The sequence below is a fragment of the Entelurus aequoreus genome, linkage group LG12 (assembly GCF_033978785.1).
Source record: "Entelurus aequoreus isolate RoL-2023_Sb linkage group LG12, RoL_Eaeq_v1.1, whole genome shotgun sequence".
Classification (NCBI taxonomy): domain Eukaryota; kingdom Metazoa; phylum Chordata; class Actinopteri; order Syngnathiformes; family Syngnathidae; genus Entelurus; species Entelurus aequoreus.
This window is the reverse complement of record NC_084742.1, coordinates 61,499,715-61,571,803: the sequence shown is the minus strand read 5'-3', so window position 1 is coordinate 61,571,803 and position 72,089 is coordinate 61,499,715. Positions and strand designations below refer to the sequence as shown.

Below are 72,089 nucleotides of genomic sequence, written 5' to 3'. Positions count from 1 at the left end.
ATCCATTGTTTAATTTCATTAAGACACGCCTCCAGCTGACTACAATCCGGCGTGTTGGTCAGCTTTAGGGGCATGTAGAGTTGAGTGTCATCAGCATAACAGTGAAAGCTAACACCGTACTTGCGTATGATGTCACCTAGCGGCAGCATGTAAATACTAAAGAGTGCAGGGCCAAGAACCGAACCCTGGGGAACTCCGCACGTTACCTTGACATAGTCCGAGGTCACATTGTTATGGGAGACGCACTGCATCCTGTCAGTAAGATAAGAGTTAAACCAAGACAAGGCTAAGTCTGACATACCAATACATGTTTTGATACGCTCTAATAAAATATTATGATCGACGGTATCGAAAGCGGCGCTAAGATCAAGAAGCAGCAACATAGATGACGCATCAGAATCCATCGTAGCAATAGATCATTAGTCATTTTTGCGAGGGCTGTCTCCGTAGAGTGATTTGCCCTGAAACCGGATTGAAAAGGTTCACAGAGATTGTTAGTCACTAAGTGTTCATTTAGCTGCTGTGCAACAATTTTTTCGAGAATTTTGGAAATAAACGGAAGGTGGGAGACCGGTCGGTAGTTTACCATGAGGTCAGGATCGAGGTTAGGTCTTTTGAGCAGAGGATGAATAACCGCTTTTTTGAATGCTAGGGGAACAGTGCCGGAGGAAAGTGATAAGTTTATAATATTTAACACTGATGGACCTAATAATACAAACAGTTCCTTGATAAGTTTCCCAGGAAGTGGGTCAAGTAAACATGTTGTTTGTTTTATCCCACTTACACGCTGTAATAATTCCTCTAATGTTATTTCATCAAAAATAGAGAGACTATTTTGGAGGGCAGTGTCTGTCGTATATACAGTCGTAATTGTGTTAATAGAACCCAGTTGTAGCTGGGATGCGTTGTCTTTAATCTCCTTTCTAATGAGTTCAATTTTCTTATTAAAGAAATTCATAAAATCATCTGCCGAGTGGGTGGAGCTACTGGGAGGAGTCCCTTGTTGGGTTAGCGATGCTACTGTACTAAACAGAAATTTAGGATCGTTTTTGTTGAGGCGGATGAGATTTGAGTAGTATTTAGCTTTAGCTAAGGTAAGCATGCGCTTATAAGTTATTAAACTATCACTCCATGCTTGATGGAAAACCTCAAGTTTAGTCGCGGGCCATTTGCGTTCCAGTTTTCTACATGATAATTTATGAGCTCTAATTTCTTCTGTAAACCATGGGGTACGCCTTTTAGGGGCCCTTTTTTGCTTTAGCGGTGCTATACTATCAATAATTTCGCGCAAGGCATCGTCAAAGTTGTTAGTGAGGTTATCAATAGAGCCGACATAATTTGGGAATGGTGCCATTACCGAAGGCAGTAGGTCAGCAAGAGTCATCGTTGTGGCAGCATTAATGTTGCGGCCGCTATAGCAGTTATTATTATTATTAGCTTGTTGACAATGAGTCAAAACTTCAAATTTTATAAGGTAATGATCGGACATTACTTTAGTATATGGAAGTATCATAACTTTGGAGGTGGTGACACCCCTGACAAGCACTAGATCTATTGTATTACCGTTGCGATGCGTGAGTTCATGTATTATTTGTGTAAGACCACAGCTATCAATTATGGTTTGGAGCGCCACGCACTGAGGGTCCGATGGGGTATTCATATGGATATTAAAGTCCCCCATTATGATTATATTGTCGGCGTGCGTCACTAGATCAGCAACGAACTCTGAGAATTCACTGATAAAGTCCGAATAGGGCCCAGGGGGGCGGTAGATAACAGCCAGGTCGAGAGGTAGCGGTGTGACAGACCTCATAGTAAGCACCTCAAACGATTTATATTTATTATTTAGGTTAGGGGTAAGGTTGAAATTTTCATTGTATATTAGTGCGACACCCCCTCCCCTTTTAAGAGGATGGGCAACATGCGCATTCGTATAGTTAGGAGGAGATGCCTCATTGAGCGCAAAAAATTCGTCTGGTTTGAGCCAGGTTTCGCTAAGACCAATGACGTTAACATTGTTGTCTCTAATGACCTCATTAACTAATAACGCCTTGGGAGACAATGATCTTATGTTTAAAAAGCCCATATTATAGGTATTGGGCTGTTTTGACGAGTTTTTTTTAAGATTATCCGTAGTGGCAATATTAACAATGTTGCGTTTATTATGCGTAGTGCACTTTAAATAGTTTCGACCATATCTAGGAATTGATATGACAGGAATTTTCCGATTGTTTGCTTGGTGCTGCAATAGACTGGACATATCATAATTTGCCACCTCAGTAGAATGCATGTCCACCTCTGACACAGACACAACAGAAAAAACATTATGTGAATTGTGTATTATTCTAAGAGAATTGCTATGCGTACATGGATTATCCAGCCTGGCGCTGGCTAGTTCTAGCTTAACTGACTCCTCACCCGGACTAACAGACATTGTAACTGCCTGTGACCGGGCTTGCTCTAGTGTAGTCAGTCAAGTGAGACTTAAATAGTAGTCTATGTTTCTAGACAGGATGATGGCGCCTTCCTGGTTAGGGTGAAGGCCGTCTCTCATCAGCAAGCCTGGTTTGCCCCAGAAAGAGGGCCAGTTATCAATAAACGTTAGTCCCTATTGCCTACAGAAGATAGACAGCCACTTGTTAAGCGAGACTAATCTGCTATATCTCTCATCATTGCCTCTCGCAGGCAGGGGGCCAGAGACAATTACTCAATGCCTGGACATCTTTCTGGCGAGATCACAAGTCCTGGCTATGTTTCTCTTTGTAATCTCTGACTGTCTCATTCTAGTGTCATTGGAGCCAACGTGTACAACTATATTCGCATAATTAGTGGTGCGATTAGCCTGTCGTACGTGTTTACTAGGCCTGTTGCGAGTTAGCTCCCTAAGATTAGCTTCAATGTCAGGTGCTCTGGCCCCGGGGATACACTTTACTGTGGCTGGTTTGCTAAGCTTTATGTTTCGGGTGATGGAGTCCCCTATGACTAAGGTGTGGTGCCCGGTAGACTGGGGTGTAGGACTAGCTAAAGAGCTAAATCTATTATGCGTCTCAACCGGTACACCGTAGCTTGTAGGCCGCTTAGGACTGCTACAAGCTGGGCTAGTTAGCTCGCTACAGCTAACGCTAGCAGATGTGTCCGCAACATCTAAAGTTACGACATTACTCTGCTCTAACTGGCGGACACGGCCCTCTAGCAGAGCCAACCTCTCCGTGAGTATGGTGCAAGACGCGCAGGAAGCCATTACTCACAGTGTTTTCTGTCACCGAGTGAAGTTCCTGCTGTCCTCGGTCTGCGGGAGTAGCTTCCTCAATCTTGCAATGTCGTCCCTTTGCACAGATAGAAAAGTACAACTTCAGCACAATTGATGATAACTATAGCAACGGCCTTTAAGCAAAAGAGTTGTGTGATAACTTACACATAATTATTGTAACACTTATCAAAACTATGAATGAATGAATGAATCAATCAATGTTTATTTATATAGCCCTAAATCACAAGTGTCTCAAAGGGCCGCACAAGCCACAAAGACATCCGCGGTACAGAGCCCACATAAGGGCAAGGAAAAACTCACAACCCCAATGGGACGTCGATGTGAATCAATCAAATCAACTTTATTTATAAAGCACATTTTGAAATTTACCACAGGGGTAGCCAAAGTGCTGTACAATGGGCAGGTTAAAAGATAATACGAGAACCGAGCAAACACAACACAACACAAACAGAACACGATAAAAAATAAATAAATAAAACATAAAAACAGGTTCACAGCAGGTTTATTATGGGGCGCCATTGCAGGATGGATATCACTCAGTGTTAAAAGCCATGGAATAAAAGTATGTTTTTAAGAGAGATTTAAAAACAGGAAGAGAGGAGGCTTGTCTAACACTCAGAGGTAGGTCGTTCCAGAGCTTGGGAGCAGCAGCGGCGAAAGCTCTGTCACCTCTAAGCTTCAGCCTTGTGTCAGGGACCGTCAGTAGCAGCTGATCGGCTGATCTTAGGGATCGGGTGGGGCAGTAAAGCTGAAGGAGGTCGGAGAGATATGTTGGCGCGGGGTTGTTTAGACATTTAAAAATAAATAAAAGGAGTTTAAAGTTGATTCGGTTACGCACAGGGAGCCAGTGAATGACTATGAGAAACCTTGGAGAGGACCGCATATGTGGGTGACCCCCCCCCCTCTAGGGGAGACCGGATGCAATGGACGTCGAGTGGGTCTGACATAATATTGTGAAAGTCCAGTCCATAGTAGATCTAACATAATAGTAGTAATAGTAATAATAGAATGAACACATGTGGAGTTACAGTATGTACTTAACAAAAAAAGGTGAAATAACTGAAAACATGTTTTATATTCTAGTTTCTTCAAAATAGCCACCCTTTGCTGTGATACATTTTTTGCGCAATCTTGGCATTCTCGCGAAGAGCTTCAAGAGGTAGTCACCTGAAATGGTTTTCGCTTCACAGGTGTGCTTGAAGCTCATCGAGAGAATGCCAAGAGTGTGCAAAGCAGTAATCAGAGCAAAGGGTGGCTATTTTGAAGAAACTAGAATATAAAACATGTTTTCAGTTATTTCACCTTTTTTTTTGTTAAGTACATAACTCCACATGTGTTTATTCATAGTTTTGATGCCTTCAGCGACAATCTGCGATGTAAATAGTCATGTGGTTAGAGTGTCCGCCCTGAGACGGGTAGGTTGTGAGTTCAAACCCCGGCCGAGTCATACCAAAGACTATAAAAATGGGACCCATTACCTCCCTGCTTGACACTCGGCATCAAGGGTTGGAATTGGGGGTTAAATCACCAAAAATAATTCCCGGGCGCAACCACCGCTGCTGCTCACTGCTCCCCTCACCTCCCAGGTGGTGATCAAGGGTGATGGGTGAAATGCAGAGATAATTTCGCCACACCTAGTGTGTGTGTGACAATCATGGGTACTTTACTTTAAAACGCATTGAATGAGAAGGTGTGTCCAAACTTTTGGCCTGTGCTGTATGTACTCAATGTAATCGCAAATTATGCTAACATAAATATTGTCTAATAATCCAAAAATATATGATCAAACATTCAAACAATTTTTTTTAATACAAATAAATACTAATAATAGTGATTTCAAAGCAAGTTATCCATCAAAATGTGCAATGTAAAAGTAGCAATAGATTTCACGGTCAAATTGTGAAATTTACTGTGATTTTTACAGCATTTTTCTCTAAATGAAAAAAACAGTACTTTTTTTTACTGTAATAAACTGTGGTGCCGTCTTGGCATTTACAGTAGTACACCCAAAAATCCATCCATTTTCTACCGCTTGTCCCTTTTGGGGTCACGGAGGGTGCCGGAGCCTATCTCAGCTGCGTTCGGGCGGAAGGCGGGGTACGCCCTGGACAAGTCGCCAACTCATCACAGGGCCATTCGATTAGAAAAAATCAAAAAATCGATAAAAAATCGATAAATCCATTTATCCATTTTCTACCGCTTGTCCCTTTTGAGGTCGCGGGGGGTGTGGGAGCCTATCTCAGCTGCATTCGGGCGGAAGGCGGAGTACACCCTGGACAAGTCGCAACCTCATCACAGGGCCATTCGATTAAAAAAAATCAAAAAATCGATAAAAAATAAATAAATATATATATACATATTCGTTGGGTCGGGAGAAATCATGGAGGCTATTTAATCCCTACCAGCCTGTTTTGCAGGTTTTCCTGCTCTTTAAGGGCGGTATAGTTCGGTTGGTAGAGCGGCCGTGCCAGCAACTTGAGGGTTGCAGGTTCGATCCCCGCTTCCGCCATCCTAGTCACTGCCGTCGTGTCCTTGGGCAAGACACTTTACCCACCTGCTCCCAGTGCCACCCACACTGCTTTAAATGTAACTTAGATATTGGGTAATGTAAAGTGCTTTGAGTCACTTGAGAAAAAGCACTATATAAACGTAATTCACTTCACTTTAGGGGATTTTAAATCAAACCTATTTGTTATCTATGTTTATAAACTCAGGAAATACGTCCCTGGACTTAAATTATGACCAATGTATGATCCTGTTTTTTTATCTATTTTTTTTAATCGAATGGCCCTGTGATGAGGTGGCGACTTGTCCAGGGTGTACCCCGCCTTCCGCCCGAATGCAGCTGAGATAGGCCCCAGCACCCCCAAAAGGGACAAGTGGTAGAAAATGGATGGATGGACACCCAAAAATCTACACTTGTTGATTTGCGGTTAAAAAAAACAAACAAACTGGCAGCTCGGGTGCCAACATTTTTCTGTAAAATTGAAAAAAAAATTTTTATTTACAGTAAAAAAAAATAATGTAAATTTTACAGTAAAATTCTGGCAACTGAGCTGCCTTTTTTTAACCATAAAAACAGCAGTACTGTTTTTCCATTTACAGTAATATACACTACATTATTGCAACCAACCGTATTTTTTTTTAAATGCATTTAAAAAAATTGTGTAATAATAGTATTCACTGTTAGAAGTGGCCCTCTGGGGCCAAACATAACTGCCATGTGGCCCTCAGTGAAAACCACTTTTGACACCTCTGCTGTAGGTCGCTGCAAGTTTGTGTTTGTGTAAGTGTGAGGCAGAGGCAGGGGGAGAGGATGTGAGAGGGAAAGGCTTGGGGGAAAACACTAAAAAGCGACTTGTTCTTGTGCGAGGTCACGTTGTTTAACCTTTGACCTGGAGCATCGGCACAGTCTCCATGGTTACCATCAGGAAACAACCTTCCAGTTGTGACGAGACGGGACAGGAATACGAGGTTTTTTTATCGGGTTTACGAGAGGAAAGGCAGAGTTTCCTGTGTGCGTGCGAAACAAAAAGACCCCGTTGTAAACAGGCCGTGCGGCTCGAAAGCCTCCTAAATGTTCCACCACCAGGCTCACGACGCTGGAGCGCATTCCAAAAGGTGGACAAGATAGTCGATACAAACCTTGAAGACAAAGCAGTCTGCGAAGGTTGGTTGGAAAAAAAAGACGTCGGTTAGAGTTAGGAGTAGGGATGGGCTAGCACGGGGGTCAGCAACGTGCGGCTCTTTGGCGCCGCCCTAGTGGCTCCCTGGAGCTTTTTCAAAAATGTATGAAAATGGAAAAAAGATGAGGATAAAAATATATATTTTGTTTTGATATGGTTTCTGTAGGAGGACAAACATGACACAACAAATAGACACTTACATCATGTGTTGTCTTCATCATAACACTTATATAAGGCTTTTAAAGTCATTTTGATAGTAGGCTAATATAGACACTTACATCATGTGTTGTCTTTATTATAACACTTATATAAGACTTTTAAAGTAATTTTGATAGTAGGCTAATATAGCTAATATAGACACTTACATCATGTATTGCCTTCATTATAACACTTATATAAGACTTTTAAAGTAATTTTGATAGTAGGCTATTATAGCTAATACAGACACTTACATCATGTATTGCCTTTATTATAACACTTATATACAACTTTTAAAGTCATTTTGATAGTAGGCTAATATAACTAATATAGACACTTACAACATGTGTTGTCTTCATTATAACACTTACATAAGACTTTTAAAGTCATTTTAATAGTAGGCTAATATAGACACTTACAAAATGTGTTGTCTTCATTATAACTCTTATATAAGATTTTTAAAGTCATTTTGATAGTAGGCTAATATAACTAATATAAACACTTACAACATGTGTTGTCTTCATTATAACACTTATATAAGACTTTTAAAGTAATTTTGATAGTAAGCTAATATAGCTAATATAGACACTTACATCATGTGTTGCCTTCATTATAACACTTATATAAGACTTTTAAAGTCATTTTGATAGTAGGCTAATATAGCTAATATAGACACTTACATCATGTGTTGTCTTCATTATAACACTTATATAAGACTTTTAAAGTCATTTTGATAGTAGGCTAATATAGCTAATATAGACACTTACATCATGTGTTGTCTTCATTATAACACTTATATAAGACTTTTAAAGTCATTTTGATAGTAGGCTAATATAGCTAATATAGACACTTACATCATGTGTTGTCTTCATTATAACACTTATATAAGACTTTTAAAGTAATTTTGATAGTAAGCTAATATAGCTAATATAGACACTTACATCATGTGTTGCCTTCATTATAACACTTATATAAGACTTTTAAAGTCATTTTGATAGTAGACTAATATAGCTAATATAGACACTTACATCATGTGTTGCCTTCATTATAACACTTATATAAGACTTTTAAAGTCATTTTGATAGTAGGCTAATATAGCTAATATAGACACTTACATCATGTGTTGCCTTCATTATAACACTTATATAAGACTTTTAAAGTCATTTTGATAGTAGGCTAATATAGTTAATATAGACACTTACATCACGTGTTGCCTTCATCATAACACTTATATAAGGCTTTACATTCTTTGCGGCTCTAGACAGATTTTTTGTTGTTTGTATTTTTGGTCCAGTATGGCTCTTTCAACATTTTGGGTTGCCGACCCCTGGGCTAGCATAACGACACCGGTGCCAACGTAAACAGCAGGAACCAGACCCAAAAAAAAAAGAGGTAGCCATTATTGTACTGAAAACCCTAACTGCATTCTTTTATGTAACAGTCAGAGCATTTAAAATTTCTTGTACTCAGACATTTTTTTCAGTATTTCTACCTGACATGTTTGGACTGGTCTCCCCGTGACTGCGTGGGTTCCCTCCGGGTACTCCGGCTTCCTCCCACCTCCAAAGACATGCACCTGGGGATAGGCTCCTCCCACCTCCACAGACATGCACCTGGGGATAGGTTGATTGGCAACACTAAATTGGCCCTAGTGTGTGAATGTGAGTGTGAATGTTGTCTGTCTATCTGTGTTGGCCCTGCGATGAGGTGGCGACTTGTCCAGGGTGTACCCCGCCTTCCGCCCGACTGTAGCTGAGGTAGGCTCCAGCGCCCCCCGTGACCCCGAAGGGAATAAGCGGTAGAAAATGGATGGATGGATGTTTCGACTGTCATCTTCAGTCTTTTTCAAAAGGTTTCTGGGTGTTGTTGATAAATGGCTTTGGCTTTGCATAGTAGAGTTTTAACTTTCAAACACCGATGACACATATTAAACAGACAAGAAGCAAGGAATCAGGCAGAGACAGAGTTAAATTTTACTCAATGAGGAGAGACGTATTGTGCTGTACACTCGGTTACAGTTCCAACCTACGCTCTAAGGCACAGCCCACGTGCTCCACTATTTATTCGGGAGGTCCCTGGTTACATCACTAAGGCTGCTTCTGAAGAAAGGGGGGTCATTTCAGCAGCCCCAGTTAGACACAATATATGATTATTCAGAAATGGAAATGTGCTGACACTCGTGATATCGGCCTGTCTCTGCTTTGTCTGCGTCGAGGTACTCGATGTTCGCCCTTGGCAGTCAGCAGGCCGGGTCTGGACACAAACACTGATACGAGACGACTCGCAATCCAAAATTGCATGTTGTCCCTTTGCACGGATAGAAAAGTACAACTTCAGCACAATTGATAATAACTATAGCAACGGCCTTTAAGCATGAGAGTTGTGTGATAACTTATACATAATTATTCTAACAGCAGCGACCAACTGTAGTTACTGACAGTGGTTTTCTGAAGTGTTCCTGAGCCCACGTGGTGATATCCTTTACACACTGATGTCGCTTTTTGATGCAGTAGCGCCTGAGGGATCGAAGGTCCGTAATATCATCGCTAACGTGCAGTGATTTCTCCTGATTCTCTGAACCTTTTGATGATATTACGGAGCGTAGATGGTGGAATCCCTAAATTCCTTGCAATAGCTGGTTGAGAAATGTTGTTCTTAAACTGTTGGACAATTTGCTCACGCATTTGTCGACAAAGTGGTGACCCTCGCCCCGTTCTTGTTTGTGAATGACTGGGCATTTCACGGAAGCTGTCTTTATACCCAATCATGGCACCCACCTGTTCCCAATTAGCCTGTTCACCTGTGGGATGTTCCAAACAAGTGTTTGATGAGCATTCCTCAACTTTCTCAGTCTTTTTTGCCACTCGTGCCAGCTTTTTTGAAACACGTTGCAGGCATCAAATTCCAAATGAGCTAATATTTGCAAAAAAATAACAAAGTGTCTCAGTTCGAACGTTAAGTGTCTTGTCTTTGCAGTCAATTCAATTGAATATGAGTTGAAAAGGATTTGCAAATCATTGTATTCTGTTTTTATTTACCATTTACACAACGTGACAACTTCACTGCTTTTGGGTTTTGTATGTTTGCAACTATGCACTGGATTTCGTAATTCACATAGCATTTTTTAGTTTCGTCCTTTGGATGCATAACTGTCTTGATTTTGTGTGAGGTTTAACTGCGGTTTACTTTGTGTTTTTGTAATGACCGGTTGTATGGGTTCTGTAATTCCGGACCCTTTGTCACCAGGTGTCATGCCTTGGATTGGATCCATTGGATATTGACCTGAGGGATCAGAGAGTGCCAAAATATCAGTCGCGCGGTGTTCACCACTTTAGTCTTAGCGAAGGTGAGACCAACCAGGTATGTCTACAAAGACCTGGACTTGAATGTATTGTACACCATGGAATGGAATGTCTCCGTCATCATGGAAATCAATGGACGGCCACAGATATAGATAGATACAGTATCATAGATCATTTCCCCTGATGTATGGCAAGGTAATTTTAGGTTGTTGTCTGTTCTTTGTTCCTTCTTTTTTACTTGTTGTTCCCCTTTTTTGATAGCCCAGGTGGGATGTTGAAATGTTTTCAATCTTTTTTTGAATGTGTTTCTCTTTCTTTCTGTCTTGCTTCTTCTTCTTCTGTTATGAGGTTGGCCCGTTCATAGAGTGTCCTCAGAACTGATGGTTTGTGTGCTGTGGGATGTTCGGAGGTCCAAAGTAGATACTGGTCGCTGGGTGTCGGTTCTAAGGCTGTCTGAAATTTAAAAAAAAGACGTGACAAGAACAGCCGTCATCTTTGCGGTGGATTTTCTTTCGTTTAGTTCTTCATGTGTGACTTACAAACCCCGTTTCCTTATGAGTTGGGAAATTGTGTTAGATGTAAATATAAACGGAATACAATGATTTGCAAATCCTTTTCAACCCATATTCAGTTGAATATGCTACAAAGACAACATATTTCATGTTCAAATTCATAAACTTTTTTTTTTTTTTGCAAATAATGATTAACTTTAGAATTTGATGCCAGCAACACGTGACAAAGAAGTTGGGAAAGGTGGCAATAAATACTGATAAAGTTGAGGAATGCTCATCAAACACTTATTTGGAACATCCCACAGGTGAACAGGCTAATTGGGAACAGGTGGGTGCCATGATTGGGTATAAAAGTAGATTCCATGAAATGCTCAGTCATTCACAAACAAGGATGGGGCGAGGGTCACCACTTTGTCAACAAATGCGTGAGCAAATTGTTGAACAGTTTAAGAACAACATTTCTCAACCAGCTATTGCAAAGAATTTAGGGATTTCACCATCTACGCTCCGTAATATCATCAAAGGGTTCAGAGAATCTGGAGAAATCACTGCACGTAAGCAGCTAAGCCCGTGACCTTCCATCCCTCAGGCTGTACTGCATCAACAAGCGACATCAGTGTGTAAAGGATATCACCACAAAGGCTCAGGAACACTTCAGAAACCCACTGTCAGTAACTACAGTTGGTCGCTACATTTGTAAGTGCAAGTTAAAACTCTCCTATGCAAGGCGAAAACCGTTTATCAACAACACCCAGAAACGCAGTCGGCTTCGCTGGGCCTGAGCTCATCTAAGATGGACTGATACAAAGTGGAAAAGTGTTCTGTGGTCTGACGAGTCCACATTTCAAATTGTTTTTGGAAACTGTGGACGTCGTGTCCTCCGGACCAAAGAGGAAAAGAACCATCCGGATTGTTATAGGCACAAAGTGTAAAAGCCAGCATGTGTGATGGTATGGGGGTGTATTAGTGCCCAAGACATGGGTAACTTACACATCTGTGAAGGCACCATTAATGCTGAAAGGTACATACAGGTTTTGGAGCAACATATGTTGCCATCCACGTTACCATGGACGCCCCTGCTTATTTCAGCAAGACAATGCCAAGCCACGTGTTACATCAACGTGACTTCATAGTAAAAGAGTGCGGGTACTAGACTGGCCTGCCTGTAGTCCAGACCTGTCTCCCATTGAAAATGTGTGGTGCATTATGAAGCCTAAAATAGCACAAGGGAGACCCCCGGACTGTTGAACAACTTAAGCTGTACATCAAGCAAGAATGGGAAAGAATTCCACCTGAGAAGCTTCAAAAATGTGTCTCCTCAGTTCCCAAACCTTTACTGAGTGTTGTTCAAAGGAAAGGCCATGTAACACAGTGGTGAACATGCCCTTTCCCAACTACTTTGGCACGTGTTGCAGCCATGAAATTCTAAGTTAATTATTATTTGCAAAAAAATAAATAAAGTTTATGAGTTTGAACATCAAATATGTTGTCTTTGTAGTGCATTCAACTGAATATGGCTTGAAAAGGATTTGCAAATCATTGTATTCCGTTTATATTTACATCTAACACAATTTCCCAACTCATATGGAAACGGGGGTTTGTAGATTTTTGCAGTCTTGTCAATACTGTTGAGGTGGTTTTGTCATCTAACACAGTGTTTTTCAACCTTTTTTAAACCAAGGCACATTTTTTTCATTTGGAAAAAGCCCGAGGCACACCACCAGCAGAAAACATTAAAAAATGAAACTCAGCGGCCGATATTGACAGTAAAAAGCCGTTCTCGCAAGTGTTGGATATAAATTCAAACCGTAGCCATGCATGCATCACTATAGCTCTTGTCTCAAAGTAGGTGTGCTGTCACCACCTGTCACATCACGCCCTGACTTATTTGGAGTGTTTTGGTGTTTTCATGTGTGTACACTGGAAAAAGTCAGTGTTCAAAAACAAGAAAAAAAAATACAAAAATTAGGGGTATTTTATTTGAACTAAGCACAATTATCTGCCAATAGAACAAGAAAATTTGGCTTTCCAAAACAAGTCAAATTAGCGAACCTCGATGAACCCAAAAATAGCTTAAAATAAGTATATTCTCACTAATAACAAGTGCACTTTTCTTGGTAGAAAAAAAAGAGACCTTTTTGCTCAATATGTTGAAAAAAATTCTTAAATGAAGTAAATCTTAGTGCCATTATCTTGACATAATGATATGCGCTTGGCATTACATTTCTTGAAACCAGCAAACTTATACTAAAAACTAATTTATTGTTCTTAATGGAAAGGCAACAAGGCAACCGCTTGTTACTCTCGGGGTCTCCTAGCCGCTCAGGCAAATCATATGGTCTAAAAATGCATTTTTCCATCGACAACATGACATCATCGCGCCAAGTGCGTGATCTTTCAGTCAATTAGTGCGCATATATACAGCCCGGCCCCGGGCCAACATTTTTTTAATTGTAATTTTGAGGAATTTATCTGAATGTGCATGAACTATTTCTGTTCAAAATTGTTTGAAATGTCAAATGTTTAAATATTAACTGTCAGTTTACTGTACTGTGCCAACTGTACTACTATATGAGTACCTATTTTCTATTGTTTCATTGAAAATAAAACAGCAAAGTCCATTTGGCTGTCATCTGTTTTAATTATGAGACACAATTGTGTCAAAGTCATGATTTTTTTTTTCATGCTTGAAATAAGAAATTATTACTTTGAAAAAGTAGTTTTATACTTGTGAGTGTTGATGACACAGCTTTGCAACAGTTGATATTCTAGTTTCAAGCATGTTTTACTCAATATATGTCATCAAATCTCAGCAACAAGCTGTAATATCTTACTGAGATCATTTAGGACCAAAACACTTAAAACAAGTAAAACACTCTAACATAAAATCTGCTTAGTGAGAAGAATGATCTTATTAGACAGAAAATAAGCAAATATCACCCTTATTTGAGATATTTAATCTTACTTAGATTTCAGTTTTTGCAGTGTAGTGTTCTGTTGTTGATTGTCATGTCATGTACGGATGTACTTTGTGGACGCCGTCTGCTGCAAGTCTTTGCTGTCGTCCAGCATTCTGTTTTTGTTTATTTTGCAGCCAGTTCAGTTCAGTTTTAGTTTCGTTTTGCGAATCCCTCCCTAAGCTTCAATGCCTTTTCTTAGCGGCACTCGCTTTTTGTTTATTTTTGCTTTAAGCATTAGACACCTTTTTACCTGCACCCTGCCTCCCGCTGTCATCTGCATATTGTGATCACGACAAACCATGTTCCCGACATCTACAAAGCAATTAGCTACACTACAACACAATAAATAATGATATTGCCATTTATTATGTCCAAAATTGTGATTTTTAACCACAACCTTTATCATCTTGTTGTCCTTAAAGATAGCTTATTTCGACTGGCAAAATGTTTTTCTGGTTATATGGCCCCCAGGTAATTGAAATATTGCTCGTTGATCCATATTCTGATGTCATATTGCTACAGTTTTCATTTCATTGTGTTTGTTTTGGAGGAGGAATTATTGTGTGGGGTTGTGTTAGAATAATTATGTATAAGTTATCACACAATTCTTATGCTTAAAGGCCGTTGCTATAGTTATTATCAATTGTACTGAAGTTGTACTTTTCTATCTGTGCAAAGGCACAACTTGTGGTCTTGCTTTGCGAGTTTTCTCTTGTCAGCAGTTTGGTTCCAGACCCTACCTTCCGACAGCCAAGGACGGACATCGAGTACCTCGACGCGGACAGGACAGAGACAGGGCGAAATCACGAGTGTCAGCACATTTCCATTCTGAATAATCATGTATTGTGTCTATTAGGGGCTGCTTGCGGCCTCAGTGATAAATAGAGGAGAACATGGGACTGTACCTTAGAGCGTAGGGGGAAACTGTAACTGAGTGTACAGCCCAATACGTCTCTCCTCATGAGTAAAATTCAACTCTGTCTCTGCTTGATTCCTTCTTCTTGTCTTGTGTAATAGATAGTTCGGTGTTTGAACCTGACAGGTTGTTTTTCAGGAGTTGGGCTTGGCCCCTTAGTTCCAGTGAAAGGAACTTTGAATGCTCCAGGATACCAAAACATTTTTGGACAATTCCATGCTCCCAACCTTCCTCTTCCAACATGACTGTGAACCAGTGCACAAAGCAAGGTCCACAAAGACATGGACCTTTTCCATATTCAATCAGAAGAAAATATTTGGCACATGCTCTGTGCTGTTGTCTTCTTTCTTTAAACACTCAGGCAAATCATATTGTTGACGTAGATGCCCAATTCTGTCGTTGTCGGGTTGTTGTCTCTACATGTCACCAACTTTCGCTAGATCGTAAGAACAAGAACCCCAAACGGAAATCAAACCAAAGTAGGGAAACTTCTGACAGGTGTTTATCTCTGATTACGTCATCGGTCTGGTAAACATTCCGAGAATCAAATGCGACGAGCATGTGTAACCACAAGCGTGGTTGACTGACATACATAAGGTGTCAGCCTTGTTCCATTCTACGTTAAGCACATCTTTGCACTTCAATATTAAACCACAGTATGTCAAACAAAATATTAAACAAATGTCTAGCATTAGCTCAGTATCAGTATGCATGCATTAACAAGGTAAGGGTCTAAGAAAACGAGTGCACAGAAGTATAAGTGTTTGTATATGGCATATTAAATGTTTAACCAACACATGTACAGGGATATTTCACAACTGTTCGCCTATGTCTTAACTGTGTATATATTTGAACAGTGTTTATGTTGTGTACAAGGTGTATTTATAATATGTTGTGTAAAGGAAATTTCACATTTCTATGAAGCTCAAGATCAGAGCCCGATGTATCCTGGTTTTACTACATCTTGTATTTCAGATTGTTTATAGGGTTAGGCCGGGGGTCTGCAACCTGCGGCTCAGGTTGCAGGTTGCTCTGATTACTGTTTTGCACACTCTTGGCATTCTCTGGATGAGCCTCAAGCACACTTGTGAAGTGAAAACCATTTCAGGTGACTACCTCTTGAAGCTCATCGAGAGAATGCCAAGAGTGTGCAAAGCAGTAATGAGAGCAAAGGATGGCTATTTTGAAGAAACTAGAATACAAAACATGTTTTCAGTTATTTCACCTTTTTTGTTAAGTACATAACTCCACATGTGTTCATTCATAGTTTTGATGCCTTCAGTGACAACCTACAATGTAAATAGTCATGAAAATAAAGAAAACGCATTGATTAAGAAGGTGGGTCCAAACCTTTGGTCTGTACTGTATATATATATGTATATATATATATATATATATATATATATATATATATATATATATATATATATATATATATATATATATATATATATATATATATATATATATATATATATATATATATATATATATATATATATTTTAGGGGGTGTGGGAAAAAATCGATTCGAATTCGAATTGCGATTCTTACGTTGTGCGATTCGGAATCGATTCTCATTTTTAAAAATCGATTTTATTTTAATTTATTTTATTTTTTTATTTTTTATTTTTTTATTAATCAATCCAACAAAACAATACACAGCAATACCATAACAATGCAATCCAATTCCAAAGCAAACCCGACCCAGCAACACTCAGAACTGCAATAAACAGAGCAATTGAGAGGAGACACAAACACGACACAGAACAAACCAAAAGTAGTGAAACAAAAATGAATATTGTCAACAACAGTATCAATATTAGTTACAATTTCAACATAGCAGTGATTAAAAATCCCTCATTGACATTATCATTAGACATTTATAAAAAATAAAAAAAGAACAATAGTGTCACAGTGGCTTACACTTGCAACGCATCTCATAAGCTTGACAACACACTGTGTCCAATATTTTCACAAAAATAAAATAAGTCATATTTTTGGTTCATTTAATAGTTCAAACAAATTGACATTATTGCAATCAGTTGATAAAACATTGTCCTTTACAATTATAAAAGCTTTTTACAAAAATCTACTACTCTGCTTGCATGTCAGCAGACTGGGGTAGATCCTGCTGAAATTCTATGTATTGAATGAATAGAGAATCCTTTTGAATCGGGAAAAAATCGCTTTTGAATCGAGAATCGCGTTGAATCGGAAAAAATCGATTTTGAATTGAATCGTGACCCCATGAATCGATATTGAATCGAATCGTGGGACACCCAAAGATTCACAGCCCTAATATATATATATATATATATATATATATATATATATATATATATATATATATATATATATATACCCATTGGTGACGTCAGCGGATTATCCATATACGGTAGAGATTCACCCAAAGTGCTTTGCGTGTGTCCGCCATTGCCATTCCTCTATCGTCTTGTTGTGAGGCTCGTACATACTGTAAAAAAAGTAGCGTGTAGTTCAAACTTATATCTATCTATTTTTTCAAATCATTATATAATCGTTCTACGATTTTACTCCCTCGAATGGCCTCGACGCTGCAACAACAGGAGCAGGCTGTTCTGTAAACATCCCCCGAGGACTCTCAAAGATGGACGCTTTTGACCTCCCTCCCTCCTCAACGACACCTGGAAGTCGAACTTTGCTTGCATTGCATGCAGAACGGCCCCAGGCCTATGGACACGACACCACTACACCCAAAGACAATGGGCATATACACAAACACACACCCCACCCCCACCCAACGCCTTCACCACCGCTTGATTCCCCTTCGGGGGTGATGGACGGCTGAGTAGCGCTTTATAGCAGCAGACCGTCCTCCAGGGCCCCAACTCCCCCCACCCCTCTGTTGCGAGTTGTTGTGATTATATGTAACTTGTTTATGTGTGCTATGGCAAATGAGTTTTTTTCCCTTGGACTCAGTCTGGACCCCCTCCCGAGGGTCAAGCCTTTGACTTATGTTTTTACCTCTTCCCCCCTTTCCCAATATCACCTTTTTCCCACCTTTTTTAAGGAGCGCCGTAAGTGGCTGATCCTTTGGCGGTCCTGTTCTTGTCTCCCTGTAACGTATGTCTGCTCTTAGTGGGACTGTGTCGAAAATGTATGTCTTGTACATGTTAAAGAATGGACAATAACAAAGCATCCTGAATCCTGATCCTAAATACTTCAACCAAGTAGTCAAAATTCTTTTTTTTTGTACATGTAACCCAGTTCAACTTATTTGACTCCATTGCTGTGTTTGTTTTTTCGAGATACAGATACAGTGCAACAGCTCTTGTAGAGATAAATGACCCACAGCGCCTGCAGTATACATGACAGACACATTTTTGTCCCCAGTCCAGCCCTGTGCAAGGATTGGTCTCTCCAAAGTAGCGGTCATTGCACTCCTCACTACATAAACAACATTGTTGAGTTTGCTTCTCTGCATTTTGTCCTTAGGATGAACCAGCTTTTGTGCATGTATGGGTTGCAACAGAGTGGCCTCTAATGAGCTGTTAAGCCACAAGTCACCTAATAATAACAATAAGTCATAACAGAACCTATCACTTATCTTAACTTTCCCAACAGTCAACATTCATATACTCAATAAAAGCTAAATACAATTCAAAAATAATTCCAACAATGATGACATCTTTACTTCTTGGATATGTCTGTGTCATTTCAAATCAAGAAACAAAAAGTGCTGTATCAATAAAAGTAAGATTACCGTATTACTTCTATAAGGCGCACTTAAAATCCTTCCATTTTCTCAAAAACCGACAATGCGCCTCATAACCCGATGCGCCTAATGTACGGCATAATCCTGATTGTGCTTTCCGACCTCGAAGCTATTTTATTTACTACATGGTGTAATGATAAGTGTGACCAGTAGATGGCAGTCACACATAAGAGATACGTGTAGACCGCAAGATGACGCCAGTAAACAACACCAAAACTTTAAATGTTCCATTGAGAATATAGAACATTATACACGGCGCTCAAAAATCTGTCAAAATGTTTTTAGTACGACTTCACTAAGCTATGAAGTTAAGTTGATGGATTGTCGGCACATTAAACATACGAGTATTATTATGGTTTTGTTTTGCAATATTATGCAAAACCAACTTTTCTTACCTTCTGGTACCTGCTGATGTGTATTTGGGATCTGCATAAGTCCTGAAAATGCGCGCGCGTCCGCCATTGTAATCCGTGCCGACGTCGTAGTCGATAAACTTATTTTTCTCTATCTTCTTGTTATGGGACATTCATCCTCCGCTGTTGCCATTTCTAATATAAAATAGTGTAAAGTTCTTACTTATATCTGTCAGTAAACTCGCCATGAAAGCGCTAAAACATACCGGTGTAGTGAGTTTACATTATTCACCCAAGGAACTTTAGTTATTAGAGAGCTCCGGTGGGACGGTTTTTCACGGGACACATTTCCGGCCTTGTTGTTGTTGCACTAGTGAGCCACGGATGAGGAGATGCTGCTCCGTTTTTGATTGAAGTAAAGTCTGAATGTCATTAAAACAGTTAGCACCATCTTTTGACACTTCTTCCACTCCCGTCCTTGCACGCTACACCGCTACAACAAAGATGACGGGGAGAAGACGCCGTCGAAGGTGAGCCACGTAAATAAGACCGCCCACAAAACGGCGCATCCTGAAGAGACTGTCAGAAAGCGACTTGAAGATGATCTGTAAAACATCATCTATGCAACATTTTGACCAAAGAACCACCATCACATGTTATGTAGACCAAAAGGAAGTCTTTTACATTTAGAAAAAAATCATTCATCCATCCATCCATTTTCTTCCGCTTATCCGAGGTCGGGTCGCGGGGGCAGCAGCCTAAGCAGAGAAGCCCAGACTTCCCTCTCCCCAGCCACTTCGTCCAGCTCCTCCCGGGGGATCCCAAAGCGTTCCAAGCCCGGCCGGGAGACATAGTCTTCCCAGCGTGTCCTGGGTCTTCCCCTTGGCCTCCTGCTGGTCGGACGTGCCCTAAACACCTCCCTAGCAAGGCGTTCGGGTGGCATCCTGAAGAGATGCCCGAACCACCTCATCTGGCTCCTCTCCATGTGGAGGAGCAGCGGCTTTACTCTGAGTTCCTCCCGGATGACAGAGCTTCTCACCCTATCTCTAAGGGAGAGACCCGCCACCCGGCCGAGGAAACTCATTTCGGCCGCTTGTACCCGTGATCTTGTCCTTTCGGTCATAACCCAAAGCTCATGACCATAGATGAGGATGGGAACGTAGATCGACCGGTAAATTGAGAGCTTTGCCTTCCGGCTCAGCTCCTTCACCACAACGGATCAATACAGCGTCCGCATTACTGAAGACGCCGCACCGATCCGCCTGTCGATCTCACGATCCACTCTTCCCTCATTCGTGAGCAAGACTCCGAGGTACTTGAACTCCTCCACTTGGGGCAAGATCTCCTCCCCAACTTGAAGATGGCACTCCACCCTTTCCCGGGCGAGAACCATGGACTCGGACTTGGAGGTGCTGATTCTCATCCCAGTCGCTTCACACTCGGCTGCGAACCGATCCAGTGAGAGCTGAAGATCCTGGCCAGATGAAGCAATCAGGACCACATCATCTGCAAATAGCAGAGACCTAATCCTGCAGCCACCAAACCAGATCCCCTCAACGCCTTGACTGCGCCTAGAAATTCTGTCCATAAAAGTTATGAACAGAATGGGTGACAAAGGGCAGCCTTGGCGGAGTCCAACCCTCACTGGAAACGAGTCCGACTTACTGCCGGCAATGCGGACCAAGCTCTGACACTGATCATACAGGGAGCGGACCGCCACAATCAGACAGTCCGATACCCCATACTCTCTGAGCACTCCCCACAGGACTTCCCGAGGGACACGGTCGAATGCCTTCTCCAAGTCTACAAAGCACATGTAGACTGGTTGGGCAAACTCCCATGCACCCTCAAGGACCCTGCCGAGAGTATAGAGCTGGTCCACAGTTCCACGACCAGGACGAAAACCACACTGTTCCTCCTGGATCCGAGGTTCGACTATCCGGCGTAGCCTCCTCTCCGGTACACCTGAATAGACCTTTTAATGCGCCTTATAATCCGGTGCGCCTTTTGTATGAAAATAGACCTGACTACCCACCTCTGCTTATATTCTTGTCTTCATGAAAGGAATCTGTGGTAAACATGCTTGTATTATCATTAAACACCTTTAAAGGCCTACTGAAATGATTTTTTTTTATTTAAACGGGAATAGCAGATCCATTCTATGTGTCATACTTGATCATTTCGCGATATTGCCATATTTTTGCTGAAATGATTTAGTAGAGAAAATCGACGATAAAGTTTGCAACTTTTGCTCGCTGATAAAAAAAAGCCTTGCCTGTACCGGAAGTAGCGTGACGTCACAGGAGCTAGTATTCCTCACAATTTTCCTTTGTTTACAATGGAGCAAGAGAGATTCGATTACCCCATTAATTTGAGCGAGGATGAAAGATTCGTAGATGAGGAACGTTACAGTGAAGGACTTGAGAGGCAGTGATGGACGTATCTTTTTTCGCTCTGACCGTAACTTAGGTACAAGCTGGCTCATTGGATTCCACCCTCTCTCCTTTATCTATTGTGGATCACGGATTTGTATTTTAAACCACCTCGGATACTATATCCTCTTGAAAATGAGAGTCGAGCACGCGAAATGGACATTTAAAGTGACTTTTATCTCCAAGACAATACATCGGTGACACACTTAGCTACTGAGCTAACGTGATAGCATCGTTCTCAAATGAAGATAGAAACAAAATAAATAAACCCCTGACTGGAAGGATGGACAGAAGATCAACAATACTATTAAACCATGTACATGTAACTACACAGTTAAAAATTCTCAGCCTGGTAAGGCTTAACAATGCTGTTGCTAACGACGCTAAGGCTAATTTAGCAACTTAGCAACCGGACCTCACAGAACTATGATAAAAACATTAGCGCTCCACCTACGCCAGCCAGCCCTCATCTTCCCATCAACAGCCGTGCTCACCTGCGTTCCAGCGATCAACGGCGCGACGAAGGACTTCATCCGTGGGTTTGGCGGCAAGCATCGGCTAGGCGTCTGCTATCAGGGTAAGTAGTCCTTGTTGTGTTGCTGTAAGTATTGTACTTAGCCGCTAAGACACTGATCGATCCCACCTACAACGTTCTTCTTTGCAGCCTCCATTGTTCATTAAACAAATTGCAAAAGATTCACCAACACAGATGTCCAGAATACTGTGGAATTTTGTCGAAGAAAACAGAGCTTTGTGTATTGTGTCCAATAGGGCCCAAACACTTCCGTGCATTTTGTGACGTCACGCGCATAAATCATATCCAAAGGAGTTTTTCAACCGGAAGTGTGGCGGGAATTTTAAAATTGCACTTTATAAGTTAACCCGGCCGTATTGGCATGTGTTTCAATGTTAAGATTTCATCATTGATATATAAACTATCAGACTGTGTGGTCGGTAGTAGTGGCTTTCAGTAGGCCTTTAACTTGTTAACTAAAACCTCTTTCATAAATAAATCAATATAAATTATATATATGAATGAGGTAGATCCCCTTGACTTGGTCAACTGAAAAGTTGCTCGCCTGCAGAAAGTGTGGGCTGTTCCAAAGGATCTGGCGCCGCCGTGTGGACACAACGAGAAGTTGCAAAAGGAATCAAAAAAACGGTATAGTCAACTTCTTTAATTAAATATCAAATAATCACAATTTGTGCATGAGGTCAGAGGTCAGCATTCTCTTGTGCACTCCTCCAGACACGCAACAACGGCGGCCATCTGTGCCACACACTCGTTTGGGTTTCATAAAAGTCATCGGTTCTTCCACCTGCACCAGACAGGAAAAGGGCGCGCGTGGGAAAAACGCTGTGGAATGGACGTCGGCACCGTGATCATGTGACGTTTTTGGTCTCCTTGCAGCCTCAGAAACAGTCGGCCGATGGCGTCACACGTGGTAGGCGTAGTCCGCCACGTAGTCCTTCAGCCTGTTTGGTAAGGGCAGGTCCCGGACCCGCCTGGTGTGTCTGTTGATGGTGACGCGACACAGGTGCTGTAGCGGCGTGATGGCGGCGTAAGCGGGCCGGGTGAGGAGCAGCGGCACCGTGCTGCTCGACGGCGTGGAGGGCGGAGTCTTGTGGCTGACCAGGGACATGCGGAAGTAGTGGTCCACCAGGTGGACCACGCTGTCAAACTGCTTGAGTCTGGGCCTGACCAGGAGCACAGAGTCCAGCTTGAACTTGCCCTGGTCGTACTCGATGCGGAGGTTGGTGGGACCCGCCGACGTCACGGCGGAGATGGTGAACAGGTAGTTGCTTTGAGAGCTGTCCCGCACCAGGAAGGTTCCCTCGGCAGCGTCCCGCAGGATCTCTTTGGCCTCGTTGGCGCTCAGGTTTCCCCAGTACCAGCCTAAAAACCACAAGAACGGAACACTGAAGCGGGCGTTCCTACAATAAAAAAAAATGCTGGGTTATCAAAATAACCCAATGTATGAGTTGCTAGTGTTGGGTTAAATTTTAGAGTTATTTTTATGAAGAGCAAGCCATGTTTGGGGTTACAAGGGTATTATTTTAACCCAATTTCTGGGTTTTCAAAATTACGAACCACTTTTGGGTTGTTTTTCAATAATCCAACATTAAGATACCATAACTCAACTTTTGGGTTAAATAATTCAACCCAAAAGTTTGGTTGGGAATAATCCAACATTAAGGTATCATAACTACATTTTTGGGTTTAATAATTCAACTCAATAGTTTGGTTAGGAATAACCCAACATTTAGTTACCATAACTCAACTTTTGGGTTAAATAATTCAACCCAAAAGTTTGGTTAAGAATAATCCAACAAACTCAACTCAAAAGTTTGGTTAAGAATAATCCAACAAACTATCATAACTCAATTTTTGGGTTAAATAATTCAACCCAAAAGTTTGGTTGGGAATAATCCAACATTAAGATATCATAACTCAATTTTTGGGTTAAATAATTCAACCCAAAAGTTTGGTTAAGAATAATACAACATTAAGATACCATAACTCAACTTTTGGGTTAAATAATTCAACACAAAAAGTTTGGTTGGGAATAATCCAACATTAAGATATAACTCAATTTTTGGGTTAAATAATTCAACCCAAAAGTTTGGTTGGGAATAATCCAACATTAAGCTATCATAACTAAATTTTTGGGTTAAATAATTCAACCCAAGTTTGGTTGGGAATAATCCAACATTAAACTATCATAACTCAACCCAAAAATTTGGTTGGGAATAATCCAACATTAAACTATCATAACTCAATTTTTGGGTTAAATAATTCAACCCAAAAGTTTGGTTGGGAATAATCCAACTCAATTTTTGGGTTAAATAATTCAACCCAAAAGTTTGGTTGGGAATAATCCAACATTAAGATATAACTGAATTTTTGGGTTTAATAATTAACCCAATAGTTTGGTTAGGAATAACCCAACATTTAGTTACCATAACTCAACTTTTGGGTTAAATAATTCAACCCAAAAGTTTGGTTGGGAATAATCCAACATTAAGATATGATAACTCAACTTTTGGGTTAAATAATTCAACCCAATAGTTTGGTTGGGAATAATCCAACATTAAACAATCATAACTCAATTTTTGGGTTAAATAATTCAACCCAAAAGTTTGGTTGGGAATAATCCAACATTAAACTATCATAACTCAATTTTTGGGTTAAATAATTCAACCCAATAATTTGGTTAGGAATAACCCAACATTTAGTTACCATAACTCAACTTTTTGGTTAAATAATTCAACCCAAAAGTTTGGTTGGGAATAATCCAACATTAAGCTATCACAACTCAACTTGTTGGTTAAATAATTCAACCCAAAAATTTGGTTGGGAATAATCCAACATTAAGCTATCATAACTCAACTTTTTGGTTAAATAATTCAACGCAAAAATTGGATTGAAAAAAATTAACCCAAAATGTTGAGTTAAAATAACTCGAAGACTTAGACTTCCTTTTATTGTCATTCAAATTTGAACTTTACAGTACAGATAACAAAATGTCATTGCATTAGCTCATGGTAGTGCAGGATAAAAGAGCAATAAAAAGGTGCAGATATAAATAAATAGATGACTGTACAGATCAATATATTGCACTTTTGCATATGCATCCACGTTTATGGATGCATGTTATATTGTCTTTATATTCCAGCCAGTTAATCCATTTTTGGGGGAAATTGAGGGGATTTTAACGCGGCCTAAGGGAAGAAGCTGTTACAGAACCTGGAGGTTCTGCTACGGAGGCTGCGGAACCTCTTTCTAGAGTCCAGCAGTGAAAACAGTCATTGGTGGTGGACTGTTTCCACTGCTGGATAAGAGGTTAGTCATTTTCTGAACCAGCAGTTGGGTTAAAATTGGGTTGTTTTTAGAGATGTCCGATATATGCGTTAAAATGTAATATCGGAAATTATCGGTATCGGTTTTTTTATTATCGGTATCGGTTTTGTTTTTTTTGTTTTTTATTAAATCAACATAAAAAACACAAGATACACTTACAATTAGTGCACCAACCCAAAAAACCTCCCTCCCCCATTTACACTCATTCACACAAAAGGGTTGCTTCTTTCGGTTATTAATATTCTGGTTCCTACATTATATATCAATATATATCAATACAGTCTGCAAGGGATACAGTCCGTAAGCACACATGATTGTGCGTGCTGCTGGTCCACTAATAGTACTAACCTTTAACACTTCATTTTACTAATTTTCATTCATTACTAGTTTCTATGTAACTGTTTTTATATTGTTGTACTTTCTTTTTTATTCAAGAAAATGTTTTTAATTTATTTATCTTATTTTACTAATTTTTTTAAGAAGTACCTTATCTTCACCATACCTGGTTGTCCAAATTAGGCATAATAATTAGGGATGTCCGATAATATCGGCCTGCCGATATTATCGGCCGATAAATGCGTTAAAATGTAATATCGGAAATTATCGGTATCGGTTTTTTTATTATCTGTATCGGTTTTTTGTTTTTGTTTTGTTTTTATTAAAACATAAAAAACACAAGATACACTTACAATTAGTGCACCAACCCAAAAAACCTCCCTCCCCCCATTTCTTTCTGTTATCAATATTCTGGTTCCTACATTATATATCAATATATATCAATACAGTCTGCAAGGGATACAGTCCGTAAGCACACATGATTGTGCGTGCTGCTGGTCCACTAATAGTACTAACCTTTAACAGTTAATTTTACTCATTTTCATTAATTACTAGTTTCTATGTAACTGTTTTTATATTGTTTTACTTTCTTTTTTTATTCAAGAAAATGTTTTTAATTTAGTTATCTTATTTTATTTTATTTTTTAAAAAGTACCTTATCTTCACCATACATGGTTGTCCAAATTAGGCATAATGTGTTAATTCCACGATTGCATATATCGGTTGATATCGGTATCGGTAATTAAAGAGTTGGACAATATCGGAATATCGGATATCGGCAAAAAGCCATTATCGGACATCCCTAATAATAATGTGTTAATTCCACGACTGCATATATCGGTTGATATCGGTATCGGTAATTAAAGAGTTGGACAATATATCGGATATCGGCAAAAAGCCATTATCGGACATCCCTAGTTGTTTTTTTAACCCAACATTTTTTTTTAGTGTGTACCTGCGCTTTTCAGCTCCTTCATGGCCAAAGAGAGGCGGCTCTCGTCACTAGCCAGTCCTCCTCGAGGCAGCAGCTGCACCTCCCGTGTTGGTTTCGACGGCGTCCGGGGACTCGTAGGGCTGGCAGGTCATTGAACGGCACCAACCTTCTGCGGCCTGGACATGGACAACCGACCAGGATCAGGATGAAGACTAGGAGGATGCTTCTGGAGAACAAAAAAAAAACACCATAATCAACAATCTTACTATTGCTCCTATCCATCCATTTTCTACCGCTTGTCCCTTTCGGGGCCGCAGGGCCTAACTCCTTATTAGACAAAGAAAAAACCCCATAATCAACATTCTTACTATTGCCCTATCCATCCATCCATTTTCTACTGTTTGTCCCTTTCGGAGTCGCAGGGGGTGCTGGAGCCTCTCAAAAATAAATTCAAACTCCTTATTACAGAAAGAAAAAACATAATCAACATTCTTACTATTGCTCCTATCCACCCATCCATTTTCTACAGTTTGTCCCTTTTGTAGTCGCTGGAGCCTATCTCAAAAATAAATTCAAACTCCTTATTAGACAAATAAAAAACACCATAATCAACATTCTTACTATTGCTCCTATCCATCCATTTTCTACCGCTTGTCCCTATTTCAAAAATAAATTCAAACTCCTTATTAAACAAATAAAAAACACCATAATCAACATTCTTACTATTGCTCCTATCCATCCATTTTCTACCGCTTGTCCTTTTCGGGGTCGCAAGGGGTGCTGGAGCCTATCTCAAAAATTAATTTTAACTCCTTATTAGACAAATAAAAAAACACCATAATCAACATTCTTACTATTGCTCCTATCCATCCATTTTCTACCGCTTGTCCTTTTCGGGTCGCAAGGGGTGCTGGAGCCTATCTCAAAAACAAATTTTAACTCATTAGACAAAAAAAACCCCACCATAATCAACATTCTTACTATTGCTCCTATCCATCCATTTTCTACCGCTTGTCCTTTTCGGGTCCGCAAGGGGTGCTGGAGCCTATCTCAAAAATAAATTTTAACTCCTTATTAGACAAAAAAAAACACCATAATCAACATTCTTACTATTGCTCCTATCATCCATCCATTTCCTACCGCTTGTCCCTTTCGGGGTCGCTGGAGCCTATCTCAAAAATAAATTCAAACTCCTTATTAGAGAAAGAAAAAACATAATCAACATTCTTACTATTGCCCCTATCCATCCATTTTCTACCGCTTGTCCTTTTCGGGGTCGCAAGGGGTGCTGGAGCCTATCTCAAAAAATAATTTTAACTCCTTATTAGACAAATAAAAAACACCATAATCAACATTCTTACTATTGCTCCTATCCATCCATTTTCTACCGCTTGTCCTTTTCGGGTCGCAAGGGGTGCTGGAGCCTATCTCAAAAATAAATTTTAACTCCTTATTAGACAAAAAAAACCCACCATAATCAACATTCTTACTATTGCTCCTATCATCCATCCATTTCCTACCACTTGTCCCTTTCGGGGTCGCTGGAGCCTATCTCAAAAATAAATTCAAACTCCTTATTAGAGAAAGAAAAAACACCATAATCAACATTCTTACTATTGCTCCTATCCATCCATTTTCTACCGCTTGTCCTTTTCGGGGTCGCAAGGGGTGCTGGAGCCTATCTCAAAAATTAATTTTAACTCCTTATTAGACAAATAAAAAACACCATAATCAACATTCTTACTATTGCTCCTATCCATCCATTTTCTACCGCTTGTCCTTTTCGGGTCGCAAGGCGTGCTGGAGCCTATCTCAAAAATAAATTTTAACTCCTTATTAGACCAAAAAAACCCCACCATAATCAACATTCTTACTATTGCTCCTATCCATCCATTTTCTACCGCTTGTCCCTTTCGGGGTCGCTGGAGCCTATCTCAAAAATAAATTCAAACTCCTTATTAGACAAATAAAAAACACCATAATCAACATTCTTACTATTGCTCCTATCCATCCATTTTCTACCGCTTGTCCTTTTCGGGTCGCAAGGGGTGCTGGAGCCTATCTCAAAAATTAATTTTAACTCCTTATTAGACAAATAAAAAACACCATAATCAACATTCTTACTATTGCTCCTATCCATCCATTTTCTACCGCTTGTCCTTTTCGGGTCGCAGGGGGTGCTGGAGCCTATCTCAAAAATAAATTTTAACTCCTTATTAGACAAATAAAAAACACCATAATCAACATTCTTACTATTGCTCCTATCCATCCATTTTCTACCGCTTGTCCTTTTCGGGTCGCAAGGGGTGCTGGAGCCTATCTCAAAAATAAATTTTAACTCCTTATTAGACAAAAAAAACCCCACCATAATCAACATTCTTACTATTGCTCCTATCCATCCATTTTCTACCGCTTGTCCTTTTCGGGGTCGCAAGGGGTGCTGGAGCCTATCTCAAAAATTAATTTTAACTCCTTATTAGACAAATAAAAAACACCATAATCAACATTCTTACTATTGCTCCTATCCATCCATTTTCTACCGCTTGTCCTTTTCGGTGTCGCAAGGGGTGCTGGAGCCTATCTCAAAAATAAATTTTAACTCCTTATTAGACAAAAAAAACCCCACCATAATCAACATTCTTACTATTGCTCCTATCCATCCATTTTCTACCGCTTGTCCTTTTCGGGGTCGCAAGGGGTGCTGGAGCCTATCTCAAAAATTAATTTTAACTCCTTATTAGACAAATAAAAAACACCATAATCAACATTCTTACTATTGCTCCTATCCATCCATTTTCTACCGCTTGTCCTTTTCGGTGTCGCAAGGGGTGCTGGAGCCTATCTCAAAAATACATTTTAACTATTACACAAAAAAAAAACACCATAATCAACATTCTTACTATTGCCTCTATCCACCCATCCATCCATTTTCTTCCGTTTGTCCCTTTTGTAGTCGCTGGAGCCTACCTCAAAAATAAATTCAAACTCCTTATTAGAGAAAGAAAAAAAACACCATAATCAACATTCTTACTATTGCTCCTATATCCACCCATCCATTTTCTACCGCTTGTCCCTATTTCAAAAATAAATTCAAACTCCTTATTAGACAAATAAAAAACACCATAATCAACATTCTTTTTCTACTGCTTGTCCCTTTCGGGGTCGCTGGAGCCTATCTCAAAAATAAATTCAAACTCCTTATTAGAGAAAGAAAAAAAAACACCATAATCAACATTCTTACTATTGCCCCTATACATCCATTTTCTACCGCTTGTCCTTTTCTGGGTCACAAGGGGTGCTGGAGCCTATCTCAAAAATAAATTTTAACTCCTTATTAGACAAAGAAAAAACACCATAATCAACATTCTTACTATTGCCCCTATCCATCCTTTTTCTACCGCTTGTCCTTTTCAGGGTCGCTGGAGCCTATCTCAAAAATAAATTCAAACTCAGACAAATAAAAAAACACCATCAACATTCTTATTATTGCTCATATCCATCCATTTTCTACCGCTTGTCCCTATCTCAAAAATAAATTCAAACTCATTAGCCAAAGAAAAAACACCATAATCAACATTCTTACTATTGCTCTTATCCATCCATTTCCTACCGCTTGTCCTTTTCGGGGTCGCTGGAGACTATCTCAAAAATAGACAGTTAAAAGTTGAATGACATAATAATTAATAAGAATAAAAAAAGAACCGCGGCTAGCCTAACAAGCTAGCAGCTACAAGCACGTTGTCATTAAAAAAAAAAAAAAAAAAAAAAGGTTGACAATTATTTAAAACCTGCACACTCGGGAACTTCTTTGTCTCTCGTCGGGCTTCGGTGCCGCCTCGTTCAGGGCTCACTCGAAGGTCCGAACTCGCCCCGAAGGTCCAGATCGGTGCGCGCGTCCAGTCATCGACGGTGTCTTCTTAATTTGACCTCATTGTTTATTCACGGTGTGGAGAGGGCTTCGTGGTTTTACTCCGGCTGTGTTGGCTGCGTGTCGCAACATGCTGCGGCGAGCAGAACCCACGCCAGAAGCACAACAGCAGTACTGTATTTCCAGGAACTTTCCAGGAACATGGTCACGTGGTTCGAGAGAGGACGCGCACATGCCCGAGCGAGGACAGAAAAAAAATATTTAAAATTAAAAAAAAAACATAGTACGGATTTCATTATTAGTCATTCCATTAATTCCACGTTTAAATACATTATATATACATCACACTATTTACTTCTTAGTTGTTGTTTTTTACTAAAATGTACAATAGAGGTTGACCATCATAGACATCTTATACGTAGACGCAGCATTGGCTGCTGTGACGCGAGAAATTGGGCCGCCATCTTGAAGTGGTCTTGAAGCAGCCTAAACTGACAGTTGACAGGTAGAAAACAAAGATGGTAGGGGTGTGGGGAAAAAAATCGATTAGAGTTCGAATCGCGATTCTCACGTTATGCGATTCAGAATAGATTCTCATTTTTCAAAAATAGATTGTATTTTTTTATTAACTAATTTTTCTTCATTTTTTTAAATGTATTTATTTATTTTATTAATCAATCCAACAAAACAATACCATAACAATGCAATCCAATTCCAAAACCAAACCCAGCAACACTCAGAACTGCAATAAACAGAGCAATTGAGAGGAGACACAAACACGACACAGAACAAACCAAAAGTAGTGAAACAAAAATGAATATTATCAACAACAGTATCGATATTAGTTACAATTTCAACATAGCAGTGATTAAAAATCCCTCATTGACATTATCATTAGACATTTATAAAAAAAAATAAAAAGAATAGTGTCACAATGCCTTACACTTGCATCGCATCTCATAAGCTTGACAACACAGTGTCCAATATTTTCACAGATAGTCATAATTTTGGTTCATTTAATAGTTAAAACAAATTTACATTATTGCAATCATTTGATAAAACATTGTCCTTTACAATTATAAAAGCTTTTTACAAAAAGCTACTACTCTGCTTGCATGTCAGCAGACTGGGGTAGATCCTGCTGAAATCCTATGTATTGAAGGACTAGAGAATCCTTTTGAATAGGGAAAACATCGTTTTTGAATCGAGAATCGCGTTTAATCGAAAAAAAATAGATTTTGAATCGAATCGTGACCTCAAGAATCGATATTTAATGATAAATGGGTTATACTTGTATAGGGCTTTTCTTCTTTCAGGTACTCAAAGCACTTTGACAGTATTTCCAGATTCACCCATTCACACACGCATTCACACACTGATGGCAGGAGCAGCCATGCAAGACGCTAACCAGCAGCCATCAGGAGCAAGGGTGAAGTGTCTTGCCCAAGGACACAACGGACGTGACTAGGATGGTAGAAGGTGGGGATTGAACCCCAGTAACCAGCAACCCTCCGATTGCTGGCACGGCCACTCTACCAACTTCGCCACGCCGCCCCTAATCAAATCGTGGGACACCCAAAGATTCGCAGCCCTATGGGCTGGTGTTCAGCGTTTTCCTGCTCAAATGAGCGAAATGTTGAAAATAGGAATCGGGGGATTACTTTTCACAAGTAAGATTTAACATTAACGTATTATTGGTAGTATTTTGTGAAAAGAATATTAGCACAGAGTTGAGAAGGAGCAAAGGTCCATTTCTCTGATGATGCAATTGTTGACTGAAGTGTTGATATCAACCAAACCTAACCCCCCCTCCTTATCCCACACCCCGGATTGTAAATAATTCAATGTATATACTCTGATGATTATCTTGTGTGATGACTATATTATGATGATATATATATCTGCATCATGAATCAATTTAAGTGGACCCAGACTTAAACAAGTTGAAAAACCTCTTCGGGTGTTACAATTTAGTGGTCAATTGTACGGAATACATACTTCACTGTGCAATCTACTAATGAAAGCCACAATCAATCAATCAATCTTCAATAGTACTGAAATCGTAGCCGCTAGCAAACAAGAGTATGACCATAATAGAATTGCTTGTCAATTGAATTAATTAAATTGAAAAATGTCATACTTGAATACAGAATTCGGTTTTATTCTGAATCCAGTGAAACAGATTGGTGGTTTTAGCTGATATAAAGACTTTCAGGTGTTTATATATGTTTATGTTTAAGTATTTGGCAGACGCTTTTATCCAAAGCGACATACATAAAAAATACATATAAAACAATCACTGTAAACATTATCATTTAAGGGAAGAATGTAATACAAAATATCAATACAAAGTGTCAAGACAGAATAAACTCTCTGCTGCTGCAGCAACAGAGATACAGTCTATAGGTCCCTAAGATATCTAATGTATTCATACATTGTTTATGTAGGACACACGCATGTATATATAACCTAATCATATTTTTTCTTGAACTTAATAGCTGACAGTTTTTTCCGCCCTTCTCTGGGATTATATTCCCAGTTTTGATCTCGGACGTCTGGTCGCTTATAGAATATAAGAATATTCTATTAATGTTAAGCAAACTATGAATAATAAAACACGCCAAAACATGTGTCCTTTATCATAGCTACACGCATGACAAAAAAAGCGCGTGAAATTCAAGTGGTATTCAGTGAGGTAAGATGAATTAAATGCGCTGACAGTTCATTGCTCCTGCCAAATGAATTGCACTGAGTGGAGCGGATCACCACTCCAAGATGGCGGCCCCGCGTCTCGTCAGCGCCAGTAGCGCTCGGTGCTGCGTCTACTTATAAGACGTCTATGTAGAACAGTCTGCCCGGAAGTAGTAGTAGAAGAAGAAAACCCGGAAAAAAAATAGGCGGGCGAGCGGGTACTTTGATTGTCTGGATACTTTAAACCTTTTCCTTCTCATATTGGTAAGAATCTAATAATTACTTTGTATAGTTTTATTTTTGGACTAACCTAACGCTAGATTAATGCCACACTCATTTCCACCACTTTTTTTTTTTTACATTGATATCGAGCATTGAGTAGCCGCCTAACGATAACGTTTCAAAAAACATTTTAGTTACAATCGTTTTCAATGCGTGTAAAATGTGAAATGACATCGTGTTAAGGAATGTAACGTTTGTTTTATGTTGTTTCATGTTTCTTCAATTTACTGTTGCGTTGCAGCGTCACCTGGTGGTCGTGCTGCGCACTGATGGAGCCAACTGAGAGCAGGTACGCTCACCTGATGAAGCCCATCAGGGAGCTCACAGACAACTGGGACGTCGACGTGGCGTCCGAGTTAAACGACTACTTGGAGGAGGTGACTTTTGTGCGGTCTGAAAAGGCGCCGTGCCTGTTTTCACGGGTGTTGTGTTGCAGTTGGACGAGATGTGCATCACGTTTGACGGGAAGACCCGCCTGAACTTTGCCGAGGCGGCGCTGCTCATCCAAGGTTCAGCCTCCATCTACAGCAAGAAGGTCAGCGCAGTAGTGTGAATCTTCTGGAACGTGTCGAGATAAAATACGTCTTTCTAGGTGGAGCTGCTGTACAGTCTGGTTTACCAAACTTTGGAGTACATCAGCGACAGGAACAAGAAGTGAGCGGCTCCGGTACCGACGCTCACCTTTGACCTTTTCCTTTAACTTGTTCTCGCCTGACAGACGACGCAAGCAAGCTGAAGCGTGCGGGGAAGCCGACTCCGGGGCCGAAGCCTTTGAAGACGAGGTGAGAAACAAAGTGGATGCTTTAGTTTTTGCTCCGGCCCTCATTGACTTGGGACCATTGCGCAATGACGTGCGTCTCAAAGTCACCAGCCTCGGTGTCACTATAGACCGTGATTTTAAAATTAGACAAATAAGTCAATGCCGTTTTAAAATAGTCTTTTTATCACCTTCAAAGTAACACCGTTTTTATCTTTTAACTAGAGATGCCGATAAATGCTTTAAAATGTAATACCAGAAATTACCGGTATCGGTTTCAAAAAGTAAAATTTATGACTTTAAAACGCCGCTGTATGGAGGGGTATACGGACGTAGGGAGAAGTACAGAGCAGTTGCGTCTCCCAGTCATACTTGCCAACCCTCCCAGGAGACGCCTGAATTTCAGGGCCCCTCCCGAAAATCTCCCGGGGCAACTATTCTCCCGATTTCCACCCAGACAACAATATTGGGGGCGTGCCTTTAAAAAGGCACTGCCTTTGCGTGTCAGCCCAATCACATAATATCTACGGCTTTTCACACACACACACACGTGAATGCAATGCATACTTGGTCAAAAGCCATACAGGTCACACTGAGGGTGGCCGTATAAACAACTTTAACACTGTTACAAATATGCGCCACACTGTGAAGCCACACCAAACAAGAATGACAAACACATTTCGGGAGAACATCCGCACCGTAACACAACAGAACAAATACCCAGAACCCCTTGCAGCACTAACTCTTCCGGGACGCTACAATAGACTTAGACTTCCTTTTTATTGTCATTCAAATTTGAACTTTACAGCACAGATAAGAACAACATTTCGTTACATAAGCTCATGATAGTGCAGGATAAAAAAGCAATAAGGTGCAACCTAGAGGGGTCCTAGAGGGGTAACCCACCCCCCCCCCCCCCCCCCCCTAGAGGGGGGGGTTACCCACATATGCGGTCCTCTCCAAGGTTTCTCATAGTCATTCACCGACGTCCCACTGGGGTGAGTTTTCCCTTGCCCGTATGTGGGCTCTGTACCGAGGATGTCGTTGTGGCTTGTACAGCCCTTTGAGACACTTGTGATTTAGGGCTATATAAATAAACATTGATTGATTGATTGATTGATATATAAATAAATAAATATATATACATATATATAAAATAAATAGATTACTGTACAGATAAATGTATTGCACTTTTCCACATGCGTCCACGTTTATGGATGCATGTTGTATTGTCTTTTTTATTCCAGCGAGTTAATCCATTTTGGGGGGAGTTGAGGCGATAATTTAATTATGATGCGTTCAAGAGTTTTACGGCTTGAGGGAAGAAGCTGTTACAGAACCTGGAGGTTCTGCTTCGGAGGCTGCGGGAGTCCAATATACACCCCCGCAGTGTTTCCCATAAACTGCCAAAATACCTGTGGCGGTGGGGGCGTGGCTACCATGACATCATCGATTAATTTGCATAATTTACTACAATGATATGATCTTCTCTAAAAAGGCTCAAAAAAATGTATACTTACTAATTAATAACAGTTTTGTTTTAAACATCCATCCATCCATTTTACAATATAATTACAAGACTATGTACATATTTATATACAGACTTGAACAATAAGTTATTCACTGAAATATATTTATTAATTGTGGTTCTTACAAAAAAAGATATCTTATAAAAACTAAAATGTCTCTTAAAGCTCTGCCCCTTTAATTAGTGCATACTAAACAATTTAACTTTAGCCTACTACTACAACCATATTATTTACCAGCAACATAAAGTGAAACAGAGGCAGAGGTGTCCTGCCACAGTCAGTAACAAATAAACAGAAAACAGTAGTGGTCAAATAGAAATAAGGCAACAAGAGAAGTATCCTACACTTCTCTTTTGTAAAGTAAATCTGAACAGCCAATATGGGCATCTACATCAATTATATCGGGTTTTTTTCAACCTTTTTTGAGCCAAGGCACATTTTTCGCGTTGGAAAAATCCGGAGGCACACCGCCAGGAGAAATCATTAAAAAACGAAACTCAGTTGACAGTAAAAAGTCGTTGTCGCAATTGTTGGCTATGACTTTAAACCATAACCAACCATGAATCACTATAGCTCTTGTCTCAAAGTAGGTGTACTGTCACCACCTGTCACATCACACCGTGACTTATTTGGACTTTTTTTTCTGTTTTCCTGTGTGTAGTGGTTTAGTTTTTGTCTTGCACTCCTATTTTAATGGATTTTTGTCTTTTTTTGGTATTTTCCTGTAGCAGTTTCATGTCTTCCTTTGAGCGATATTTCCCGCATCTACTTTGTTTTAGCAGTCAAGAATATTTCAGTTGTTTTCATCCTTCTTTGTGGGGACATTGTTGATTGTCAAACCTAAACCCCCCGCCCCCCTCCATATCCCACACCCCGGATTGTAAATAATGTAAATAATTCCATGTATATACTCTGATGATTATCTTGTGTAATGACTGTATTATGATGATAGTATATATCTGATAGAATATACCTGTATCATGAATCAATTTAAGTGGACCCCGACTTAAACAAGTTGAAAAACTTATTCGGGTGTTACCATTTAGTGGTCAATTGTACGGAATATGTACTTCACTGTGCAATCTACTAATAAAAGTTTCAATCAATCAATTCAATCAATCAATGTTCGGATGTACATTGTGGACGCCATCTTTGCTCCACAGTAAGTCTTTGCTGTCGTCCAGCATTCTGTTTTTGTTTACTTTGTAGCCAGTTCAGTTTTAGTCTCGTTCTGCGTAGCCTTCCCTAAGCTTCAATGCCTTTTCTTAGGGGCACTCACCCTTTGTTTATGTTTGGTTTAAGCATTTGACACCTTTTTACCTGCACACTGCCTCCCGCTGTTTCCGACATCTACAAAGCAATTAACTACCGGCTGCCACCTACTGATATGGAAGAGTATTACACGGTTACTCTGCCGAGCTCTAGACAGCACCGACACTCAACAACACATCATTTGCAGACTATAATTACTGGTTTGCAAAAAATATTTTTAACCCAAATAGGTGAAATTAGATAATCTCCCACGGCACACCAGACTGTATCTCACGGCACACTAGAGTGCCGCGGCACAGTGGTTGAAAAACACTGAACTATATGATTTGCCTGATTAGCTGGACAGGAAAAAATATATATATATATTTTTTATTTTTTATTTGTTGCGTACGTAATTCTTTCGTGGCGGGCCGCCACAAATAAATGAATGTGTGGGAAACCCTACTCAACCCCCCCCCCAAACTCCCTCATGCTCTCTCAGGGAGAGCATGTCCCAAATTCCAAGCTGCTGTTTTGAGGCATGTTAAAAAAAAATAATGCACTTTGTGACTTCAATTAAATAATGCAAGGGCCATGTTGGCATTTTTTTCCATAACTTGAGTTGACTTATTTTGGAAAACCTTGTTACAATGTTTAATGCATCCAGCGGGGCATCACAACAAAATTAGGCATAATAATGTGTTAATTACACGACTGTATATAATCGGTAGATATCGGAATCGGTAATCAAGAGTTGGACAATATCGGATATCAACAAAAAAGCCATTATTGGACAGCTCTACTTTTAACCTTTTTGAACAAGTCGTGCATGCTTTTATTTCAAGTGGCCTGGACTACTGCAATGCACTTTATGCTGGCATTAGTCGAGAACGCGGCAGCACAACTTTTAACAGGGGCCAGGAAACGCCAGCATATAACCCCAATTCTTCAGACTTTGCACTGGCTCCCTGTTCATTTTAGAATTGATTTAGAAATTTTGCCGTTTGGTTTTTAAGCTTTGCGTGGACTGCCGCCTCATATCTCAGACCTCATCCAAATTGACACTCCTGCGCGCACTCTGAGGTCCGAGAGCCAGCTCCAGCTCGTGGTGCCCAAGACGAGACTTAAAAACCATGGGGAGATAGGGGCTTCGCTGTGGTCGGCCCTAAGCTCTGGAAAATTCTGCCCCTCCATGTTCCAACTGCTCCCACAGTGGAGTGTTTTAAGTCTTGTCTTAAGACCCACTTTTATTCTCTGGCTTTTAACACTACGTGAGTTGTGTGGTCCTCTGTTTTTAAATGTGCATTTCTATTTTAGTTTTACCCTTTAAAATCGTTTTTAATCATATTTACTTTTATATAAATTGATTTTGTTTTTGTTCAGTCATTGGTGGAGCCAATAATAGTATTTGAATCTTGTTTAATATTTTTGTGCAGCACTTTGGAAAGTAACTATGTGAGTTGTGTGGTCCTGTTTTTAAATGTGTATTTCTATTAGTTTTACCCTTTAAAATCGTTTTTAATCATATTTACTTTTATATAAATTGATTTTGTTTTTGTTCAGTCATTGGTGGAGCCAAGAATAGTATTTGAATCTTGTTTGTTTGTGCAGCACTTTGGAAAGTAACACTACGTGAGTTGTGTGGTCCTGTTTTTAAATGTGCATTTCTATTTTAGTTTTACCCTGTAAAATCGTTTTTAATCATATTTACTTTTATATAAATTGATTTTGTTTTTGTTCAGTCATTGGTGGAGCCAATAATAGTATTTGAATCTTTTTTAATATTTTTGTGCAGCACTTTGGAAAGTAACACTGTGAGTTGTGTGGTCCTGTTTTTAAATGTGTATTTCTATTAGTTTTACCCTTTAAAATCGTTTTTAATCATATTTACTTTTATATAAATTGATTTTGTTTTTGTTCAGTCATTGGTGGAGCCAAGAATACTATTTGAATCTTGTTTATGTTTGTGCAGCACTTTGGAAAGTAACACTACGTGAGTTGTGTGGTCCTGTTTTTAAATGTGCATTTCTATTTTAGTTTTACCCTGTAAAATCGTTTTTAATCATATTTACTTTTATATAAATTGATTTTGTTTTTGTTCAGTCATTGGTGGAGCCAAGAATAGTATTTGAATCTTGTTTGTTTGTGCAGCACTTTGGAAAGTAACACTACGTGAGTTGTGTGGTCCTGTTTTTAAATGTGTATTTCTATTAGTTTTACCCTTTAAAATCGTTTTTAATCATATTTACTTTTATATAAATTGATTTTGTTCAGTCATTGGTGGAGCCAAGAATAGTATTTGAATCTTGTTTAATATGTTTGTGCAGCACTTTGGAAAGTAACACTACGTGAGTTGTGTGGTCCTCTGTTTTTAAGTGTGTATTTCTATTGTTTTACCCTTTAAAACAGTTTCATCATATCTACTTTTACATTGGTTTTATATAAATTTATTTTGTTTTTGTTCAGTCATTGGTGGAGCCAAGAATAGTATTTGAATCTTGTTTTTAATATTTTTGTGCAGCACTGTGGAAAGTAACTACGTGAGTTGTGTGGTCCTCTGTTTTTAAATGTGTATTTCTATTGTTTAGTTTTACCCTTTAAAATTGTTTTGAAATCATATTTACTTTTATATTGGTTTTATATAAATTTATTGGTGGAACTAAGAATAGTATTTGAATCTTGTTTAATATTTTTGTGCAGCACTTTGGAAACTTTTGTTGTTTAAATGTGCTGTATAAATAAAGTGGATTTGATTGCTTCTGCCATACTCCTTGACGTGTGCAGTTCTCGCCTCTGGACATCGACATGACGAACAACGTGGACAAGAACGACTGCGGCGCGGTGAGACCTTGCAAGCGACAGCAGCGACCTTCGCGCCGCTCACACAGACTTCCTTTTCCTCTTGTCAGCTGGTGAAAGTGACACCTCTTCCTCCGGAGTCCCTGATTGCTCTTGATAGTTCCCACAAGCACAAGCTGCCCCTCATCAGGTGGGTGTGGTCTTCCGCCCATGCAACACCGCATGTGACCTGCAGGTGACAGCTGTCTTTTTGTGCGTCAGCGTGAAAGGTGACGTCCTGTGCAGCCAGAAGGACTTCTGGATAAATCGGTTCTTCCCTGGACTGCAGGACATGATCCTCCTCACCCAGTGCCCTATATCTAGCAGGCCTCTCTCAGACCAGGACCTGCAGCCTCCTGGTACACGCACACATTTTCTCGCTTTCTAGCACAGCTTCCTCCATAAGCTCGTTTTTTGCAGTGTCAGGGGGCGCAGATATGACGGACGCAGCCGAGGAGAGCTTCCTTCCCGTGAATGATGTGATGGAGCAGGACGCAGAGGAGCATGTGGAGAGGCAGCAGGTTTGCGAGGACATTTTCCAAGTGTGGGAGTTTTAAAAAAAAAAAAAAAAAGGTCCATAGTGTGAATTTTGTGACGTTCAGGCGCAGAGCGAAGGCCGCGTGCTTCGACAACGGCAGCAGGTCGTCGACGAGGAGGCGGAACTTCCTGCCGTACGCTGACCCAACACTTGCCCGTGCATCAGTTTGAAGAAGACGGTCCGTGCTCATTGTATGCTCATCGTTTCAGGTCACCGCGTGGACGCTTCACGACCCATACGCCGAGCTCGATAAAGTGGGCGAGAAAACCTTCAAGCTTGGTAGGCTTGGTCCCGTGATGAGATGTCTACTTAGGGTTGCACAATTAATCGAATGTAATCACGATTTTGGCCGCGACAATAAAACAGGCGATGCAGCAGCTCATCGGCTCAGCAGGTCCATAGTTGCAGTAGTTACCGCTCTGATTAAGGCGTGGTGTTACTAGAAATAGTTTTTCCGTGTTAGCTCTGTCACTATGCAGGTTACAGCATGTAATTAGAGTATTCAGTAGGGATGTCCGATAATATCGGACTGCCGATATTATCGGCCGATAAATGCTTTAAAAAAAATGTAATATCGGAAATTATCGGTATGTGTTTCAAAAAGTTACATTTATGACTTTTTAAAAACGCAGCTGTGTACACGGACGTAGGGAGAAGTACAGAGCGCCAATAATCCTTAAAAGGCACTGCCTTTGCGTGCCAGCCCAGTCACATAATATCTACAGCATTTCACACAAAGTGAATGCCTAGCATACTTGGTCAACAGCTATACAGGTCACACTGAGGGTGACCGTATAAACAACTTTAACACGGTTACAAATATGCACCACACTGTGAACCCACACCAAACAAGAATGACAAAACACATTTCGGGAGAACATCCACACCGTAACACAACATAAACAGAACAAATACCCAGAACCCCTTGCAGCATTAACTCTTCCGGGACGCTACAATATACACCCACCCACCCCCACCTCCTCATGCTCTCTCAGGGAGAGCATGTCCCAAATTCCAAGCTGCTGTTTTGAGGCATGTTAAAAAAATAATGCACTTTGTGACTTCAATAATAAATATGGTAGTGCCATGTTGGCTTTTTTTTTTCCATAACTTGAGTTGATTTATTTTGGAAAACCTTGTTAAATTGTTTAATGCATCCAGCGGGGCATCACAAGAAAATTAGGCATAATAATGTGTTAATTCCATGACTGTATATATCTGTATCGGTAATTCAGTGGCATGCGGTGAGGTTAATGTCTGGTGAGGCACGACTGCATCATCACAGTCAAATTTAAAAACATATGAACCTGCAGTGCAGGTGTACCTAATGTTGTGTCCCTGCGGACGTTCGCGGCTCCTGCAGCGCGAGCATTGTTGTTTTTGCACTTTTTGGCTTCTTGTTAAGTGACTTTTTTTGGGTGGATTCGGTCTTGCACGTGGAGGGTTTGGGTGTGGGCTTTGGTTGGTGTGGCCGCGGCGCTCCCGTCGGGCGGTGCATTCTGCGGCGGAGGTGCTTGGCACCAGGAGGCGGGGTTATGATACGAGCCTCACACAGTGTGTCTCCGCAGCAGATTTATGATCGCTCAGCACTAAAAATACGTTACACACATACAGTTGTTGACCAAATACACTGTACATTATATACCTCAGCTAACTAAACTATGGAAATGTATAATATAATTCATATAGCAATACGGTCTCACTGCACAGCAGGCCAGCAGTTAGCCGAGTCGCAATCAGTGGTGAGGCACAAGTGCCTCAACTGGCTGCTGATCACCGCACCGTCTCTTCTCAGTATTTGAATGGCAAATGTGAAAATAAAAATAATCTAAAACTGGTGAAGTTAAATGGAAAATAACTTTAGTATAATCACTGGATACATATAACAATTTAATTATTATTTTTTTCTTTTTCTTTTTTTTTTCTTTCCATGATGGCAGGTGAGGCCCCGCCTCCCCTGCCTCTAGTGACTGCACGCCACTGCGGTAATTAATAGTTGGACAATATCGGATATCGGCAAAAAAGCCATTATCGGACATCTCTAGTATTCAGGCAACAAAACACAGAAATCCGCGTTTTTAAACAGTTAAAATATCACTTATGCATTTTTTATTTAAATGAAATGTCCAAAAATATGATCTAAACCAGGGGTCCCCAAATTACGGCCGTGTCAGCGTCCAATATCCTGCCCGCGGGAAGTCCCAAGTTTAAAAAATATATATAATTTTGCCTAAACGCCGCACTGAATTGCAGGACAGAGAGACGATCCAGGGCGCCAAAACAAGCTCGCTAGTTAGCATAGCCATAGCTAGTTTACCTGTCGCCTGCTGGTTCACTCTTCCAGCCACAACGTTGACTGCTTTCTACTTTGCTGCTACGCTTATTTGGATGACTACAATTTGAACAGTTAGCTCCGAGGCTGGCAGTTCTAAAATAGACAGTGAGAGGGTATTTTTCTACTTGACTAATGTAAACAGAGGTCACAACACCAGAAGTATATGACCCACTTATCGAGAAAATGCCAAGAGTGTGCAAAGCGGTAATCAGAGCAAAGGGTGGCTATTTAAGAATTAGAATATAAAACATGTTTTCAGTTATTTTTATTATAAGTTTGAACTACACGCTATTTTTTTTTACAGTATGTACGAGCCACACACGAGGATAGAGAAATGACACACACACACCTTTATTCTCATGACTATCTACATTGTAGATAGTCACATCAAAACTATGAATGAACACATGTGGAGTTATGTACTTAACCAAAAAAGGTGAATTAACTGAAAACATGCTTTATATTCTAGTTTCTTCAAAATAGCCACCCTTTGCACACTCTTGGCATTCTCTCGGTGGGCTTCAAGAGGTAGTCACCTGAAATGGTTTTCACTTCACAGGTGTGCTTGAAGCTCATCCAGAGAATGGCAAGAGTGTGCAAAGCAGCAATCAGAGCAAAGGGTGGCTATTTTGAAGAAACTAGAATACAAAACATGTGTTCAGTTATTTCACCTTTTTTTGTTAAGTACATAACTCCACATGTGTTCATTAGTGATGGGTCCGGCAACACCGATGCATCGGCGCATGAGTCGAGCTCATAGAGCAAAACCCTGTGTCGGTGCGCATACCGCTTTTAGAAAGTCACGTGACCGATCATGAGCTGTTTCGGTCACGTGACCGATACGCGAACTGTGTCGAACTGACGCCTCCTCTGTGCCCTGTGAGCGGGGCTTTTCTACAGCTGGAGAAATAATAACTAAGAAGAGAAATTGTCTAAAATTTAATATGTTGGAAAAACTGGGGGGTTTTTTTAAATAAAAGTGTAAATAAAATAAATAAAACCCCAGTCCACAAGCATCCTCATTCACAACACGTTCTCTTAGATTTCCATGTTATGATACATGTTCACATTATTTATTGACTGTATCTAAAAAAGATAAAAAATATATTTTTATTTAAATGAAGATATGAAATAATCCTAAATGAGATACAATGACTTTGTTTATATTATTGTATATACTAGGTCATAAAATCAGTGTCAGTTGAGTCAGCCCATAGGTTGCCTGTAGGGCAGGGGTGTCCAAACTTTTTCCACTGAGGGCCGCATTCTGAAAAATCAAAGCAAGCGGGGGCCATTTTGATACTTTTTATTTTAAAAACCAATACAATATATGTATAACAAATATACATTCAGGCCTCCACTCAGGCTTGATCCCAGGGACCCCAAAGGGTTTTGGTCAAAAAAATATTAAAAATGTGTCATTATTCAGTATTATTATTTGTATTATTATTCAAGTTTTAAATCTCTAGATCAACATTAGGTCTATCTGTCAATATAACGCTTTAAAGATTTAAGTTGTATGCTCTTGTTGTCAAAGAAAACCCTGTTTTTTTATGGAAAAAATACAAAATATGCAATATTTTCACACAATAAAATTTTTAAGTGGAATATTTGAGATTGTATAATAATTGGAGCCTTATAAAGGTCAATAACTCATAACATTGATTTTAATTCATTATTATTTTTTGAGCAATGACACTTAAAAACAAATCACACTAAAATTATTGGGGATCCAAATAATTAGTGTTAAAAAATAAAAATACAATTTTTTACTGTTTACCTTTAAGACAATAATCTCGAGATCAACTTCAGATCTCTCCGTCAATTATACGTTTTGTTGTTGTTTATGTTTTTCGTTTGTTCGTTTTAGGCCCTTCTTCATAAAAAACAGCTCAGTTTTTTTATATGGCAAACACAAAATATGCAACATTTTCCCCCAAAATATCTCAGATGTGACGTAATTGGAGCCTTGAATAGGTCAATAATTCATAATGACATTGAAGAAAGAAACAGCCTGCATGGCAGCTTTGTGTTATTAGATTATACATTGCGACATTTTCTTGTTACATTTCACCCGTTTGCTCTTTTATACCACTTATGTTTTTAATGGTTTTCAAATCGTATTTTTAAAATGTGCCGTGGGGCCGTTAAAAAATGACCTGCGGTCCACAAATGGCCCCCGGGCCGCACTTTGGACACCCCTGCTGTAGAGATTTTTAATGTCCAGCAGATGTCAGTATTTAGTGACACAGTATCAATACAGTTTTGCAATGTGTCGAACCGCTTCATGACGCCTCATCAACCCATCACTAGTGTTCGTTCATAGTTTTGATGCCTTCAGTGACAATCTACAATGTAAATCAGGGGTCACCAACGCGGTGCCCGCGGGCACCAGGTAGCCCGTAAGGACCAGATAAGTAGCCCGCTGGCCTGTTCCAAAAATAGCTCAAATAGCAGCACTTACCAGTGAGCTGCCTTTATTTTTTAAATTGTATTTATTTACTAGCAAGCTGGTCTCGCTTTGCTCGACATTTTTAATTCTAAGAGAGACAAAACTCAAATAGAATTTGAAAATCCAAGAAAATATTTTAAAGACTTGGTCTTCACTTGTTTAAATAAATTCTTTTTTTTTTTTTCTCTGCTTCTTATAACTTTCAGAAAGACAATTTTAGAGAAAAAATACAACCTTAAAAATGATTTTAGGATTTTTAAACACATATACCTTTTTACCTTTTAAATTCCTTCCTCTTCTTTCCTGACAATTTAAATCAATGTTCAAGTAAATTAATTGTTTTTATTGTAAAGAATAATAAATACATTTTAATTTAATTCTTCATTTTAGCTTCTGTTTTTTCGACGAAGAATATTTGTGAAATATTTCTTCAAACTTATTATGATTAAAATTCAAAAAAAATATTCTGGCAAATCTAGAAAATCTGTAGAATCAAATTTAAATCTTATTTCAAAGTCTTTTGAATTTCTTTTAAAAAATTTGTTCTGGAAAATCTAGAAGAAATTAATGATTTGTCTTTGTTAGATATATAGCTTGGTCCAATTTGTTATATATTCTAACAAAGTGTAGATTGGATTTTAACCTATTTAAAACATGTCATCAAAATTGTAAAATTAATCTTAATCAGGAAAAATTACTAATGATGTTCCATAAATTCTTTTTTTAATTTTTTCAAAAAGATTCGAATTAGCTAGTTTTTCTCTTCTTTTTTTCGGTTGAATTTTGAATTTTAAAGAGTCGAAATTGAAGATAAACTATGTTTAAAAATTTTCATTTTTTTCGTGTTTTTTCCTCTTTTAAACTGTTCAATTAAGTGTAAATATCATTAATTATTAATAATAACAGAGTTAAAGGTAAATTGAGCAAATTGGCTATTTCTGGCAATTTATTTAAGTGTGTATCAAACTGGTAGCCCTTCGCATTAATCACTACCCAAGAAGTAGCTCTTGGTTTCAAAAAGGTTGGTGACCCCTGATGTAAATAGTCATGAAAATAAAGGAAACTCATTGAATGAGGTGGTGTGTCTAAACTTTTGGCCTGTACTGTACATCATTTCAATATCGATAGAAATAACGGGGATGAATATCTTCTCCATAATCGTGCAGCCCTGTCCCTACTTGTTCTTCAGGAAAGTGCTACGCCGTTCCCGACGGTCTGGAGGACGGCGGGAAGAGGAAACGAAAGCGTGCGGCTCCCCTGCAGGACTTCTGCGCTTGGTTCAAACAAAGCTGTAAGACTTCCGGAAGCGTCCGTATGTGTGTGTGTGCACGCATCATTCCCTAATAGCCTCTCGCTCTCGCAGACGATCCTGCCGATCCCAAGTTGAAGAAGGGGCCGACGTTCACCGGTAAGTGTCACTTGTTGTGTTTTCTAGCATGTTAGTCACAAATTAATGATCGAATGTCTCTTCTCTCGTTTTTAGACCTAAACTACATTTACCTCAGCAGCCTTAAAACAAAGCTTACCTCTCACAGGAGACTCAACAGGAAACAAGTCAGTGCTCGCTCTGTCTTCGCCTTAAATCCTTTCCTGACGTCACTGAGTGGGGCTAATTAGTGTGAACTGTCACGGGCTGGGGTTAATTAGTGATGTCATGGGGGCGGGGCTAATGAATGTGTGACGTCACAGGGCGTGTTCGTGTCTGACGAAGAGCTGACAAGAACGCTCCTGCAGCGGGAGGAGGCGGAGCCCGCGGATGGCATTGTTGGTGTGTGAGTGTTTCATTGAAAAACTCTAGTGTGAGTGCGTGTCTAAAATGTATCAGGTGGGTTTGAAGGTGCAGAAGACTCTGGTGAATATGATCATCTCCCCGCCGAGTTTGAGGCAGATGAAGATGGCGTGCCAGGTGCGCTCTACACGCCCCCATCTTTGTTTCCACTCTGTACTTGACATCTGAGTTTGTCTGCAGGACCCCACACAGACCAGCTGACCTACGAAGACCTCGTCAAGTTGCGCGTGGTAGGCGATGACGTCACTCGTCAGGGGGGATGAGGGAGGGCGTTGGCTCGGCGTGTTAACCAGGACGTCTTGTGTGTGTGTGTGGCGTTTAGGACCAGCTGGTGCTCTACTGTCAAGGAGGCTACACTCAGGAGACGGCGTTGTCTCGACGGATCGAAGACTGGGAGGAGAAGATCCACCCTGAGCTGGCTCGGCAGGTAGTGAGACGGGTGGGCAGGAAGTAGCTCTTACACTGCAAAAAGTCAGTGTTCAAAAACAAGGGGAAAAAAATATAAACATTAGGGGTATTTTACTTGAACTAAGCAAAATTATCTGCCAATAGAACAAGAAAATTTGGCTTGTCAAGACTTTCCAAAACAAGTAAATTTAGCTAACCTCAGTGAACCCAAAAATACCTTTAAAATAAGTATATTCTCACTAATAACAAGTGCACTTTTCTTGGTAGAAAAAACTAATATGAGACCTTTTTTCTCAATATGTTGAAAAATATTCATAAATGAAGTAAATGCTAGTGCCATTATCTTGACATAATGATATAGGATAGGATAGGATAGGTCTTTATTGTCATTGCACAAGTACAACGAAACTTTGTTTTCAGCACAAACCCGTTCAAGATTAGACAAACAAACAGTGTACAGGGTTACAGAACAGGAACGCTGATGGGTCGCCATAAGGCGCCCCGTAAAAGATGGGGGAAAAAGGTAAAACGCTGGGGAAGGATGAGTAAAAAAATACAATCTAGACTGGGCTCCTAAGGGGGCCTAGTCTGGAGTGGGAAAAAACCTCCATAGCAAAGCACATATACAACATACATCTGGAGATATCTAGCAACAGAGGGAAGGGGCGGAGTAATGGTGGTAGGCCGCAGCTCTCGGCGCTGACCATCCTTCCATCACCCCTATGGGATTTGCGTCGAGGGCGTTGGTTTGGGGGGGTGTATGTGTGGCGTATATTTTTGTGGATGCGTGTTGTTTGTATGTAAGCCTACAGTGTGTCTCTGTTCCGCGGCCTTGATTCTTGTGCAGCCGATAAGTCCAAAGTCAACAACAACAGGTGTGTGTCCATGAGAGACAAGAAGGGAGTTTGTTGTGTCTTCGTCACACTGTCCTTCGGGAGAGTCTCGAAGCCAGGGAAACAATCCAAGTTAGAATGTTTTGTATGCGAGTGAAAATGAAAATGTGCTTTTCGCTCTAAATTGTCTATGACTGGTCCTCAAAAATCCTGCGAGGCAGACAGTCCGATGTTATCCAAGTGTCCACAGTTCTTCTCACATCCTCCAATCATTCGTGGCAGCTTTGGGGTACTTTGAAGACTGCCAGCAACTTCCAATTTGTGGACAAACCAGAGCAACGCTTACTCCAATCAGCAGATGTCCTGTTGTCATAATTCCGAATAGGTAGATATCTTCACGTCCTCGACAGAAAAGGGTCGCCAGGCACGCGGCACTCCTTCTTCTCCCAAGAGTCCGTCGCGTATCCAGCAACAACCGCTTCGTCACGACAGCAGGTTCCCCCAAAACCAAGATCTTGTCAATTTCGTTGAGGCCAGTGAAATAGTTCCAATGTTTAGATTTGGAGAGCAGTGCAAAAAGAGGCAACAAGGAAGTTAAGACAAGACAAAGAAGCAAGCAGGAGAGGGAAGGGGAGCGTCCACCCTCGATGAGTGCCAGAGAGAAGATATGCACTCGGCATTACATTTCTTGCATTTTCCCATCGATAAAATTGCATCATCGCGCCAAGTGCGTGCTCTTTCAGTCAATTAGTGCGCAAGGAATATATATATATATATACTGTATATTAGGGCTGCAACAACTAATCGATTATAAAAATAGTTGGTGATTGATTTAGTCATCGATTCGTTGGATCTATGCGCATGCACAGAGGCTACTTTTTTTTATTTATAAACTGCAACATTTACAAACAGTTGAGTAACAATAATCAAAATAAGTATGGTGCCAGTATGCTGGGGGGTTTTTTTTCAATAAAATACTGGAAAGGATAGAAATGTAGTTTGTCTCTTTTATCCGATTATTAATCAATTAATCGAAGTAATAATCGACAGATTAATCGATTATCAAATTAGTTGTTAGTTGCAGCCCTAATATTAGGGGTGTGGGGAAAAATCGATTCCAATTCGAATCACGATTCTCACGTTGTGCAATTCAGAATCGATTCTCATTTTTAAAAAAATCGATTTTTTTATTTTTTTTTTATTTTAATTTTTTTTTTGATTAATCAATCCAACAAAACAATACACAGCAATACCATAACAATGCAATCCAAAACCAAACCCGACCCAACAACACTCAGAACTGCAATAAACAGAGCAATTGAGAGGAGACACAAACACGACACAGAACAAAGCAAAAGTAGTGAAACAAAAATGAATATTATCAACAACAGTATCAATATTAGTTACAATTTCAACATAGCAGTGATTAAAAATCCCTCTTTGACATTATCATTAGACATTTATTTAAAAAATAAAATAAAATGAACAATAGTGTCACAGTGGCTTACACTTGCATCGCATCTCATAAGCTTGACAACACACTGTGTCCAATATTTTCACAAAGATAAAATAAGTCATATTTTTGGTTCATTTAATAGTTAAAACAAATTTACATTATTGCAATCAGTTGATAAAACATTGTCCTTTACAATTATGAAAGCTTTTTACAAAAATATACTACTCTGCTTGCATGTCAGCAGACTGGGGTAGATCCTGCTGAAATCCTATGTATTGAATGAATAGAGAATCCTTTTGAATCGGGAAAATATTTTTTTTGAATCGAGAATCGTGTTGAATCGGAAAAAATCGATTTTGAACCCCAAGAATCGATATTGAATCGAATCGTGGGACACCGAAACATTCGCAGCCCTAATATATATATATATATATATGTATATATTTACAGCCCGACCCCCGACCAAATTTTTTTTTATTGTAATTTTGAAGAATTTATCTGAATGTGCATGAACTATTTCTGTTCAAAATTGTTAGAAATGTCACATGTTAAATGTTTGAATATTAACTGTCAGTTTACTGTACTGTGCCAACTGTACTACTATATGAGTACGTATTTTCTATTGTTTCATTGAAAATAAAACAGCAAAGTCCATTTGGCTGTCATCCGTTTTAATTATGAGACACAATTGTGTCAAAGTCATGATTTTTTATTTCATGCTTGAAATAAGAAATGATGACTTTAAAAAAGTAGTTTTATACTTGTAAATGTTGATGATACAGCTTTGCAACAGTTGATATTCTAGTTTCAAGCATGTTTTACTCAATATAGGTCATCAAATCTCAGCAACAAGCTGTAATATCTTACTGAGATCATTTAGGACCAAAACACTTAAAACAAGTAAAATACTCTAAAATAAAATATGCTTCGTGAGAAGAATTATCTTATCAGACAGAAAATAAGCAAATATCACCCTTATTTGAGATATTTCATTTTACATTTCAGTTTTTGCAGTGTACACACCTGACGCCATTTTTCCTTGTAGGAGCAGCGCCCACCATTTGACATCCATGAATACGGCGACAGGATCGTGGCGGCGCTGCACCCTGTGGGCGTGCGCCGCGCCTTCTCGTCGGTGGTGTCCGGTCTGGACAACGTGGAAGCCTGCAAGTTCCTGCTGGCATCTCTACAGCTGGTAAAGATCCTTTGACTTCCTTCATTTGACTTTATTCTTAGCATTCTTCTCAACTTTTCTTGCTTTTTTTTTTATTTTATTTTTTTAGTCTAGTTCAGTCTTTAATTGAAGGGACAATGCACAGACACATTAAGCTCAAAGACAGATATGTTCTGCACCAGATTATAGCTAAATAGCTCATTTCCATCTGCAGTCCCTGGCTACCTAAATCAAAGGGATACAAAAATCATGCAATCAAATTATGACACTAAAATCATACTATAGCATGTAATCAAATTAAGAAAAGTCATAAAAAGCCCTTTCATGGACACATACTTAATATACAATACAACCACACCTCGTTTACATCATCACACAAAGACAATACATGCTCATGTTCACATCTGTCATCATTTGTAAAAACAACCATGATTTTAACAGACACACCTCACAATTTACAACAAAAATGCTCTCATGGATAGATATAATACAGATTAAGTTGATGTGTCAAACATAATGCCCATCTTAGTGACCGTGTGAGCAGCTTTGATTGCTCCAACCAAAGCCACTTTTTAACTTCAATTGTGAATGAAGAGTAATCTGTTAGACTTTTCAAGTTTGTTGTGAGGTCGTTCCATTCCTTTATGGCTTTATATGAAAAGGCTGATTGTGGCAAAATATGTTTTACATCTGGGTACGCTACACTGCCCCCTGGTGGAGGCTCGTGTGTTTCTAGTTGTCTAGGCCAGTGGTTCTCAAATGGGGGTACGCGTACCACTGGGGGTACTTGAAGGTATGCCAAGGGGTATGTGAGATTTTTTTTAAATATTCTAAAAATAGCAACAATTCAAAAATCATTTATAAATATATTTATTGAATAATACTTCAACAAAATATGAATGTAAATTCATAAACTGAACAACAAGTTTTTAGTTATTTTTACATCTTTTTTTCCAAATAGTTAAAAAAAGACCACTGCAAATGAGCAATATTTTGCACTGTTATACAATTTAATAAATCAATAAATTAATACATTTTACTTCTTTATCTCTTTTTTTCAACCAAGAATGCTTAGCTCTGATTAGGGGGTACTTGAATTAAAAAAATGTTCACAGGGGGTTCATCACTGAAAAAAGGTTGAGAACCACTGCTCTAGGCAGATGTAAACTGGACAAAGTGCTTAAGTGGCGCTGGTGCAGTTTATCACTTATATTTCCATCAACCACTAATAATGGTTCTTGGACGCTTTTGTGTGTTTTCGTTACTTTACCTTTTTCTTTTCTGGACGTTTTGTGTTTGGCTGTGCTCAGTTGAGCAGCCGCCCCTTTGTTTACCACCTAATATTAGGGTTGTACGGTATACCGTATTTTTCGGAGTATAAGTAGCTCCGGAGTATAAGTCGCACCGGCCGAATATGCATAATAATGAAGGAAAAAAACATATCAGTCGCACTGGAGTATAAGTCACATTTTTTGGGGAAATGTATTTGATAAAAGCCAACACCAAGAATAGACATTTGAAAGGCAATTTAAAATAAATAAAAAATAGTGAACAACAGGCTGAATAAGTGTACGTTATATGAGGCATAAATAACCAACTGAGAACGTGCCTGGTATGTTAACGTAACATATTATGGTAAGAGTCATTCAAATAACTATAACATATAGAACATGCTATACGTTTACCAAACAATCTGTCACTCCTAATCGCTAAATCCCATGAAATCTTATACGTCTAGTCTCTTACGTGAATGAGCTAAATAATATTATTTGATATTTTACGCTAATGTGTTAATAATTTCACACATAAGTTGCACCTGAGTATGAGTCGCACCCCCGGCCAAACTATGAAAAAAACTGTGACTTATAGTCCGAAAAATACAGTACCTGTATTAGTATAGTACCGTGATACTAATGAATCATATTCGGTACTATACCGCCTCTAAAAAGTACCGGTGCACCTCCCCCTCACCCCCCCGTCGTCGTCACGTTGTGACATTGCTTGTTTTACGAGCAGAGGAGCATGTTCGGCAGCGCGCGCACACAGAGTACTTACAAGCAGACACAGTGTGTAGACAGAAAAGGGAGAATGGACGCATTTTGGCTTAAAAAGTAAAGATAAATGTGAAGTTATAACACTGAAACACCCTCAAGAAGGGGTGCTTTAAGACATGGCTAGCTAGCTAGCGGCTAAAGTCCATCTGCAGTCTGCGGTGTTTTAGCTACTTCTAAATCACTAATCCTCATCTCCATGACGACAAATAAAGTAAGTTTCTTACAAGTATCCACTATCACTGCAGGACGAGGAATAGCTAAACATGCTTCACTACACACCGTAGCTCACTGGCGTCACAATGTAAACAAACACCATGGGTGGATCTGACATCCACTGTAATGATACTAACTTCAGGAGCGTATCTAGTCGATACTACTATGATTACATCGATATTTTTTAGCATCACAAAATCATCTTTGTTTTTATTTATTTATATTATGTTTATAAACTCAGGAAACACTTCCCTGGACATATGAGGACTTTCAATATGACCAATGTATGATCCTGTAACTACTTGGTATCGAAATGATACCTAAATTTGTGGTATCATCCAAAACTAATGTAAAGTATCCAAACGAGAAGAATAAGTGATTATTACATTTTAACAGAAGTGTAGATCAAACATGTTAAAACAGAAAGTAAGCAGATATTAACAGTAAATAAACAAGTACACTACCGTTCAAAAGTTTGGGGTCACATTGAAATGTCCTTATTTTTGAAGGAAAAGCACTGTACTTTTCAATGAAGATAACTTTAAACTAGTCTTAACTTTAAAGAAATACACTCTATACATTGCTAATGTGGTAAATGACTATCCTAGCTGCAAATGTCTGGTTTTTGGTGCAATATCTACGGTACAAAGCTGTATAGAGGCCCATTTCCAGCAACTATCACTCCAGTGTTCTAATGGTACAATGTGTTTGCTCAGAAGGCTAATTGATGATTAGAAAACCCTTGTGCAATCATGTTCACACATCTGAAAACAGTTTAGCTCGTTACAGAAGCTACAAAACTGACCTTCCTTTGAGCAGATTGAGTTTCTGGAGCATCACATTTGTGGGGTCAATTAAACGCTCAAAATGGCCAGAAAAAGAGAACTTTCATCTGAAACTCGACAGTCTATTCTTGTTCTTAGAAATGAAGGCTATTCCACAAAATTGTTTGGGTGACCCCAAACTTTTGAACGGTAGTGTAGATTAATAATCAATTTCCTACCACTTATCCTTAATAATGTAGACAAATAATAGGTGTATAAATGACACTATATGTTACTACATATGTGAGCAGAATAATTAGGAGCCTTTGTTTGTTTACTTACTACTAAAAGACAAGTTGTCTAGTATGTTCACTATTTTATTTAAGGATTAAATTGCAATAATAAACATATGTTTCATGTACCCTAAAATTTTGTGTCAAAATAAAGCCAATATTGCCATTTTTGTGGTGCCCTTTATTTAGAAAAGTATCGAAATACATTTTGGTGCCGGTATCGGCACAACACTACTTTATACCTTCTTGTTTTCACCCTCTTTTTGTGCCCTTGTGTGCATTATCCTTTCCATCTTTTGTAACTGAGCTACTGTGTGGAACAATTTCCCTGGTGGATTATTAGTTTGTCTAACTGTGACATCACTGCTGTGACATCACCACATCCCACAGCAGCGTGGCGTCTAATCGGGTACGTTTGTTCGCACGCACGTTTCAGGCCAACGACTACACGGTGGGCGTCGACAGCGTGGAAGGCGTAGAGGAGAGCTTGGACTCGATGGGGATGACGCTGATCAGCACGCAACGAGCTAACGACAGGTTCAAAACTCTTCCTTCCACCATGACGAACACTGCCGATGATCACATGACGCATTAAAAGACCACCATAGGGCCACTTCAATGACTGTATATACAAATGGCTTCATTTATTCACTCGGTTTCATATCAGACAGAAAAAAATTAAATGTTTTGCTCATACATGTGAGTGTTTGTGTGTCCAGCTCCACAAATCCCCACTGGTGAGAGTTTAGTCAAGCAGTGCTATCCAATGTCAGCTCATTGCCCAGCACAGCTCTTAAGGCAGACCTGGGTAAATTAAAGCCTGTTAAGCTTTTCAATCTGGCCTGCCGGACATTCCCAAATAATTATTTTAGATCTTTTAAGTTTCCATTATGATGTTTTCTAATGACCGTAAGTCTTGAACTATACAAAGTATTTCAATGGTTGGAATCTGCGCTTTTGCATGATATACTAGTTACTATGGTCATGTAATTAATTAGTTTGGTAATCTAACTAGTTACTATGGTAATCTACGTCACAGCCTGAAATGCGGGTGTCCGGGACCGACGCGGAAGGAGATTTTTACAACAAAGTTCTAAAGCTTAGTGATTTATCAGATTGTACATTTATTTTGCTGTGTTTGTTGCATTTTTGTTGCGTTTCGCTTTATTGTAAAATACGTCGATAGAGAGAGGGAGTGTGACGTTATGTGACACCATATTGACATATTTGTCAATATTCAGCGTTTTATCGTTCATATTTAATATTGTAAATACAACATTCTTTATTTTCATGCGCTGCAAAAACTGAAATGTAAGTAAGATGAAATATCTCAAATAAGGGTGATATTTGCTAATTTTCTGTCTGATAAGATAATTCTTCTCACTAAGCAGATTTTATGTTAGAGTATTTTACTTGTTTTAAGGGTTTTGGTCCTAAATGATCTCAGTAAGATATTACAGCTTGTTGCTGAGATTTGATGACCTATATTGAGTAAAACATGCTTGAAACTAGAATATCAACTGTTGCAAAGCTGCGTCATCAACACTCACAAGTATAAAACTACTTTTTAATGTAATAATTTCTTACTTCAAGCATGAAAAAAAAATCATAATGCCGAGCGCATATCATTATGTCAAGATAATAACTCTAGCATTTAAGAATATTTTTCAACATATTGAGCAAAAAGGTCTCTTTTTTTTCTACCAGGAAAAATGCACTTGTTATTAGTGAGAATATACTTATTTTAAGGTATTTTGGGGTTCATTGAAGTGTAGTGGATTGTCCGAAGCTTAAACAGCAACAAAAGTGAGTTTAGTACAAAATGTTTATTTACCCATAGTCAAAAGTGCAAAGTTGGATTAAGCTGCCCATGCAGACAAACAAACTCCTCCGGAGGACACAAGAATCAAGCAATCTTCCAGAGTCCTGGGGCCGTACTTATAAAGCTTCTTAGAATTGCTCCTAAGAAGTCTGCTAAGAGTTGACTTAAGAGTAAATAAATTCTTCGCTGAAAGCTGCACTTAAAAGTTAGTTATCAAGCGTCTTACTCACACTTTCAGCGAAGTGTATGACTGAATCTTAAGTGTCACACTCAGAGCTGAATTACGACATTACTATGTGCCGTAAACGCAATTTTAGGTGACGTCATTTCTGTGTCCATAGAAATGACCAATCACGGAAGGGAATCCGTTGTCTAAGAATAAAGAAATATCTTGGAAATATTGAAGTGGACAATGGGAGTGTATATTTTGACAATAAACTACAAAATAATACAAAACAAACTAGTCCCCGCCGGCACTCACGCTACCGCTCCCTCTCTTCTATCGCCCACACACTCACTGACGTCACTCACCTCACGGCCACACACATACGCTACTGTCATAACATTTTCTTTCCAATTCATTAATTAGGCAACTAATTTGAAACTGGTGTGGGTGGCTCTATATATAGTAGCCCACTGCAGAGACATGCAGAAATCAACAAGGAATCGAAAAGTATTAAATCTGTGACAAAAATAATATCCGCTCTGTCTAAACGATACCGTTTGATCAGCTGCTCGTCATCAAAAAAAACCCAACATTGTTCCGTTCCCTGAACGTTCGCGCACGTCTCTCTCGCCTCAGTGCCATCCCCTGCTGGCAACTCCTAACCACTTAAGACACCTCTGAAGGTCTCTTAAATATCGTGGAGAGTAGGAGTGATTCTTAGACTTAAGAACGTTGATAAAAAGCTTTTATTCCTAAGTTTGAGAGTAGGACTAAATTTCGCAAATTCTCAGGACTTAAGTGTAAAATGGCACTCTAAGAAGCTTGATAAGTACGGCCCCTGGTCTCCTGGCCATTTTATCTGTTTCCCCATGCCCCAAGGTCCCGTTGTTTTCGACATGTTTGTTTTGCAACATCCTTGAATCCCTTAGTCATGCTTAGACAATCAAAACATTTTGTAGAATGGTCAGAGCGACTCCATATTCAACTTTGTCCTACATCTGGTCCTTCAATGGTATAGAATAGAAGAGAAATGAAACAAGCAGACATTCTTGATAGACACGAAATATAGCACTAAGGTCAGAAATTCTACTACAGAGGTTAGCTAATTTTTTGGAAAGTCTTGACAAGCTGATTTTTTTGTTCTATTGGCAGATCATTTTGCTTAGTTCAAATAAAATACCCCTAATGTTTTTTTTCTTGTTTTTGAACACTGACTTTTTGCAGTGTGTACATTCTGGGTGTCTCATTCAGTAAAAAAAATGTAAAATTCCCTTCCATTTTTTAAGGCGGTCTGTCTTGATGTTTTTAGCATTCAATCTGACATTATTGTGAGGTTTTGTATTAGTGTTCCTAAAAATCAGATATGCTGGCCCCCAGACACTTTTGTTTCTCTAAATTTGGCCCCCCGAGTCAATAATTGCCCAGGCGTCGGGAAGTGAGGTTTAGAGAAAAAATGTCTGGGGGCCAGCATATCTGATTTTTAGGAACACTAATACAAAACCTCCCAATAATGTCAGATTGAAAGCTGAACACTTTAAGACAGACCTCCTTAAAAAACGGAATGGAATTTTACATTTTTTTTACTGAATGAGACACCTACACTGCAAAAAGTCAGTGTTCAAAAACAATTTTTAAAAAAATGAAAAAATGAGGGGTATTTTATTTGAACTAAGCAAAATTATCTGCTAATAGAACAAGAAAATTTGGCTTGTCAAGACTTTCCAAAACAAGTCTAATTAGCTGACCTCAATGAACCCAAAAATACCTTAAAATAAGTATATTCTCACTATTAACAACTGTACTACTATATGAGTACATATTTTCTATTGTTTCGTTGAAAATAAAACAGCAAAGTCCATTTGGCTGTCATCTGTTTTAATATGAGACACAATTGTGTCAAAGTTTTATTTTTTTCATGCTTGAAATAAGAAATGATTACTTTAAAAAAAGTAGTTTTATTCTTGTGAGCTATGTTCCCTCTAATTTTTTATGTGTGTGAGCAAAGGCAAAAAGTCCCTGAGCATTCAGTGGAGGCCATGTGAGCAACATCAGACGTGCACACTGTGGCTACACCAGCAGCACACCTGTCCCAGACCTGACTAAATAACAAGTTACATCTCCATCCATCCATCCATTTTCTACTGCTTGTCCCTTTCGGGGTCGCTGGAGCCTATCTCAGCTGCATTTGGGCGGAAGGCGGGGTACACCCTGGACAAGTCCCCACCTCATCGCAGCGCCAACACAGATAGACAGACAACATTCTCTTATTATTATAATCAAATGACAGCAGTCATTTCCATTTCTAATATAAGTGTTTAGGCCCACTTACAATAACAATAACAAAAAATATTGTTTTTCATGAACTGTGTACTTGTATTGTTTGTCTGGGTGGAGGTCCTGCTTTGGAAATAGTTTGTACCCATTTCAGACATTGCATTTAGTTCCCATTGAAACATTCACATGTTGCACAATGAGATGTAAGCAGGGGATCATGTGTACATTCCTCCAAATTCCTGTTTGTAAAAAATATATTTTTATTAGTATTTATTTATATACTAACAGCATTTCATGATTAATATTTATAAATGAAGATTCCTAATAAATGACACTAGAATAAGCACACATTTGATTGGTAAATCATAGTGTAACGACCTAGAATGACACTTTATGTGTGGTGTTGGAGTTGTCCGACTTTTTGTGTGTCTGTAAACACATCACTGGCTAAGTGCCATATGTGCATGTGTTGGTGCAAGTGAGAAAGAGCGAGCGGCTGCTGTTGATATAACAAAGTTGCTTTTGGTCTGGTTTGTACTGCAGAAAATGACCACTTTTGCGAGATATAATTTTTTTTACTAATGTTTTGGTGATGTGTTTATGGCCGACAATAAAGAGTTTTGCTCAGTAAAGTGATGGATGGAATTCACGTCCTCAAAGCGTCTCGACAGACGTTACCATATTTGAACAATGATGACGAAAACTGTTGTCTCTGTCGTGTCCGTGTGTCAAATTGTTATGCGCTTATTTTTTTATTTGATTTTGTGCGTGGCATAGATTTGCCGTGCGCAGAGGACACTTGGGCAGTGCGCAATTGCACAGACGCGCACCTTAGAGGGAACATTGATTGTGAGTGTTGATGACACAGCTTTGCCACAGTTGATATTCTAGTTTCAAGCATGTTTTACTCAATATAGGTCATCAAATCTCAGCAACAAGCTGTAATATCTTACTGAGATCATTTAGGACCAAAACACCTAAAACAAGTAAAACACTCTAACATAAAATCTGCTAAGTGAGAAGAATTATCTTATCAGACAGAAAATAAGCAAATATCACCCTTATTTGAGATATTTCATCTTACTTAGATTTCAGTTTTTGCAGTGTAGAATGTACATGAAAATAAAGAATGTGGTATTTACAATATTAACTATGAAGGATAAAACGCTGAATATTGACAACATATGAACGCCACACCCCGTCTCCATCCACATATTTTACAATCAAGCGAAACGCAACAAACAAATTAATTGCACACGGTCATGCATCAGAAAAAAGCAAGTGGTGGTTCTTGATGTGGTTCCGCACACTCTCCGTGATCTGCTCCTGGGTCTTCATGCGGTTATAATAGTCCACAAAGAGGCCATCGGGACTCAGCAGGTAGATGAGAATGGTATGGTCCACGATGTAGTCCCCGTCGTCGTCCTTGGGGCCGGCGCTGGCGTACACCCGGTAGTCCCGGCCCGCGTCCTTCACCTCCTGGGCGGTGCCGGTGAGACCCACCAGGCGAGGGTGGAAGTCTTTGACGTAGCGCGCCAGCGCCGCCACGTCGTCGCGCTCCGGGTCCACGGTGACGAAGACGGGCTGGACAGACGGTAGAGACGAGTCCCGGTCCAGAGCGTCCACGACGGCGCTCATCTTGTCCAGTTCGTCCGGGCAGATGTCGGGACAGTGCGTGAAGCCGAAGTAGAGCAGCACCCAGCGGCCCGAGAAGTCGCGCTTGGTGCGGCGCCGCCCGTCTTGGTCCAGGAGGCTGAAGTTCCCCTGACCCAGAGCCACCTGGCGCAGCTGGTCTAGACGCTGCCTCCTGTCACTCTGCCGCTTCTCCGCGTGGACGTAGGCCCACGCCGCCAGCAGCCCGCCGCCAAAAAGCAGCGTCACCACCATACGCGTCCTCAACTTGACCTGGGCCGACGACCTCTGACCTTGAGACAAAAACCTGGCCTGGGCCGGCAGAGCACAATGGATCCTGAGTGGACTCTCGGAGGACCTCTGGTGGATCCGAGAACATGTCCGAAAGTTTCCACGGACACCGACCATCACACACCTGAGCACTAAAACAAGCACAGCGTCATTATTATCATCCATCCATACATTTTCTACCGCTTGTCCTTTTCGGGGACGCGGAGGTTACTTTACAGACTTTAAAGCAAGTTCAACATTACTTGTTGCGGGTCCGGGCGTGACTCTTGCGGGATTCTTCTTCCTCAAACAATATATGACAAATGCACCGCGACAGTTATATCATGCTGTATTAGCATTTAGCAATTAGCCCCGTATGTGGTACGCACTGCGCATGTCTTCTTCTTCTTCTTCTCTTCAGTTTTACGGCAGCTGTCATCCGTCTGTGTTGCAATACTGCCATCTTCAGTTTAATTTTATAATTACGTTACAATCTCTCCTTGAGTCCAGTATCGTTCAAAAACTCCCATACATTTTTCCCTTTTTCAGCGTCCTATCCACAGGTCAGTCATAGTCAGTCTTTCTATATTATATTTAGTACATTCCAAAAAAATACGTGTTATACTGTTTCTTATATTTTAAAATTCTTCACACATTGCTGTACTGCGCATGTCTTATTCTTCTTCTTCTTCGCTTCAGTTTTACGGCAGCTGGCATCCGTCTGTGTTGAATTACTGCCATCCTCAGTTTCATTTTATAATTACGTTACAATCTCTCCATGAGTGCAGTATCGTTCAAAAACTCCCATACATGTTTCCCTTTTTCAGCGTCCTATCCACAGGTCAGTCATAGTCAGTCTTTCTATATTATATTTAGTACATTCCAAAAAAAACAAAAACGTGTTATACTGTTTCTTATATTTTAAAATTGTTCACACATTGCTGTACTGCGCATGTCTTATTCTTCTTCTTCTTCGCTTCAGTTTTACGGCAGCTGGCATCCGTCTGTGTTGCATTACTGCCATCCTCAGTTTCATTTTATAATTACATTACAATCTCTCCTTGAGTCCAGTATCGTTCAAAAACTCCAATACTTTTCCCCCTTTTTCAGCGTCCTATCCACAGGTCAGTTATAGTCAGTCTTTCTATATTATATTTAGTATATTCCAAAAAAATACAAAAAAACGTGTTTTACTGTTTCTAATATTTTACATTGTTCACACATTCCTGTACTGCGCATGTCGTCTTCTTCTCTTCAGTTTTATGGCAGCTGGCATCCGTCGTGTTGCATTACTGCCATCTTTAGTTTCATTTTATAATTACGTTACAATCTCTCCTTGAGTCCAGTATCGTTCAAAAACTCCCATACTTTTTTCCCTTTTCCAGCGTCCTATCCACAGGTCAGTCATAGTCAGTCTTTCTATATTATATTTAGTACATTTAAAAAAAAAAAACGTGTTTTGCTCTTTCTAATACTTTACAATGTTCACACATTCCTGTACTGCGCATGTCTTCTTCTTCTTCCTTAATTTTTATGGCGGGTTGCAGCCTTAACTTAAATGGTGCATACTGCCATCTACTGTACCGGAGTATGTAGCATAGGGTCATTATGTATTATCTTCTTTGCCTTGTTATTAATAATCATAACTAGACCAGAGGTGTCAAAGCGGTTTTCACTGAGGGCCAAATCGCAGTTATGTTTGGCCGTTTCTAACAGTAAATACTATTATTACACAATTTTTTGATGCATTTTATTAGTAGATTTTTTTTAACTAAAGTGTAAAAAAATATATGGTAAGTTGCAATAATTTCACCTCAAAATTTAGTGTATATTACTGAAATTTAAAAACAGTACTGCTGTTTTTATTGTAAAAAAAATAAATAAAAGGCAGCTCAGTTGCCAGAATTTTACTGTAAAATTTACATTAGTTTTTTTAAACTGTAAATAAAAAAAAAACAATTTTACAGTAATATTTTGGCACCTGAGCTACCAGGTTTTTTGTTTGTTTTGTTTGGCCGCTTCTAGCAGTGAATACTATGATTACACAATTTTTTTATGCATTTTATTAGTTGTTTTTTTTTTAATTAAAATGTAAAAAAAATATATGGTAAGTTGCAATAATTTCACCTCAAAATGTAGTGTATATTACTGTAAATTGGAAAACAGTACTGCTGTTTTTATTGTAAAAAAAATAAAAAAAAATAAAATAAAAGGCAGCTCAGTGGCCACAATTGTACTGTAAAATTGACTTCTTTTTTTTTACTGTAAATAACAAAAAAAAAGAAGCCATTTTACAGTAAAATTTTAGCACCTGAGCTACCAGGTTTTTTTTTTGGGTTTTTTTACCGCAAATCAACAAGTGTAGATTTTTCGGTGTATTACTATGAATGCCAAAACGGCACCACAGTTTATTACAGTAAAAAAGAACAGGTTTTTTTTCATTTAAAGAAGTTTTCACTGAGGGCCAAATCGCAGTTATGTTTGGCCGCTTCTAACAGTGAATACTATGATTCCACCATTTTTTTATGCATTTATTAGTAATTTTTTAAAAATTAAAATGTAAAAAAATATATGGTTAGTTGCAATTATTTCACCTCAAAATGTAGTGTATATTACTGTAAATGCAAAAACAGTACTGCTCTTTTTATTGGAAAAAAATAAAAAATAAAATAAAAGGCAGCTCAGTGGCCAGAATTTTACTGTAAAATTGACATTAGTTTTTTATACTGTAAATTTAAAAAAAATCAATTTTACAGTAACATTTTGGCACCTGAGCTACCAGGTTTTTTGTTTGTTTTGTTTTTACTTCAAAATGTAGATTTTTTGGTGTGTTACTGTAAATGCCAAAACGACACCACAGTTTATTACAGTAAAAAAAGAACAGTTTTTTTTTTTTTCATTTAAAGAAGTTTTCACTGAGGGCCAAATCGCAGTTATGTTTGGCCGCTTCTAACAGTGAATACTATGATTACACAATTTTTTTGTGCATTTTATTAGTAGATTTTTTTTTAACTAAAGTGTTAAAAAAAATATGGTAAGTTGCAATAATTTCACCTCAAAATGTAGTGTATATTACTGTAAATGGAAAAACAGTACTGCTGTTTTTATTCTAAAAAAAAAAAAAAAAAAAAAAAGGCAGCTCAGTTGCCAGAATTTTACTGCAAAATTGACTCTTTTTTTTACTGTAAATTTTTTAAAAAAAGCAATTTTACAGTAACATTTTGGCACCTGAGCTACCAGTTTTGTTTTGTTTTGTTTTTGTTTTTTACTGCAAATCAACAACTGTAGATTTTTCGGTGTATTACTGTACACGCCAAAACGGCACCACAGTTTATTACAGTAAAAAAAAAAAAAAAATTTTTTTTTATTTAGGAAGTTTTCACTGAGGTCCAAATCGCAGTTATGTTTGGCCGCTTCTAACAGTGAATACTATGATTGCACAATTTTTTAATGCATTTTATTAGTAATTTTTTTTTTTAAATTAAAATGTAAAAAAAAATATATGGTAAGTTGCAATAATTTCACCTCAAAACGTAGTGGATATTACTGTAAATGTAAAAACAGTACTGCTGTTTTTATTGTAAGAAAAATAAAATTAAAAAAAAGGCAGCTCAGTTTCCAGAATTTTACTGTAAAATTTACATTAGTTTTTTACTGTAAATAAAAAAAAATGCAATTTTACAGTAAAATTTTGGCACCTGAGCTACCAGGTTTTTTTTGTTTTTTTTTTGTTTTTTTACTGCAAATCAACAAGTGTAGATTTTTCGGTGTATTACTCTACATGCCAAAACGGCACCACAGTTCATTACAGTAAAAAAGAACAGTTTTTTTTTTTTCATTTAAATAAGTTTTCACTGAGGGCCAAATCGCAGTTATGTTTGGCCACTTCTAACAGTAAATACTATTATTACACCATTTTTTAATGCATTTTATTAGTATTTTTTTTTAAAGTTAAAATGTAAAAAAATATATGGTAAGTTGCAATTATTTCACCTCAAAATGTAGTGTATATTACTGTAAATGTAAAAACAGTACTGCTCTTTTTATTGTAAAAAAAATAAAAAATAAAATAAAAGGCAGCTCAGTGGCCAGAATTTTACTGTAAAATTGACATTAGTTTTTTTTTACTGTAAATTAAAAACAATTAAATTTTACAGTAACATTTTGGCACCTGAGCTACCAGGTTTTTTGTTTGTTTTGTTTTTACTTCAAAATGTAGATTTTTTGGTGTATTACTGTAAATGCCAAAACGGCACCACAGTTTATTACAGTAAAAAAAGAACAGTTTTTTTTTTTTCATTTAAAGAAGTTTTCACTGAGGGCCAAATCGCAGTTATGTTTGGCCGCTTCTAACAGTGAATACTATGATTGCACAATTTTTTAATGCATTTTATTAGTTTTTTTTTATTATTATTAAAATGTAAAAAAAATATATGGTAAGTTGCAATAATTTCACCTCAAAACGTAGTGGATATTACTGTAAATGTAAAAACAGTACTGCTGTTTTTATTGTAAGAAAAATAAAATAAAAAAAAGGCAGCTCAGTTGCCAGAATTTTACTGTAAAATTTACATTAGTTTTTTACTGTAAATTAAAAAAAATGCAATTTTACAGTAAAATTTTGGCACCTGAGCTACCAGGTTTTTTTTGTTTTTTTTTGTTGTTTTTTTACTGAAAATCAACAAGTGTAGATTTTTCGGTGTATGCCAAAACGGCACCACAGTTCATTACAGTAAAAAAGAACAGTTTGTTTTTTTTTCATTTAAAGAAGTTTTCACTGAGGGCCAAATCGCAGTTATGTTTGGCCGCTTCTAACAGTGAATACTATGATTACACCATTTTTTAATGCATTTTATTAGTAATTTTTTTTAGTTAAAATGTAAAAAAATATATGGTAAGTTGCAATAATTTCCCCTCAAAATGTAGTGTATATTACTGTAAATGTAAAAACAGTACTGCTGTTTTTATTGTAAAAAATAAAATAAAAGGCAGCTCAGTGGCCAGAATTTCACTGTAAAATTGACATTATTATTTTTTACTGTAAATTAAAATAGTATAATTTTGGCACCTGAGCTACCAGGTTTTTTTTTTGTTTTGTTTTTACTTCAAACTGTAGATTTTTCGGTGTATTACTATAAATGCCAAAACGGCACCACAGTTTATTACAGTAAAAAAGAACAGTTGTTTTTTTTTTTCATTTAAAGAAAAATGCTGTAAAAACCACAGTAAATTTCACAATTTGACCATGAAATCTATTGCTACTGATACATTGCACAAATTGATGGATAACTTGCTTTGACATCATTATTATTAATATTTATTTATATTTTAAAAATGGTTTGAATGTTTGATCATATATTTTTGCCATATTTAAGTTAACATAATTTGCAATTACATGGAGTACATGTATTTTTTCTCCCGACATAGACAGAAAAAATACATTCAGTAAGAAAAGTTACCAGTACTTTATTGATACATATTATTTCTAGGCTTTCGAGGGCCAAATAAAATGAAGTGGCGGGCCACATCTGAGTTTGACACCTCTATCTATCACAGGACAGCTGAATGTGCACAACGCCATCTGCCGGACAAAAGAAATATTGCAAGGCTTTCTTGGAAAAAATGTAAAAAAAATAAAAATAAAATAAAAGTTCTTCATCATAAACACCAACTTAATTATGAAAGGGAATTAATGAAAGTGAAATTGTTATTGTTAATTATGTTATTAAATAAATACCAACATTATGACGAACATGGCTCTTCTTCAAATAAATAAATGTCAATAATAAAGTGTTTTCCATGACTCATTCTGCAAAAAAAAAAAACAACAACAAACAATTCAAAATATTGTCAGTAAATAGAAGTGAGATGGTGAGCGCGTCAGAGGAGTCGTTCATGTGCTCACTAACACTCACTCATTCACAGCTGACACAGCAGACACTCCACACAAGGTAAGTTTCTCCTGCATGGCATTGCATCCAATCCTCTTAATTCATTGCACTCCTGCATTGACATCACACATTTAGCTGTAGACATGACAAAGTTGTGTTTGCGATACAAACTCCACATGCGCATTGAAGAGTTAGCGCCAAGATTTTAATCAGTGGATCACATTTATGTGCTGGTAATCCAACAAATCAACAAATGCAGCTCTCTGATTGGCTTATTTAGTCCCTATTGGTTTTTTTAAGTAGTGTACATGTACAAAGTATGTGTGTTTGTCACCATGGAAACTATCTTTGGAGGAAATGGTGTCTTCTTCTCAGTTCCTCTTAGAACATGTCATTAAGTGACATTTGATGCGGTGCGTGTGGGCTGCAAAGCATGATGGGAGGTCAGGGGGGCGTGCAGCTGAGCAAGCGGCCAGCCGATTGGCCGACACTTGGGGCTGCTTGTTGACATGAGTGTGTGTGTGTGTGTGTGTGTGTGTGGACCATCATGACATGAATGTGTGTGTGGACCATCATGACATGAATGTGTGTGTGGACCATCATGAATGTTGTTGTTGACATGAGTGTGTGTGTGGACCATCATGAATGTTGTTGTTGACATGAATGTGTGTGTGGACCATCATGAATGTTGTTGTTGACATGAATGTGTGTGTGTGTGTGTGTGTGTGTGTGGACCATCATGAATGTTGTTGTTGACATGAGTGTGTGTGTGGACCATCATGAATGTTGTTGTTGACATGAATGTGTGTGTGTGGACCATCATGAATGTTGTTGTTGACATGAATGTGTGTGTGGACCATCATGAATGTTGTTGTTGACATGAATGTGTGTGTCTGGACCATCATGAATGTTGTTGTTGACATGAATGTGTGTGTGGACCATCATGAATGTTGTTGTTGACATGAATGTGTGTGTCTGGACCATCATGAATGTTGTTGTTGACATGAATGTGTGTGTGGACCATCATGAATGTTGTTGTTGACATGAATGTGTGTGTCTGGACCATCATGAATGTTGTTGTTGACATGAATGTGTGTGTGGACCATCATGAATGTTGTTGTTGACATGAATGTGTGTGTGGACCATCATGAATGTTGTTGTTGACATGAATGTGTGTGTGTGGACCATCATGAATGTTGTTGTTGTTGACATGAGTGTGTGTGTGGACCATCATGAATGTTGTTGTTGACATGAATGTGTGTGTGGACCATCATGAATGTTGTTGTTGACATGAATGTGTGTGTGGACCATCATGAATGTTGTTGTTGTTGACATGAATGTGTGTGTGGACCATCATGAATGTTGTTGTTGACATGAATGTGTGTGTGGACCATCATGAATGTTGTTGTTGACATGAATGTGTGTGTGGACCATCATGAATGTTGTTGTTGTTGACATGAATGTGTGTGTGGACCATCATGAATGTTGTTGTTGACATGAATGTGTGTGTGGACCATCATGAATGTTGTTGTTGACATGAATGTGTGTGTCTGGACCATCATGAATGTTGTTGTTGACATGAATGTGTGTGTGGACCATCATGAATGTTGTTGTTGACATGAATGTGTGTGTGGACCATCATGAATGTTGTTGTTGACATGAATGTGTGTGTCTGGACCATCATGAATGTTGTTGTTGACATGAATGTGTGTGTGGACCATCATGAATGTTGTTGTTGACATGAATGTGTGTGTGGACCATCATGAATGTTGTTGTTGACATGAATGTGTGTGTGTGGACCATCATGAATGTTGTTGTTGTTGACATGAGTGTGTGTGTGGACCATCATGAATGTTGTTGTTGACATGAATGTGTGTGTGGACCATCATGAATGTTGTTGTTGACATGAATGTGTGTGTGGACCATCATGAATGTTGTTGTTGTTGACATGAATGTGTGTGTGGACCATCATGAATGTTGTTGTTGACATGAATGTGTGTGTGGACCATCATGAATGTTGTTGTTGACATGAATGTGTGTGTGGACCATCATGAATGTTGTTGTTGTTGACATGAATGTGTGTGTGGACCATCATGAATGTTGTTGTTGACATGAATGTGTGTGTGGACCATCATGAATGTTGTTGTTGTTGACATGAATGTGTGTGTGGACCATCATGACATGAATGTGTGTGTGGACCATCATGAATGTTGTTGTTGACATGAATGTGTGTGTGTGGACCATCATGACATGAATGTGTGTGTGGACCATCATGAATGTTGTTGTTGACATGAATGTGTGTGTGTGGACCATCATGAATGTTGTTGTTGACATGAATGTGTGTGTGTGGACCATCATGAATGTTGTTGTTGACATGAATGTGTGTGTGTGGACCATCATGAATGTTGTTGTTGACATGAATGTGTGTGTGTGGACCATCATGACATGAATGTGTGTGTGGACCATCATGAATGTTGTTGTTGACATGAATGTGTGTGTCTGGACCATCATGAATGTTGTTGTTGACATGAATGTGTGTGTGGACCATCATGAATGTTGTTGTTGACATGAATGTGTGTGTCTGGACCATCATGAATGTTGTTGTTGACATGAATGTGTGTGTGGACCATCATGAATGTTGTTGTTGACATGAATGTGTGTGTCTGGACCATCATGAATGTTGTTGTTGACATGAATGTGTGTGTGGACCATCATGAATGTTGTTGTTGACATGAATGTGTGTGTGGACCATCATGAATGTTGTTGTTGACATGAATGTGTGTGTGTGGACCATCATGAATGTTGTTGTTGTTGACATGAGTGTGTGTGTGGACCATCATGAATGTTGTTGTTGACATGAATGTGTGTGTGGACCATCATGAATGTTGTTGTTGACATGAATGTGTGTGTGGACCATCATGAATGTTGTTGTTGTTGACATGAATGTGTGTGTGGACCATCATGAATGTTGTTGTTGACATGAATGTGTGTGTGGACCATCATGAATGTTGTTGTTGTTGACATGAATGTGTGTGTGTGGACCATCATGAATGTTGTTGTTGACATGAATGTGTGTGTGGACCATCATGAATGTTGTTGTTGTTGACATGAATGTGTGTGTGGACCATCATGACATGAATGTGTGTGTGGACCATCATGAATGTTGTTGTTGACATGAATGTGTGTGTGTGGACCATCATGACATGAATGTGTGTGTGGACCATCATGAATGTTGTTGTTGACATGAATGTGTGTGTGTGGACCATCATGAATGTTGTTGTTGACATGAATGTGTGTGTGTGGACCATCATGAATGTTGTTGTTGACATGAATGTGTGTGTGTGGACCATCATGAATGTTGTTGTTGACATGAATGTGTGTGTGTGGACCATCATGACATGAATGTGTGTGTGGACCATCATGAATGTTGTTGTTGACATGAATGTGTGTGTGGACCATCATGAATGTTGTTGTTGACATGAATGTGTGTGTGGACCATCATGAATGTTGTTGTTGTTGACATGAATGTGTGTGTGGACCATCATGAATGTTGTTGTTGACATGAATGTGTGTGTGGACCATCATGAATGTTGTTGTTGACATGAATGTGTGTGTGTGGACCATCATGACATGAATGTGTGTGTGGACCATCATGAATGTTGTTGTTGACATGAATGTGTGTGTGTGGACCATCATGAATGTTGTTGTTGACATGAATGTGTGTGTGGACCATCATGAATGTTGTTGTTGTTGACATGAATGTGTGTGTGGACCATCATGAATGTTGTTGTTGACATGAATGTGTGTGTGGACCATCATGAATGTTGTTGTTGACATGAATGTGTGTGTGGACCATCATGAATGTTGTTGTTGACATGAATGTGTGTGTGGACCATCATGAATGTTGTTGTTGACATGAATGTGTGTGTGGACCATCATGAATGTTGTTGTTGACATGAATGTGTGTGTGTGGACCATCATGAATGTTGTTGTTGACATGAATGTGTGTGTGTGGACCATCATGCATGTTGTTGTTGACATGAATGTGTGTGTGGACCATCATGAATGTTGTTGTTGACATGAATGTGTGTGTGGACCATCATGAATGTTGTTGTTGACATGAATGTGTGTGTGTGGACCATCATGAATGTTGTTGTTGACATGAATGTGTGTGTGTGGACCATCATGAAGGTTGTTGTTGACATGAATGTGTGTGTGTGGACCATCATGCATGTTGTTGTTGACATGAATGTGTGTGTGGACCATCATTAATGTTGTTGTTGACATGAATGTGTGTGTGGACCATCATGAATGTTGTTGTTGACATGAATGTGTGTGTGGACCATCATGAATGTTGTTGTTGACATGAATGTGTGTGTGGACCATCATGAATGTTGTTGTTGACATGAATGTGTGTGTGTGGACCAACATGAATGTTGTTGTTGACATGAATGTGTGTGTGTGTGTGGACCATCATGAATGTTGTTGTTGACATGAATGTGTGTGTGGACCATCATGAATGTTGTTGTTGACATGAATGTGTGTGTGGACCATCATGAATGTTGTTGTTGTTGACATGAATGTGTGTGTGGACCATCATGAATGTTGTTGTTGACATGAATGTGTGTGTGGACCATCATGAATGTTGTTGTTGACATGAATGTGTGTGTGGACCATCATGAATGTTGTTGTTGTTGACATGAATGTGTGTGTGGACCATCATGAATGTTGTTGTTGACATGAATGTGTGTGTGGACCATCATGAATGTTGTTGTTGTTGACATGAATGTGTGTGTGGACCATCATGACATGAATGTGTGTGTGGACCATCATGAATGTTGTTGTTGACATGAATGTGTGTGTGTGGACCATCATGAATGTTGTTGTTGTTGACATGAGTGTGTGTGTGGACCATCATGAATGTTGTTGTTGACATGAATGTGTGTGTGGACCATCATGAATGTTGTTGTTGACATGAATGTGTGTGTGGACCATCATGAATGTTGTTGTTGTTGACATGAATGTGTGTGTGGACCATCATGAATGTTGTTGTTGACATGAATGTGTGTGTGGACCATCATGAATGTTGTTGTTGACATGAATGTGTGTGTGGACCATCATGAATGTTGTTGTTGTTGACATGAATGTGTGTGTGGACCATCATGAATGTTGTTGTTGACATGAATGTGTGTGTGGACCATCATGAATGTTGTTGTTGACATGAATGTGTGTGTCTGGACCATCATGAATGTTGTTGTTGACATGAATGTGTGTGTGGACCATCATGAATGTTGTTGTTGACATGAATGTGTGTGTGGACCATCATGAATGTTGTTGTTGACATGAATGTGTGTGTCTGGACCATCATGAATGTTGTTGTTGACATGAATGTGTGTGTGGACCATCATGAATGTTGTTGTTGACATGAATGTGTGTGTGGACCATCATGAATGTTGTTGTTGACATGAATGTGTGTGTGTGGACCATCATGAATGTTGTTGTTGTTGACATGAGTGTGTGTGTGGACCATCATGAATGTTGTTGTTGACATGAATGTGTGTGTGGACCATCATGAATGTTGTTGTTGACATGAATGTGTGTGTGGACCATCATGAATGTTGTTGTTGTTGACATGAATGTGTGTGTGGACCATCATGAATGTTGTTGTTGACATGAATGTGTGTGTGGACCATCATGAATGTTGTTGTTGACATGAATGTGTGTGTGGACCATCATGAATGTTGTTGTTGTTGACATGAATGTGTGTGTGGACCATCATGAATGTTGTTGTTGACATGAATGTGTGTGTGGACCATCATGAATGTTGTTGTTGTTGACATGAATGTGTGTGTGGACCATCATGACATGAATGTGTGTGTGGACCATCATGAATGTTGTTGTTGACATGAATGTGTGTGTGTGGACCATCATGACATGAATGTGTGTGTGGACCATCATGAATGTTGTTGTTGACATGAATGTGTGTGTGTGG

At 39.0% G+C, this 72,089-nt stretch overlaps 3 protein-coding genes across 4 annotated transcripts; 1 reads left to right on the top strand and 2 right to left on the bottom strand.

The window, feature by feature from the left end:
* Positions 1-22,592: 22,592 nt before the first annotated feature.
* LOC133662395 (suppressor of cytokine signaling 2-like) lies at positions 22,593-46,707 on the bottom strand. Its single transcript, XM_062066355.1, is given in 4 exon segments — positions 22,593-23,282; positions 26,539-26,590; positions 26,592-26,743; positions 46,585-46,707. Coding segments are annotated over 3 exon segments (591 nt in total). The 5' UTR covers positions 26,670-26,743; positions 46,585-46,707; the 3' UTR covers positions 22,593-22,821.
* LOC133662394 (condensin-2 complex subunit H2-like) lies at positions 33,245-54,733 on the top strand. Of its 2 annotated transcripts, none has more exons than XM_062066353.1 (20): positions 33,245-33,340; positions 33,600-33,735; positions 33,795-33,893; positions 33,951-34,012; positions 34,077-34,140; positions 39,680-39,736; positions 39,805-39,884; positions 39,956-40,092; positions 40,154-40,254; positions 40,336-40,404; positions 40,481-40,550; positions 46,248-46,349; positions 46,422-46,466; positions 46,542-46,612; positions 46,748-46,826; positions 46,896-46,964; positions 47,028-47,077; positions 47,170-47,274; positions 50,590-50,739; positions 54,479-54,733. In XM_062066353.1, exons 2-20 carry the CDS (start codon positions 33,628-33,630, stop codon positions 54,635-54,637), a joined length of 1,677 nt encoding a protein of 558 aa, XP_061922337.1. In that variant the 5' UTR covers positions 33,245-33,340; positions 33,600-33,627; the 3' UTR covers positions 54,638-54,733. The 2 variants fall into 2 exon arrangements, with proteins under 2 accessions (XP_061922337.1, XP_061922336.1); XM_062066352.1 differs by having other exon boundaries at positions 46,884-46,964.
* A 4,450-nt stretch (positions 54,734-59,183) lies between these two features.
* Positions 59,184-60,640, bottom strand: LOC133662911 (protein SCO2 homolog, mitochondrial-like). The gene is made up of 2 exons (XM_062067104.1): positions 60,470-60,640; positions 59,184-60,358 (listed from the first exon to the last, which is right to left on the bottom strand). Coding segments are annotated over exons 1-2 (795 nt in total). The 5' UTR covers positions 60,471-60,640; the 3' UTR covers positions 59,184-59,564.
* Between the last annotated feature and the right edge of the window lie 11,449 nt (positions 60,641-72,089).

Excerpts from the sequence above, each read along its gene's own strand:
- LOC133662394 (XM_062066352.1), top strand. The coding sequence starts at position 33,628 with ATGGAGCCAACTGAGAGCAGGTACGCTCACCTGATGAAGCCCATCAGG. Across the intron at positions 40,551-46,247 it reads CGAGAAAACCTTCAAGCTTG|GAAAGTGCTACGCCGTTCCC; the intron begins GTAGGCTTGGTC and ends CTTGTTCTTCAG. Across the intron at positions 46,613-46,747 it reads GGAGACTCAACAGGAAACAA|GGCGTGTTCGTGTCTGACGA; the intron begins GTCAGTGCTCGC and ends GTGACGTCACAG.